At 43.8% G+C, this 72,089-nt stretch overlaps 1 protein-coding gene and 1 pseudogene across 1 annotated transcript; one reads left to right on the plus strand and one right to left on the minus strand.

Moving 5' to 3' along the window:
• Positions 1–6,557: 6,557 nt before the first annotated feature.
• On the minus strand, positions 6,558–8,223 carry LOC144765524 (18S ribosomal RNA; annotated as a pseudogene).
• Positions 8,224–21,164: 12,941 nt separating this feature from the next.
• On the plus strand, positions 21,165–47,109 carry LOC144762901 (trypsin-like). Its single transcript, XM_078648198.1, has 5 exons — positions 21,165–21,282; positions 25,896–26,064; positions 31,886–32,145; positions 33,255–33,391; positions 46,707–47,109. Exons 1-5 carry the CDS (start codon positions 21,240–21,242, stop codon positions 46,854–46,856), a joined length of 759 nt encoding a protein of 252 aa, XP_078504324.1. The 5' UTR covers positions 21,165–21,239; the 3' UTR covers positions 46,857–47,109.
• Positions 47,110–72,089: the final 24,980 nt, after the last annotated feature.

Genomic DNA, 72,089 nt, shown 5'->3' on the forward strand with positions numbered 1-72,089 from the left:
AGTGGCAGTTTTCTGCTGCAAAAGCGGCTTTAGCGGCAGATTTCTGCCGATAAAAGCAGCGATAATTTTATCGCCTGTGTTGATAATATGCCTCTATGTTATTTACATTTCTTTGCTGTTTCAATCATTCCTTTTCTGTCACTTCTTCTTTTCTGCTTTCTGTTTTTTCTCTCTGTTATTCCACATGTTTTAAACTTAGTCACTATCATACATCTTGGTTTATTCTTATTTACTTTTGCTCACTGTTTTCTTAACACTTTCCCTCAGGATTGTTCTTTTAGTCCGGTTCTATCCCTACCTCTCATTCCACATCCTTTACTATTTTTCTTCTTATTTTGAACATTCACTCACATTCTCTAAGAAACTCTTGTTTATTATTCTTCTACTCTCCTTTTTTTCTTTCACTTCCTTATCTATTTTGATTTTCACAATTATACCCTCTTCCATCTTTTCTTCGGTAAATAGATCTATTAAACAGTATCTCTGTGTTACTCCCTCTAGCTGTCTTTCTTTTAACATTACTCTCTGTTTCCTTCCCTTATACTTACTCTTCTTTTTTTCTAAATTTTTTTTTTGGTTTGCTTCCGGTTCGCGTACCGGCGCGCGAACCAGGAAGCGAATCAAAAGAAATAGAGGTTTGCACAGTGCTAAACATTCTAGCATTTTTTTATAAAGAGGAGGTAGTTCTGAAAAGAACTTTTTTTAAATTATTTTTGTTGTTTTATATTTTTTTTATTATTTTTCTGAACATTTTTTTACTTTTTTTGTATTTTTTGAACGATTTTATATTTTTTTTGTTTTTTTGGGGGGGGAGAAACGAAAATGATTCATTATAAAGGGCTCAACAGGAGCAACAAAAAAAAAGATAATTTATTTTCTGGGGCGTTTTGGACAATCATGATTGTCGATAGCTCTGTTGATTAGAGTGATGCTACTTTCCCTGTAGAAAATCAATTGACCGCAATAAACGCAGACTTGTTTGATACTCCCAAACTTCATCTGTATATTTGGGACCGTCTCCCTCGCCTCTGGTCCCGTCACTGCCTCTACATTTGATGTTCTGGCCACAGGAGGGGGGTTATCCTGCAGGTCACGTACTTGTGCAGCACTATAATTATTAGGGTGCCACCTCTGCATATGGCGATGCATGGTGTAATTGCCATAGCTATATTTCTTATCTGTCCCTCTGGACAGATCTTTCTTGCAGATAAGGCAAGTTACATAGCGGGCATTCACTTTCTTTTGGCCCTGGGGAAATGAATAAAATTGCCATATGAAATCTTCCTTTATATGAGAAATTCTTGGCTCCTCAGGCAAAAACTGCCTCTCCCCTTGCGTCTCTTCCTCTTCTTCCTCTTCTTCCTCCTCTTGTTGAATGATAATCTGAGGAGGTGGTCCTCTCTTCCTAGGAGGTGGTGGTGGTGGTGGGGGTGCACCAGCTGCAGCTACAAGACTTGCCATTTCTAAGTAATGAAAAAAGGTCTTCCTCTCACAAAGTTGAAAGTCAGAGTGAGGAAACAAGAAGGGGTTTTCATCATTTGGGAAAAAAATAGTTCTAAACCAATGCAAAGTGTTATTTTTAGGTCACATGACCTAGCCTTAGATCATTAGGAAACCAAAAGTGAAATGAACCAATGAAAACTTTTGATAACAAGTTATATGACCTGTTACGCTTACGTTAAGCGCTGCGCGCCGCGCCCCGGATCGCTTCCGGGGCGCTGCGCTTCGCGCCTCGGTTCGCGCTCCGGAGCACTTCCGGGTGCGCTAACGCGGCGCGCCATAAGACGCATTACGCGAGAACGCCATACGTTGCGATTATGCGACGCGTCACGATGTTTTCTAACACGGCAGTTGCGCAAACGGAACGTTTACCGGTTCGCGGACCGGGTCGCGGCACCAAATTGAGCTAACGGGAAGCTACCCGGTTCGCGGACCGGGAGCGAAACAAAAAATAAAATAAAAAAAAATACATAAAAAAATTGTATTAAAAACATATAAAATATATTTTTCGAATTAAAGAAGAATACATTTTAAAGCTTTTGATATTTGCTATTAAAAAACCATTGAAATTCACAGAAAAAACCATAGGTTATAGACCATATATAGTTAGGAATTAGCATTTACAAAACCTTGAAAATTCACTGAAAAAACCATAGGTTATAGACCATATATAGTTAGGAATTAGCATTTACAAAACCTTATTTTACTCACACAACCATTGAAATTCGCATATATAGTTAGTTGTACTAACTATATATTGCGCACCCGCAATCCACTGCTGATCATGTCACATATTACATCATTCATGACATGGTCAGTGACATCACTGATGACATCACTGATGACATCTCAAATGACATCACTGATGACATCACTGATGACATCTCAAATGACATCACTGATGACATCACTGATGACATCTCATTTGACATGGCTGATCACATCACTGATGACATCATTCATGTGATAATAAGATGAACCTCTTCAGACTCTAATATAACCTTAGATACACTCAGTGTAAACAGACACTCACAGACTGTCACTCATCCATGGAGTTACTCACACACCTACTCAGTCATGCAAAGAATCAATCACACCTCCATTTTCTCAACTATACAGTTATACACACCTTACTTATTCAAACATATACTAACACATATTTACTCTCTTATGCAATCCCTGATACAAGTTCACAATGATCCATTTTGCCACTCACACATTCACTAGCTCTTATGCACAGTTATTTATATATGTCAACTTTCACATGTACTGTGTTTTACATATGTACTTACTTTGACATGTAGCACTGAGATATCCATTCACTCACCAATACACTCATGCACACAGTCAACCGCCCATACAGCTGTTTCCACATGCACTTTTGAACCCATACATCTAGTGAATCAACTGCTCACACATCTATGCACAGAGTCATATACCTCCCAGCCACGCACACACACACTCAGTCTCCCATACAAATACTTGGGCAACCAATCAATAACCCATATAGTTACTCATATAGCTACTGATCAACACATGCAGCAGTTTACAGAACAACAGACATAATGATGCACAAATTAAGACACTTTAGTCACTAAGCCATGCACTCAGTGAGACACATTTAATCACTCACTCATACAGTCAGTCATGCACCTAATAAATCCTTCATCCAGACACTTATACATCCACTCATTCTTCAATATGTAAGACATATTTTAACTTTACAGAAATACAGTCACTGGATGTTCTCATCAGTGATGTCATCAGTGATGTCATTTGAGATGTCATCAGTGATGTCACTGACCATGTCATGAATGATGTAATATGTGACATGATAAGCAGTGGATTGCGGGTGCGCGATATATAGTTAGTACAACTAACTATATATGCGAATTTCAATGGTTTTGTGTGAGTAAAATAAGGTTTTGTGAATGCTAATTCCTAACTATATATGGTCTATAACCTATGGTTTTTTCAGTGAATATATATATATATATATATATATAAATATATATATATATATATATATATATATATATATATATATATATAGCAGAAAATTGGCTGATGACTATGGATTGCATCTACTACATTAAATGACATTACACCATTGAAATATTCCATACTTGTAATTGGGGCGCGGAGCCAAAAAGTAGACATCAGGAATAGGACACTAAGTCCATAAGTCTCAACAGCATGTGAGCTTTTGTAATCACTAACCTGTATGTGTCAGACTCAAAGATGTCGTGAAAATGTTACTAGAACATAACGGCATAAGCTTGACTAAACAGAGGAGTACTATGAAATATATGGTGGCCAAGTGACAAATGTGATGTCATCCCATATCAGTCAAGATGATGATGTACAACTCAATATATACCATGAAATATGTACACACATGTAAGACCACTCTGATTACCATTGTAGCAATGAATGATGCTGTAATTTAAGTTATAGTTATTATGACTACCATTCCCACAATGCCTCATACTGGGAGTAGTGGGTAAGATATATAAAAAGGGAGAAGCGAAGAGGGACTATATATATATACCATGAACAAGACCTACATGGTTGAAACGTGTAGGAGTGAGATGGCTTGTAGATAAATCAACTACGAAATCCCCAGGAGAGTGCTGCTTTATTCTTGTTTTTAGTCAAGACTACATTTTCAAGGCAAGTCCAGCCTTGATGCAAGCACCAGCTGTTAAGTGCGCCATGCGTTTATGGACTTTTTGTTGGAGTATGGAGTTTTTGGGGGTAATATGACTCTTGCCCAGCGCTAGTTACCTCAGTTAGTGGTCCCCACCAGTACAGTATTTTTTATCATATCAACAGCAAATACTGATATTTTCAACACACAATAATAATTTCTTAGCGCTTTGTTGCTTTATAATTCTTTTATCCATTCCTTTAGAAGCTTCATTCAGTACAGTATACAGCCTTCAAAACAGCAAACAGCCAACAAGTGTTTGACGCCTCATTGCGCTTCTTCAGGGCTGTTACAAACATAAAGTCATGAATCATTTCACATCCATGAAAAGCTGATAAACATGAGGTTTCACTCAAAATCCTTATACGTACACAGTATATGACTCCTGTTCTACAAATTACATTCCTATTTTACAATACTCTTGGTAAGTCCTCCTAGGTTGCACTACAAATTAAACAAAATTACTAAAACATACATGTAAACATCAACCAGATTACCTTCACCTAAGTACACAAAGGTTAATGTTTGATCAAGAAAATTATGTTTAGTAAAACTACATAGTATTTATCATTATTTACTTGTTTGGACCAATATAAACATTTAGCATTTCCATGCATATTTCATCATTATGAACCTTATTTCATATGTGTTACTGTCTTAAATGATCACAGCTGAGACTAATTTATACTATGGTTGTAATCCTGCAATTCTATTGGTATATATTTTTTTCAACTCAATAGGTATTTTCTAGGAAGATAGCCAGTCATACCTGAAATATAAATATATCTTCTGCCAGAAATAAAAATCATAGCTCTCCTAACTTTCCCTTGGGCTATTGTGGATGACCAACTGAGCATTAAGAATACAGAACAATATACACAAGAATATATACTGATCTGTTATGATGTCACATATTACATCACTCATGACATGTTGTCTATGACATAATTTATGACATCACTGATGACATCTGAAACATAACATCGGAATATGTTTCAGGCCTCGATCTTAACATACACCTTCTCTCTTCAGTTTCTGAGACACTGTTTCCTGGCTCTTGTGTGCTTCGAATAGGTATCCAGTTCCATTGGTAAATGTCCACAAAGGCAAGAGCTTCTAAGCACTCGATGACTCAAACAGGCACTCACTTGGCTGTTGCCAGTACATCCCATAGTCTTCTATGTGATAGAAGACCTATGCTCAGGGGTACAATGCTTGCTTGACTAAGGGCCTACTTTGAAGTTTAGTGGTTGGGTGCTCCATTACAAACATGAGAGATAGCCTGCCAGCCATATTACAAGTGCATTAAGATATAATACATTTGTAATAAGGCTGACAGGATATCCGTCACACTACTACTAAACTCTAAATCAGGCACTAAGTGTTCTCTCAGTTTAGGGTGGAGATTTATCAGCACAGTAAGACTTCTACAGATTAAAGACAAAGTGTTCCTGGCATTTGTCTTTCATTTTATTTTCCTCCAAGAGAAATAACCATGTAGACTCATACTCACTCAGCAAATATCAAAGTAGACAAAGTTAGAGCATAGAGCCTCCTAGAGCAACGGTAGCAGCCAGCCCCACCGCCACTGGTCCCTTGACCTGGAGGGACAGCACAAGTCGTCAAACCCTCAGCCTAGCCACACAGCACCAGGACAAAACTAGGTACTAGGCTACAAGGAAGGGTCGCCCCACCTGCACATCAGCGGTCTGCCACTGGGCTCAACCCCTGTTGGGTCAGGAGTCCTTGGTTTGGGAGGCAGGCCTGTGCCATGCCAGCAGGCTAAGGGGTAGCCCACCCCCTGCCCTTGTCAGAGGTGCTGCACGGGAAGAGCCAGGTGACTCCCCATCCAGTAAACCTTCCACTGAGAGAGTCCAGGGTCTGCTCACAGGCCCCAGCTCCTTTTCCAGGCTGCCCTGTCACTCGAGAAGGGCCATGCCTCAGTCACAGAAAGCCTTGTCAGGTTGGGATTGCGCACAGGAGGGCTCTGGGTAGCAGGGCCTTCAGGGGTGGTTCCAGCTCTGGGAGGCACTTTTATTTGATTTCCCCCATCACGGGTCGCGCTCAGTGAGCGTGGGTTCCCTCTCAGGAGGCCCGACTGCTGTGCCCTTCCAGAAGGACAGGAGCCCCCATCACGACCATTGAACGTTCATTGGTCAGTTCCTCCCCAGTGGAGGTGCCTGCCCCACACCCAGTCTGCAATCAAGCATCTTAGGGGCTGCAGGCTGCTCATTGTCAGTGTGCATGAGGGCAGAGCCAGGCCTGGTGCCTACAGTCTGCATGTTCCATTTGGGAGGCAGCTGAGGTTTCAGGCTGGCGCAATTCACCGCTCAGGGTGCTCTGCCGTAAATCATCCTTCCGCAGGTTCACCTACGGAAACCTTGGTACAACTTTTATTTCTACTAGATAGTCAAGTTTGATCTTCTTCTTGGCACTCTGTCAGGGCCATTGCTGACCCCGACAGGACACATCTGAGGACCTCACTAAACCATCCTATAAGCAGTAACGACAGGGGGTGTGTACAAAAGGCAGGGACCTAATCAACACAAGCTTATGACCCGCGCATACTGGGACTTCCTCGTTCATGGGAAATAATTGCTATCCCCAATCGTTACCAGGAACGGGGTTCAGCGGTTTACCCACACCTGTCGACGAAGGGTAGACCCATGCTGATCCATTCAGTGCAGCGCACGAGCAGCCCCAGACATCTAAGGGCATCACATGCTCGATCTCGTGTGGCTGAATGCCACTTGTCCCTCTAAGATGTTGGACGCCAACCACTGAGGGTGCGTAACAATTTAGCATGGAGGAGTTTCATTCGTTAGCCAGATTCACCAGACAAATAACTCCACCAACTACGAAAGGCCATGTACCACCACCCACAGAATCAAAAACATGTGAGGTTTCCTGAGCTGAATCAAATTAAGCCGCAGGCTCCACTACTGGTGGTGCCCTTCTGTCAACTCCTTAGGTTTATGGTCAGAACTATGACGGTATCTGAAAGTATTTGTACCTCCGACTTTCGTTCTTGATTAATGAAAACATTTTTGGCAGATGCTTTCGCTTTAGTTCTTCTTGCGCTGGTCCAAGAATTTAACCTTAAGCGGCACAATACAAATGCCCCAGGCTGTCCCTCTTAATAATGGCCTCAGTCCTGAAATTCAACAAAATAGAACCAGAGTCCTGTTCCATTATTCCTAGCTGAAGCCTTCAGGTGACCCGCCTGCTTTGAATACTCAAATTCTTTCAAGGTAAATGCTTCCGAACCCCAGGACACTCAGTCAAGAGCGTCAAGGGGGTGATGAGAGGCAGGGGCTGGGACAGGTGATAGCTCGCCTCACGGCAGTCCGCCAGCTCGACCCAAGATCCAACTATGAGGTTTTAAACTGCAGCAAATTAAAAAAAATATGCTATTGGAGCTAAAATTACCACGCCTGCTGGCACCAGATTTGCTCTCCAATGGATCCTTGTTAAAGGATTTAAAGTGTACTCATTCTAATTAGAGGGCCCCGAAAGAGTCCTGTATTGTTATTCTTCATCATTACCTCCCCAAGTCGGGAGTGAGTAATTTGCTTGCCTGCTGCCTTCCTTGGATGTGGTAGCCATTTCTCAGGCTCCTGCTATGGAATCAAATCGTGATTCCCACTTAACTGTGGTCACCACGGTTGGCACAGTAGGTACCGTCAAATGTTGATTGGGCAGACATTCAAATGTATCATCACTGTCACAGGGATGTGTGCTCGACCCTAAGTTATCTAGAGGTACCAAAACAGCCAGGCAAGCTCGTATTGGTATTGGTTTGATAAATGCACACATACCAAGAGGTCAGTGCTTGTCAGCATGTTTTAACTCTGGAATGCCCACAGTTATCCAAGTAACAGATGGAGCGCTCAAAAGAACCATAACTGATTTAATGATCCATTCGCAGTTTCACTGTACCAGCTGTGTGCACTTACACATGCATGGCTTAATCTTTGAGACAAGCATATGCTACTGGTAGGATCAACCAGGTAGCCACACCTGCTGGACTGAGTTGTTGGGAGACTGGTATTGTCATCTGACCGATCTTCACACCCCTCAGGAGCAAGCTGGTGCAGCCCACCCACCTGGGGGGCTAGCAGGGGGGATAATTGCAGTCAAACGGACACCGGCAGGGCCAGCCGTCTCTGTGGAAGGGAGAGACAGGCAAAGGCTCAGCCTGAACGACACACATGGTTCAGTGACACCCAAGGAACAGTCATTCTGAGCTTCCGCAGAAATGTGCTGGGGGGAGGAGAATGACAGTGTGGCCCGCGGGGGACCGGACTGCCAGGCAGCCTGCCTGGGACCTGGCGCCATTGACCCCATCCACTCTGGTCATACCACTGGAGGACACAAGCTGCCAAGGCTGCTTAGCCTTTGCTCTGCTGGGTGGGGGAAGGGCCTCCAACATACAGCATGTCCTCAAGTTGGATAGTCCCTGGCAGGGTGGAAGCTCTTTGCTTGAAATAACAGCAGAGGCTGGCCAAGGAGTCCATCCCTAAATAGACCAAGCATGCAAAACCGATCGGAGTACACAGGGCTGGTCAAGCTCTCCCCTGGCAAGCCGCCCTGCACAGGGATGCTAGCTTCTCATCCCTGCCTGTTCCCAGGGAAGGCAGGCTCGGAGGAAAGGTCCATCTGAAAGGGCTGGGAGGCAGGTGTGGAGCTGGGCCCTCAAGGGCCAAGGCGGGCAGCCCAGGCACTGGTTTTGCCTGCCTCAGAATCGTCAGTCCTCAAGGGGTCCGAGGTATCTTCTCCCTAGTAATCTGGAGGAAAAATACTCCTCTTTCATGTAAGCCGTGTCCACTGAGTAACAGAGGGGACCGAAGACGCAAATGCGCTCATCTTCCTGCAGCCCTGACTGCAGTCGGGGAGGCAAATGAGTCCTCATCGGTACTTCCAGGGCATCACAGCCATTTGGTAGTGCCCAATGGTGGGGTGGTGGGCGGGGGCAAGAGGGTAAGAGGATAATTAAAAAGAAAAAACACTTAACTCATCACCTCTCTCTCCCACATCATCTCTCCTCTGCATCGGTCGAACAGGAAGCAGCCAGGTTCCCCTGAGCCAATCACAACACTCCAATGCAGCATTGTGGTTGGCTCCCCTAAGCCAATCACAATGCTGCAATGCAGCGTTGGGACTGGTCTGAGCGCCATAATTTAGAGCTCAGACGGGGACTTGGGGGCCAGGACATGTTCTCCTTCCAGGCTGTAATGCAGCCTGGGTGGAGAAAATGCCAAGTGCAAATGAATGTTTAGCCGGTCCGAGATGGCCTGCCAAAGTGTCATGCCCACTTCAGTGTGCTCACCACTTTTCCCCTGCCCTGCCCTGAGCTGATCTGAGCAGCCCCGCACACCCCCACTCTGCTGCAGCAGGAACAAGTAAAATGATACTAACATCAAGGTATTATCATTTTATTTGTACTTTCTTTCACTGCTGCAAAGCAGTGGGGCGATGCTCCTCCGCTTTAGCGGAGGCGCCGACACTGGTAGTGCCATTGGAAAGTATTTCACGTGACCAGATGGCTGGTACGGTCACCTGGTTGCGCTTTGCCTTAATGAACAAGGCTCCTGCTTGTCCTTAAAGGGACAGGGTCTCTGCAACTGTGAGCTCAGAGCCTCACCTGGACCTCAGGCACAGGGCTTTGAGGGAGGCCCCAATGGGCCTCTGACCTGGGGCTCGAAGGACCTTAACATGCAGGGGGAGTGGGGGGAGGCCTCCCCACGCCAGTGGACCCCTGAACCGGGACCTTGGCCATGGAGCAGGCCATAGGAGGGAGACCAGGGAAGGAGAGCCTGCCCCGGTGCCCGGCACAGGAAAGGCCTCCCCAGGCCTGCAGGACCCTGTCCCAGGCACTTTGCATGCAGTGGGCTGGAGGATGGAGCCTGAGATGGGGGCACCCACCCCAGGTCACACAGGTGCCTCGATTGGAGCTCCTGGTCCCAGCCAAGCAGTGGAATCCTCTCCGGGCCCACAGAACCCTGTTACAGGGCTCTGGCTTGCTGTGGGCCCAAGGATGAGCCCAGGACAGAGATGGGCAGGTTCTGGACCAGCTGTTCACTGTCTGAGGCCCCCCAGCCCCAAAGGTGTTGGAGTACCCTGCTCCTAGTAATCCAAAGGAAGGCTTCCTGCCTTTCTCGTAATTCGTGCACACTGAGGGACAGAGGGGACCACCGGCACAAACACACCCGACCTCCAAAGGCTCTGCATTGGAGTCCAGTGATCCGTTATTGGCACTTCCAGGGCAGCTGGAATGGTAGCTTCATGTCCCTACCTGCTCTCAGGAAAGGCAGGCTCAATGGAAAGGCCCACCGGGAAGGTCTGGGAGGCAAGTGTCAACCAGGGCCCCTGGGGGCTCTGCGGCCTAGGCCTTTTGTAGCACCTGACTGAGAACTGCTGGACCACAAGTAGGTCTGGAGTACCCTGTCCTTAATAATCCAGAAGAAGGCTATGACCCTTACTTGTATTCCATGCACACGGAGGGACAGAGGGAACAACCAATACAAATGCACTTATTCTCCTAGAGTCCTGCCTCGGCTCGGGTTAATGAAGCATATGAGCCCTCAGCTGGACTTTCAGGGCAGGTGGGATGTCCACTTAATGTCCCTGCCTGCTTTCGGGGAAACAAATGCAAAAACAACAGGTGATGGACAGAATGCAGAACAATGTCATACATTCACCCCAGTACAGAGATCTGGGCCTAAATCCATCGTTTTTTTGCTCACCATGCCATTCCAGTTTGGACCCAGCCATATGCAAATCAGTCTTGACCCTGTGCCCCATGGGAACAGTCCAGCCCTAACTGCCAAGCCAGGTCCTCCCTGGACTGGAAGCAAGCATCCAAGGACGGGTTTCGGGCTTTCAGCCCTCATCAGCCTGGATAGCTTGATTCCAGTGGCATGGAGAGCACCGGACTCACATCTGAGCATACCCATCCCACTCGGGGTGACAAATGCAAAAACAGGCGATGGACAGAATGCAGAACAATGTCATACATTCACCCCAGTACAGAGATCTGGGCCTAAATCCATCGTTTTGTTGCTCACCATGCCATTCCAGTTTGGACCCAGCCATTAGCAAATCAGTCTTGACCCTGTGCCCCATGGGAACAGTCCAGCCCGAACTGCCAAGCCAGGTCCTCCCTGGACTGGAAGCAAGCATCCAAGGACCGGTTTCGGGCTTTCAGCCCTCATCAGCCTGGATAGCTTGATTCCAGTGGCATGGAGGGCACGGGACTCACGTCTGAGCATACCCGTCCCACTCGGGGTGACAAATGCAAAAACAACAGGTGATGGACAGAATGCAGAACAATGTCATACATTCACCCCAGTACAGAGATCTGGGCCTAAATCCATCGTTTTTTTGCTCACCATGCCATTCCAGTTTGGACCCAGCCGTATGCAAATCAGTCTCGACCCTGTGCCCCATGGGAAGAGTCCAGCCCGAACTGCCAAGCCAGGTCCTCCCTGGACTGGAAGCAAGCATCCAAAGGCCGGTTTCGGGCTTTCAGCCCTCATCAGCCTGGATAGCTTGATTCCAGTGGCATGGAGAGCACGGGACTCACATCTGAGCATACCCATCCCACTCGGGGTGACAAATGCAAAAACAACAGGCGATGGACAGAATGCAGAACAATGTCATACATTCACCCCAGTACAGAGATCTGGGCCTAAATCCATCGTTTTGTTGCTCACCATGCCATTCCAGTTTGGAACCAGCCATATGCAAATCAGTCTTGACCCTGTGCCCCATGGGAACAGTCCAGCCCGAACTGCCAAGCCAGGTCCTCCTTGGACTGGAAGCAAGCATCCAAGGACTGGTTTCGGGCTTTCAGCCCTCATCAGCCTGGATAGCTTGATTCCAGTGGCATGGAGGGCACGGGACTCACGTCTGAGCATACCCGTCCCACTCGGGGTGACAAATGCAAAAACAACAGGTGATGGACAGAATGCAGAACAATGTCATACATTCACCCCAGTACAGAGATCTGGGCCTAAATCCATCGTTTTTTTGCTCACCATGCCATTCCAGTTTGGACCCAGCCATATGCAAATCAGTCTCGACCCTGTACCCCATGGGAAGAGTCCAGCCCGAACTGCCAAGCCAGGTCCTCCCTGGACTGGAAGCAAGCATCCAAGGGCCGGTTTCGGGCTTTTAGCCCTCATCAGCCTGGATAGCTTGATTCCAGTGGCATGGAGAGCACGGGACTCATGTCTGAGCATACCCGTCCCACCCGGGGTGACAAATGCAAAAACAACAGGTGATGGACAGAATGCAGAACAATGTCATACATTCACCCCAGTACAGAGATCTGGGCCTAAATCCATCGTTTTTTTGCTCACCATGCCATTCCAGTTTGGACCCAGCCATATGCAAATCAGTCTTGACCCTGTGCCCCATGGGAACAGTCCAGCCCGAACTGCCAAGCCAGGTCCTCCCTGGACTGGAAGCAAGCATCCAAGGACCGGTTTCGGGCTTTCAGCCCTCATAAGCCTGGATAGCTTGATTCCAGTGGCATGGAGAGCACGGGACTCACGTCCATCACCACCCCCTTTTGTACTGCTTTTGGCCGCCATAAGTGTGGCAGGGTATGCTCAGACGTGAGTCCCTTGCTCACTTTGCCACTGGATTCAAGCAAGCCGGGCTGAAGACGGCTGGAATGCCAGAAACCGGTCCTCGGAAGCTTGTTTCTGGTCCAGGGAAGACATGGCTTGGCAGTTTGGGCTGGACTGTTCCCATGAGGCACAGGGTCAGACTGATTTGCATATAGCCATGTATGAACTGGGGTGGCAGAGTGGGCTAAAGAACGTGAGTCCCTTGCTCACTTTGCCACTGGATTCAAGCAAGCCGGGCTGAAGACGGCTGGAATGCCACAAACCGGTCCTCGGAAGCTTGTTTCTGGTCCAGGGAAGACATGGCTTGGCAGTTTGGGCTGGACTGTTCCCATGAGGCACAGGGTCAGACTGATTTGCATATAGCCATGCAACACAACATTCTGTAGATTCCTAGGGCCATATTTATCAAATCTTCAGGCAATGCAGCAAGACACCTTGCTTCTCTGCATGAAAGGGGGAGGGCTGGAATGTTCCATATCTATCAAGCTATGGCCCATTCCTGCTCTCTCCTTGCGCTGGCATACTTTTGGCTGCCTAGTGCCAAAAACATATAAATAACAGAGGGGGGAGAGCGAGAAATATCACGTGGACTCGTTCTCCCTAGTCGATATGTATAAACAAAAAGAATCCACAAGTAAGTGACAAGTGTTCTCTACAGTGATGGGGAACACACAGTGTTGTTAAAATACCCCTCACACACCAAAAGGACCCTTGGTGTCATGCTTCATCATTGGGGTCTTCGCACCCCACTACGGGATGCGGCGTGCTACTAACTACTGCTACGCGGGAGCACTTTACCAAAGACTATGTGTGGTGTGTGTGAGGGTTGGATGTGAGTGAGTGGTGGGGTTATGTGTGAGTGATTTAAAAATGTACCTGGCTCTGTAGGTACTCCTGAAGAAAGATTGTTTAAATGTATTATACTTTTTTAAAGATGGCATTTCCAGAAAAAAAGAGTCTGAGCTATGAAGCTGTTGCTGTTCAGCAGAGGTTGCACATTTCTGGACTAAACATGAAGGGAAGTCAATATGAAGTCCTTGGTGGATAATACATGCTAGGGAAAAAACACTTCTTACTTCAACAGGGCGTTAGTTCAGTGTGATGAGAACCGGAAATATATGATCAAATATTCTCCTGGCAGTGGCTAGGCTGGCCAGTGCTTGTAGAGGGATTTTGAAAAGGACTTTGTGTAATTTGGCAATTCCTGCCAGTGCTCCAGCATTGAGGGCACCAAGCCCTTGTCTAGGTGATGACCATAATACACCTTTAAACAGGCCAGTGCTCCCTTTTCCAAGTTATGCGCTGCCCTAGGAAGTCGTGTTTGAATAAGCCACTCCGTCTTCCTCTGTGCGTGCAGCACCCGGTTGCATTTTAAAGTGAGTATGCTCAGATGTGAGTCCCTTGCTCATTGCACCATCAGGATTCAAGCAAGCCGGGCCGACGACGGCTGAAATGCCAGAAACCGGTCCCCGGAAGCTTGTTTCCTTCCCAGTGTAAGAATTGGCTTGGTAGTTTGGTTTGCCCTGTTCCCATCATGCACTGGGACAGGAACAGACTAATTTGCATATAGCCAGGTTCTGAACTGGGATGGTGCAGTGAGCTAAAAAACGGTGTTGGATCTAGCCCTGATCTCTTGACTGGGTGAGAGTATTCTGCATAATTCAGAAACTCTGTCCATCACCACCCCTTGTTGTTAAATATTTTATCCACCCTAAGCGTGGAAGGGTATGCTCAGATGTGAGTCCCTTGCTCATTGCACCATCAGGATTCAAGCAAGCCGGGCCGACGACGGCTGAAATGCCAGAAACCGGTCCCCGGAAGCTTGTTTCCTTCCCAGTGTAAGAATTGGCTTGGTAGTTTGGTTTGCCCTGTTCCCATCATGCACTGGGACAGGAACAGACTAATTTGCATATAGCCAGGTTCTGAACTGGGATGGTGCAGTGAGCTAAAAAACGGTGTTGGATCTAGCCCTGATCTCTTGACTGGGTGAGAGTATTCTGCATAATTCAGAAACTCTGTCCATCACCACCCCTTGTTGTTAATTATTTTGTCCACCCTAAGCGTGGAAGGGTATGCTCAGATGTGAGTCCCTTGCTCATTGCACCATCAGGATTCAAGCAAGCCGGGCCGACGACGGCTGAAATGCCAGAAACCGGTCCCCGGAAGCTTGTTTCCTTCCCAGTGTAAGAATTGGCTTGGTAGTTTGGTTTGCCCTGTTCCCATCATGCACTGGGACAGGAACAGACTAATTTGCATATAGCCAGGTTCTGAACTGGGATGGTGCAGTGAGCTAAAAAACGGTGTTGGATCTAGCCCTGATCTCTTGACTGGGTGAGAGTATTCTGCATAATTCAGAAACTCTGTCCATCACCACCCCTTGTTGTTAAATATTTTGTCCACCCTAAGCGTGGAAGGGTATGCTCAGATGTGAGTCCCTTGCTCATTGCACCATCAGGATTCAAGCAAGCCGGGCCGACGACGGCTGAAATGCCAGAAACCGGTCCCCGGAAGCTTGTTTCCTTCCCAGTGTAAGAATTGGCTTGGTAGTTTGGTTTGCCCTGTTCCCATCATGCACTGGGACAGGAACAGACTAATTTGCATATAGCCAGGTTCTGAACTGGGATGGTGCAGTGAGCTAAAAAACGGTGTTGGATCTAGCCCTGATCTCTTGACTGGGTGAGAGTATTCTGCATAATTCAGAAACTCTGTCCATCACCACCCCTTGTTGTTAAATATTTTGTCCACCCTAAGCGTGGAAGGGTATGCTCAGATGTGAGTCCCTTGCTCATTGCACAATCAGGATTCAAGCAAGCCGGGCCGACGACGGCTGAAATGCCAGAAACCGGTCCCCGGAAGCTTGTTTCCTTCCCAGTGTAAGAATTGGCTTGGTAGTTTGGTTTGCCCTGTTCCCATCATGCACTGGGACAGGAACAGACTAATTTGCATATAGCCAGGTTCTGAACTGGGATGGTGCAGTGAGCTAAAAAACGGTGTTAAATCTAGCCCTGATCTCTTGACTGGGTGAGAGTATTCTGCATAATTCAGAAACTCTGTCCATCACCACCCCTTGTTGTTAAATATTTTGTCCACCCTAAGCGTGGAAGGGTATGCTCAGATGTGAGTCCCTTGCTCATTGCACCATCAGGATTCAAGCAAGCCGGGCCGACGACGGCTGAAATGCCAGAAACCGGTCCCCGGAAGCTTGTTTCCTTCCCAGTGTAAGAATTGGCTTGGTAGTTTGGTTTGCCCTGTTCCCATCATGCACTGGGACAGGAACAGACTAATTTGCATATAGCCAGGTTCTGAACTGGGATGGTGCAGTGAGCTAAAAAACGGTGTTGGGTCTAGCCCTGATCTCTTGACTGGGTGAGAGTATTCTGCATAATTCAGAAACTCTGCCCATCACCACCCCTTGTTGTTAAATATTTTGTCCACCCTAAGCGTGGAAGGGTATGCTCAGATGTGAGTCCCTTGCTCATTGCACCATCAGGATTCAAGCAAGCCGGGCTGAAGACGGCTGGAATGCCACAAACCGGTCCTCGGAAGCTTGTTTCTGGTCCAGGGAAGACATGGCTTGGCAGTTTGGGCTGGACTGTTCCCATGAGGCACAGGGTCAGACTGATTTGCATATAGCCATGCAACACAACATTCTGTAGATTCCTAGGGCCATATTTATCAAATCTTCAGGCAATGCAGCAAGACACCTTGCTTCTCTGCATGAAAGGGGGAGGGCTGGAATGTTCCATATCTATCAAGCTATGGCCCATTCCTGCTCTCTCCTTGCGCTGGCATACTTTTGGCTGCCTAGTGCCAAAAACATATAAATAACAGAGGGGGGAGAGCGAGAAATATCACGTGGACTCGTTCTCCCTAGTCGATATGTATAAACAAAAAGAATCCACAAGTAAGTGACAAGTGTTCTCTACAGTGATGGGGAACACACAGTGTTGTTAAAATACCCCTCACACACCAAAAGGACCCTTGGTGTCATGCTTCATCATTGGGGTCTTCGCACCCCACTACGGGATGCGGCGTGCTACTAACTACTGCTACGCGGGAGCACTTTACCAAAGACTATGTGTGGTGTGTGTGAGGGTTGGATGTGAGTGAGTGGTGGGGTTATGTGTGAGTGATTTAAAAATGTACCTGGCTCTGTAGGTACTCCTGAAGAAAGATTGTTTAAATGTATTATACTTTTTTAAAGATGGCATTTCCAGAAAAAAAGAGTCTGAGCTATGAAGCTGTTGCTGTTCAGCAGAGGTTGCACATTTCTGGACTAAACATGAAGGGAAGTCAATATGAAGTCCTTGGTGGATAATACATGCTAGGGAAAAAACACTTCTTACTTCAACAGGGCGTTAGTTCAGTGTGATGAGAACCGGAAATATATGATCAAATATTCTCCTGGCAGTGGCTAGGCTGGCCAGTGCTTGTAGAGGGATTTTGAAAAGGACTTTGTGTAATTTGGCAATTCCTGCCAGTGCTCCAGCATTGAGGGCACCAAGCCCTTGTCTAGGTGATGACCATAATACACCTTTAAACAGGCCAGTGCTCCCTTTTCCAAGTTATGCGCTGCCCTAGGAAGTCGTGTTTGAATAAGCCACTCCGTCTTCCTCTGTGCGTGCAGCACCCGGTTGCATTTTAAAGTGAGTATGCTCAGATGTGAGTCCCTTGCTCATTGCACCATCAGGATTCAAGCAAGCCGGGCCGACGACGGCTGAAATGCCAGAAACCGGTCCCCGGAAGCTTGTTTCCTTCCCAGTGTAAGAATTGGCTTGGTAGTTTGGTTTGCCCTGTTCCCATCATGCACTGGGACAGGAACAGACTAATTTGCATATAGCCAGGTTCTGAACTGGGATGGTGCAGTGAGCTAAAAAACGGTGTTGGATCTAGCCCTGATCTCTTGACTGGGTGAGAGTATTCTGCATAATTCAGAAACTCTGTCCATCACCACCCCTTGTTGTTAAATATTTTGTCCACCCTAAGCGTGGAAGGGTATGCTCAGATGTGAGTCCCTTGCTCATTGCACCATCAGGATTCAAGCAAGCCGGGCCGACGACGGCTGAAATGCCAGAAACCGGTCCCCGGAAGCTTGTTTCCTTCCCAGTGTAAGAATTGGCTTGGTAGTTTGGTTTGCCCTGTTCCCATCATGCACTGGGACAGGAACAGACTAATTTGCATATAGCCAGGTTCTGAACTGGGATGGTGCAGTGAGCTAAAAAACGGTGTTGGATCTAGCCCTGATCTCTTGACTGGGTGAGAGTATTCTGCATAATTCAGAAACTCTGTCCATCACCACCCCTTGTTGTTAAATATCTTGTCCACCCTAAGCGTGGAAGGGTATGCTCAGATGTGAGTCCCTTGCTCATTGCACCATCAGGATTCAAGCAAGCCGGGCCGACGACGGCTGAAATGCCAGAAACCGGTCCCCGGAAGCTTGTTTCCTTCCCAGTGAAAGAATTGGCTTGGTAGTTTGGTTTGCCCTGTTCCCATCATGCACTGGGACAGGAACAGACTAATTTGCATATAGCCAGGTTCTGAACTGGGATGGTGCAGTGAGCTAAAAAACGGTGTTGGATCTAGCCCTGATCTCTTGACTGGGTGAGAGTATTCTGCATAATTCAGAAACTCTGTCCATCACCACCCCTTGTTGTTAAATATTTTGTCCACCCTAAGCGTGGAAGGGTATGCTCAGATGTGAGTCCCTTGCTCATTGCACCATCAGGATTTAAGCAAGCCGGGCCGACGACGGCTGAAATGCCAGAAACCGGTCCCCGGAAGCTTGTTTCCTTCCCAGTGTAAGAATTGGCTTGGTAGTTTGGTTTGCCCTGTTCCCATCATGCACTGGGACAGGAACAGACTAATTTGCATATAGCCAGGTTCTGAACTGGGATGGTGCAGTGAGCTAAAAAACGGTGTTGGATCTAGCCCTGATCTCTTGACTGGGTGAGAGTATTCTGCATAATTCAGAAACTCTGTCCATCACCACCCCTTGTTGTTAAATATCTTGTCCACCCTAAGCGTGGAAGGGTATGGTCAGATGTGAGTCCCTTGCTCATTGCACCATCAGGATTCAAGCAAGCCGGGCCGACGACGGCTGAAATGCCAGAAACCGGTCCCCGGAAGCTTGTTTCCTTCCCAGTGTAAGAATTGGCTTGGTAGTTTGGTTTGCCCTGTTCCCATCATGCACTGGGACAGGAACAGACTAATTTGCATATAGCCAGGTTCTGAACTGGGATGGTGCAGTGAGCTAAAAAACGGTGTTGGATCTAGCCCTGATCTCTTGACTGGGTGAGAGTATTCTGCATAATTCAGAAACTCTGCCCATCACCACCCCTTGTTGTTAAATATTTTGTCCACCCTAAGCGTGGAAGGGTATGCTCAGATGTGAGTCCCTTGCTCATTGCACCATCAGGATTCAAGCAAGCCGGGCCGACGACGGCTGAAATGCCAGAAACCGGTCCCCGGAAGCTTGTTTCCTTCCCAGTGTAAGAATTGGCTTGGTAGTTTGGTTTGCCCTGTTCCCATCATGCACTGGGACAGGAACAGACTAATTTGCATATAGCCAGGTTCTGAACTGGGATGGTGCGGTGAGCTAAAAAACGGTGTTGGATCTAGCCCTGATCTCTTGAGTGGGTGAGAGTATTCTGCATAATTCAGAAACTCTGTCCATCACCACCCCTTGTTGTTAAATATTTTGTCCACCCTAAGCGTGGAAGGGTATGCTCAGATGTGAGTCCCTTGCTCATTGCACCATCAGGATTCAAGCAAGCCGGGCCGACGACGGCTGAAATGCCAGAAACCGGTCCCCGGAAGCTTGTTTCCTTCCCAGTGTAAGAATTGGCTTGGTAGTTTGGTTTGCCCTGTTCCCATCATGCACTGGGACAGGAACAGACTAATTTGCATATAGCCAGGTTCTGAACTGGGATGGTGCAGTGAGCTAAAAAACGGTGTTGGATCTAGCCCTGATCTCTTGACTGGGTGAGAGTATTCTGCATAATTCAGAAACTCTGTCCATCACCACCCCTTTTTGTTAAATAGCATTTTAAAGTGGAGCACAGATCTCTCCGCAGGCAGATGCAGCTCTTGACTGCACTGAGGATGTCTTGGGGGGGGGTCGATGGGAATCCTTGCCCCTTACATGGGTCGCACTCAGGGGGCACACTGATAGTGCGCCACCTTTTTGTGGATCAAAGTCACTGCACCTCCTGACAGCCTATTTTCCTCTTCGTCCACATCCATAATACGGCACAGGCACAGAGGCAAAGTGTTTCTTTTAGTATCAGGAGGCCACAGCCCCCTGCTGATGATGGAATGTCCCCTGAAGATAGCGCCTGCACTCTATACGCTCTGGCGTTATCGGTATTACAGAAGAGTATGTATGCCTTCTTCTGTAATAATACAATGCCCCGGGAATACAGAAAACGTCCGCACACTGTATGTGATCCAGTCTCATATCTTGGATCACCAGTTTAAAATCATCTCATAGGCTCAAGGGGCACAGCATCAACTCCAGCTCCTTTGCTATCTAGACCCTTTGATGGGAGCTTCAAATTGTTGCCTGAAGCCTGGTGATTTGGAGCTCTCCCTAGCGGTGAGCTGGCAGTTGTGAACCGAACAAGCTCTGAGCAAGAGGAAGAACGAATCAGAGTAAAGCAGGTACCAGTGAGAGGTCTTAGTGAATAGTATGAGTTCCCAGTTGCTCATATAGATGGTCCCTTCTCAAAGTGAAAAATGTTAACTTCTCTAAATATTTTTTGCTAAAATTCTGGAAAAGTGAATATTTAGCAGTGATTAACTGTCCCCCGTTTTAGTTTATACATTTTAATTTCACTCATAAAAATACGCAAAATTCTCCTGCTTAAAAGATATATAAAACCAAACTCAATTACTGCTCTGACCTTGAATGAGGATGTCCCTTTTGTTAGTCTAGGTGTAGTCTGACTTTGCTCCGCCAAGTATTTGACTTTGACTGTGTCCTCCGGATATTCACCTATAGTGTTCTGGTAGAAAAAAACACGCACTGCTTCAGTGATAAGAAATTAATTCCATTCACCATCGAACCAATTTTTGGAACTAGAAGGTGACTTAGACCTGGCACTAGGCCCATCTTGTGTAAAGTCTAAGATGATAGTGTCATTATAGTGAATAATGGTTCCAGTTATCCACTAAAACGGTCACAGGGTTTTATTTCAATACACACTGGAACATGGCCAGAAAATAAAGCGATCGCGTCAGCATAAGCTTGTTTAATCACCCCCGTGGCTTTTATAATGTTTAATGTAAACATTCATGTTATCATTAATGTATGGGAACTGATAGGGGGGTATAAATAAAGACTCCCCAGCTCATTGCGATCAGTGGAACGCACCAAAGGCAACCACAGCACAAAGATGAAGCTCCTTCTCCTGTTGGTTCTGGCGGTGTGGCATGCAGGTAAACCCTTGACCATAGCTTCAATGCGCTACTTATGAGAAGCTTGAGAATTGTATTATCACAACAGCCTTGCTATTTAGTCGGGCCTATATTAAGAACCTATTGCTTTGATTTCAAAGTGTATGTGGGGTAGGTGTGCAGATTATTCTGGAAATTGATGCTTCAGCTTTTCAGGTATTTATTTATTTATTTATTTATTAAGCGGCAGAATCGACCCCCGAAGGGGTATCTCTGCGCTTGAGAATGGGCTGCGTAAGGGAAGACTGTCAGCTAGAGATCAGAGGTGAAAAGATGGGTTTTAAGCTGTTTCCTGAAGTGGAGATGTTCCGTGCACTGTCTTAGTTGCACAGGGAGCTTGTTCCAATAGCAGGGACCCAGATAAGATAGGGCATTCCCACCCTGTCTGGCTCGTTTAATCCTAGGCACTGCGAGGAGGTGCTTGGATTCTGAGCGGCGAGACCGCCGAGCAGTGTAGGGGATACATTTATCCGCTAGATAGCTAGGACCAGAATTGGCCAAGGCGTTGTGAATGGTGCAGTAGACTTTAAACTGTACTCGCTTCCGTATCGGGAGCCAGTGGAACTGATAAAGCAGAGGCAGAGAGGCCACAGGAGTTCAATAAACATGCTCCTGGCTCGTAAGTCACCATCAGTGTCACCTCTTCCCACCTTTTGCCACTATTTCCCGCACCAGCTAGACATAAAATCAGAGGTCTTCAAATGTTTTTGCTCTGAGCCTAAGCAAATGTTTGGATGTCAGGCCCCCTCCAAAACTTTATGGCAGGATTTGAGGGGGAGGGTGGAGCAAGGCTGATCGGAGCACGTAGGGATTATAAAGTCATTTTATGGGCTACTTTTTCTATAGTTTATAATCCACACTAAGCATGGAACTACTAAATTAACAAATAAACCAAGCAAAGATGGCTAAAACACATCTGTTCCCCATTATTGGCGAGTACTCAGTTCTCACACTTCTAGGCCACAATGCAACTGCTGTACTGATAATAGATAGCTATGGCTTTGAGTAGCAAGCTGGCTTCTCCGCCTCCTTCACAGCTTAGCCACCATGCCTGACCATCACACCAATCAAACAGACTCTCTGTCCCTTTCAGAAATAAAGGAACTTCCACAGGTTGCTCTCCTCTTTGCAGCATGGATGCCCTCAGGCCTAATGCTAGCAATGAAAATTAGCTACCAGGCCTCTTTGTAAAGTGAAACAGTCATAATCGTGATGCAGTGGGCCCTCACACTCCTGGGCTCGCATGCCACAGAGCCTGCTTCACTAATAAGAAATTGACTTCTTAATGGATTTATAAAAATGTTTGCATCAGGCACAGTCCGATTACCTATTACTAAAATGCATTATTTGAAAGCACTTGTTTTAGCTTAAACACTAAATCATTTTGTGGCAGCCAATCTTATACTCTGGTCCACTGGATTTGTAATTATGTGATTCTGTGGCCATAGTGTTTATTTGCACATGCCATATAATCCGTCATCTGATGCATAATCTGCAGATTTTAACAAAAATGAATAGCTTGTTGCTCAAATGGAACAAAAGTTACTAAAAGCATGGCAACATGTGCCCCTGTGCAGTGGAAATCCAGTCACAGAGGTTGACTTGTCATCTTTCAATTCCATATTGATGTATTTGGGTGTCTAACTGGTGCTGATCAGGTAAAGTCTCTGCACAGAAAGTGCTACAATGTGTACAAATTGCAAAAAATAAAATAATACTTTCACAAATTGTGTCACATTATGACATATAATTTGCCTTATCTTAACATTTAATTCGGTTAACCGTGCCGCATAATTTGGTCCTCGGCTGCCACATAATTCCAGTGGCCCTGCTTATACTGTGCTCAATACAATTTTAAATAATGACTTATATTTTTGAGACCTTGTATTTTGACTAATGCCCAGTTGAGCTACTTTGATAGCTATAGAGGAGATGGGCTGTGGACTTCGCCCTGGGCTGTCCCCTACCCAGCCGGACTTTCCGGACTTTGGGCAGACTTTCCTTTGTCTTTCCGCCACATCTCCCTCCTACCCTTTTACGTCACCCCCTTACCCTCTACGCTCCATTTATCTCATCCTCTATGCTTCTTAAATGTTTCTAGCAACAGATGTAACTTGTAACTGATGTAACTTTGTAACAATGTGAAACCTCATATAAAACGCTCTGACACCCCGGGTCTAGCCAGCGCTATATAAAACTCAAAAAATATATATATATATTCACAGTGCTCACTGTTATTGGCTGGGGCACCCTGGTCCTATGACCAAGCGCAGCCCTAGTGGACCCCACTCCGGTGTTACCCGATGCTCCTTGCCTCCTTCTACTGCTTCTTTCCACTGTTTCTCTCTCTTTCTCTTTCTCTGTCTCTCTCTTTCTCCCTCTCCTCTCTCTCACGCCCTGTTTCTCTCACACTCTCACTGACACTCGACTCTCTCTCCCAACTGTTTGCCTGGTTTGCTTCTGTTTTGCTGATTAGTGTTTTCTGCTTGCTATTTTGTGTTGACTACGCTGTTTTGCCTCTGTCTCTATTGTGCAAATGTTCTCTTTTGTCCACTGTTTTTCTGAGCTAAACTCTTTTGCCCCTGTTTTCTGTTCTCATTATGCTCTTTCGCTACTGTTGCTCTGTGATCACTTTGCTATTTTGACGCTGTTTCTCTGTGCTTAGTTTTGTTCTTGTGTCACTGCTTCCTTGCACCTATTTTGCTAATTTTCCATTGTTTTCTGCCTTTTGGCTCTTGCTCCTTTGCTCCTCACCCCTTCCCTTCTTTCTATGCCTCTTTTCCCCCATGCTCCTTACCTCTTCCTGTCTTTTGCCACACTCTCCGCTCTCCTGTTCACCCACTCTTCCATTTTCTTGCACCCAGCTCCACCCACTGCCCCGGCTTCCCTCCCCTACACCTTCTTAATGGTACCCACAGCACAGACGGGCAGTGGATGCATGCAGGAGGCGCTTGAGCAAGTGTGTAGGTGCTAGGCCCTGCACGGTTAGTCGAAGAGCCAGATCTTCCCACTTCTCACCAACCACATCACCCAAAAGAATCAATGTCTTATCCTATGCTTGTGACACCCGGCTCATAACTCTTCCTCTGTAACAATTTGCTGAACACGGACCCAATTTCACACAGTTTTGCCACCTGCATAAGCAAAGTTGTTAGATGGATGAAAACTAACTACCTCAATCTAAACACTAACAAGACAGAAATTGTGATATTCTGCAGAAACACATTACTGTAGGACTCCACCTGGTGGCCTGCTAGTCTTGGACCCACCCCCCTACTGACAACCCAGGCCAAGACCCTCAGTTTAGTCATCAATAACTCACCATGACCGGCAAAGTACATGCCGTCTCCACCTCCTGCTTCAACACAGTAAAGATGCTAAAGCAGATCTTCAAATGTGTCCCCACCAACACCTGCAGAGCCATCACTTAAGCTCTCATAACACCGGTAAACAGAAACACCCTCAACACTGGAATCAACACTCAACTGACCAGGCGACTCCAGACTATACAGAACTCAGTAGCCAGGCTCAGCTTCATCCTTCCACCCTGCACGCACATCACCCGGCACCTCAAAGAATTTTACTGGCTCCCCATCCACAAAGGAGCTCTCCACGTGCAGACATTCAAAGCCTTACACAATATAGGCTCTGCCTACCACAACAACCACATCAGCTCCCACAAACCTACCAAAGACCTCCGCTCAGCTGTTCTCCTATTCACACGCATCACACACATACTCAAAACCATGATGTATGGTCGTGCTTTTTCCTACCTCAATCCTAAAGCCTAGAACGAGCGGTCTCTGCAGATCAGGGCTTCCTCCTCAGTTTGTGAGTTCTGCCAGAAGCTGAAGGGGTGGCTCTTCACGTAGGCCAAGTCACGGCTTGGCCCATACTGTGCTAGGATACCTTACTGGGTGAATTGTGCGCTCTACAAATACACACAACATAACTCACAATGGGAGACATTCCCATGAACAAAAAATACATATTAGATCTAGGATCAGGAATCAGTGAATTGTGCTCTTAGATGCTGAGAAGGTGTTTTAATCCTCAGGGCTCTGGAGTTATGTTCAGGTAGTTTATCTTGTCTTATAGCTGCTCCCTTTTGCGCTAAGCATGAGGTGAGTACACTATGGCTGGACATGTCCACCCTGGGGTGCTCTGTCAAAACATTGATTCCTGTGCCTCCTGTGATCCTTCATTCCGCCACTGAAAACGTGCACCCAGATATCTAATGTTTCTAAACAAAATTCACAACAAATAGGGGTAACATTATGGCGACTCATGAAACTTTTGATTTTTTCAAATATATCAGCTCATGTGTTGTCTTTATTCACTTCAGATGATATTCCTAGGTTCCCACACAAGATGTTAAAGTTATCTATGAATATAAGACTTCAGAAATACATAGCCCCAAGTGTAGATAACTCTTCACAAAAGTTAGTTTTTAAGGGCAACGTATTACCACTACTTTGCCTAGGATAGGTGGCTAACCTATTGGTCACTACTGTATGTACTAGGTATCTGATTCCATAACTGTGAGAACATCTGACCTAAACCTCTTCAAGTTTCTCCTGAATCCTCTCTTGCAGCTGCCTATCCGAGCAAGGTTGAAGATATCAATGATGTAGTCAATGGCTACAACTGTGCCCGAAACAGTGCTCCCTGGCAGGTCTACTTAACGTGCAATGGAGGTCGCTGGTGTGGAGGTTCTCTGATCAATCAGTACTGGGTTGTATCAGCCGCTCATTGCTATCAGCCGTGAGTATATTTTTCATCCATAAAATTGATCAGTTGTTGAAATGTACAGGGGGGAGTGCCACAAACACTCCTTTTTTCAGGCTGATGGAAATCATTTTTGCCTCATGAAATTTTTTTGCCCATTTGGAGAAAAATAAGAGGGGATAAATAAATTCGTTTCAATAGACTACGATGTGACTTTCGCAAATTTCAAAAATTTAATAGCTTCACATATGTCATATCAGTTTATGAGGTTTTTATTTGATCTACAACTTATGTCTGCCACTTTCTCTGACCTTAAATGAGGAGAACAGACCACACTCATGAGATGCATACGAGGTTGCGTGACCACAGCTCTCAGTGTGTGCAGCACACCGAGTGGTATTTCCCCTTCGCACCTCCTGAGCAGACCAAACAAAGCGGACACTTTGAAAGTGACCTCAATATGTTTTAATAGTCCGTGACTCTGCAGCGATCAGCGATGACAGTTTTCATTAAGCGCGCACGAGCAGTGCTCAATTTATTAAAAAGTAAGCGTCAGGGCCGTTCTAAGAGGCAATTGCAGCTTGCACAACCCTTTGCTACTACCAGCACTGCCAATGACAGTACTAACACAACTACTTACCGTTGCACACCACACCACCGCACAAGGCTGGTAATTCGGACTATTCCAGGCCACCTTAAGCAATAAGAATGGCTTGGTTGGCAGGTGTTATTCATGTTGATGTATTTGGATTATTTAACACTGTTGTTGTGCTCATCTCAGAAACTAGACAGATACCGCCACCATGTCGTTGACTGGCATTAGTGGTGGTGGTAAGGGCCGGATAGATGTACACAGCATTTTTCTGGTCGAATGAGGTTGTTTGGGGCCGCAAAAAATGCTTTTTATGATGTGCAAAATTCAAAATGCGATTCCATAACATGTTACTGAATCCCATTTTGCATCTTGCATTTGTGATTCCGCATTTGGAGAAGGCTTGTTTAGGGATTCCCTTACAAATACGGCTTCCCCAAGTTTGCTGCCCAATACAGGTAGGAGCGGGGGTGGGTGGCAGCCGACGGACGACTTGTTCCAGGGGGAGGGGGATTGCGGACGACTTGTTCTCGGGGGGCGAGGGGATAGTGGTAGTCGACAGACACAACTTGCTCACCACCACTGCCTCCAAAAAGAGTTCTGCCCAGGGCGGCCCACCTGTCTCTCCCCCCTAGTTAAGCCACTGTTCGTATGGTATGTATTGTTTTACAACTGAATACCGGTCGTTAAACAGTAATTACTTTACCACTGGTGGTAACCCATAAGCAAGGGGTCCCCATTGAGGATGTAAACAATGGGCCTCATTTATGAAAAGTGATGCATCGCTGCGTGAAAACAGCGATGCGTCACTTTTCACTGCGCCCTCCTTGCACCACCAATGATGCTTCATATTTACAGTATGACGCATTCATGGCGCAAGGAGTTACAGATACGTCAGTATTTCTGACGTATCTGTAGGCGCAAAAGTGACTCATTGCTGGAGTGTGTCACAAAAGTGACGCAACTCCAGCAATGTATCCTTTCACATGGGGCAAGCCCCATGTGAAAGGGCTTGCATCAGTCCTACGCCTGCTGTGAGGCAGGCGTAAGAAATTGACGCATTTGTGTCCTAGAAGTGGCGCAGTGAAATCTCATAGATTTCACTGCGTCACTTCTACGACCCTTTCTTGATTCTATACGCGCCCCTTGCATACATTATACCTGGCGCAGGTATAATGTGGCGCAGGGGTTTACAAAGTGACGCATCTACCTAGATGCGTCACTTTGTAAATATGGCGCAACAGAGCGCATTTTTTACGCCACTCGTGTGTCACAAAAAGTGACGCACCAGCGGCGTAAAAGTGACGCACAGCCTCATAAATGAGGCCCAATATTTTTTAAGACCAGGCAATGGTCCCACGGATTACTGGTTAAGGAAAACAGGCTGCTTTTACAAAAAAAGGATTGCTTTACCAAAAAGCAATCACAGACATGGTGGTCTGCTGACCTAAGCAGGCCACCATTCATGTGATGGCTGCGATTTCTAATGGGTCATTAAGATGCATGAGATAGGTCTACTTGCGACTCACTAGAAATCACTAATGAAACGCAAAAGAGTTTCATACATTAGGAATATCGATTTCCTAATTGCCATTTAGAGAGAATCGCAATTAGGACATTGGAATTCCTCATTTTTGTACATCTTGCTCTAAGTGCAACTGCGAGCCCCGAAATCCACGTCTCAAATTAAGCACTGGACATGGCGATCTAGGTGCAGTTTGCGATAGCCCATGGCCCCATTTCACACTTTGACACATGTACATCAGAGGGACACCATTTTTCGCTTAAACAAAAGCATCTACTACAACAAAGAAACCCTCCATCTAAAAACAGGTTGAATTTCAGGTCAAGGGACCCAAATGCTTCCCGAGTCTACAGGCATGGAATGAAATCACGATTTAGTATACGTGATTCCCTATTGAAACCCTTAAAATGTTTTTCCCTATATAGGATTTGTTTCCCTACAATGCCTTGATGTGGTGTTCTGCCATTATAAAATGCCCATCTTCATTTAGCATGTTGTCTCTGCTTGACATGAAATGCTTATCTCGCCGCTAAGAAGTATCATCAATTGCCTTCTATGATTCCAATTTGATGTGAGCAATGGTCTTCCTTTGGCTTCCAAATCCAGTCATTGTGATGAATGCCGCTGTCATGCTAAGTGATGAGGTACAGAGTTTATTTAAGCACATCTTCTCCAGGTAGAAGCTCTATATCTGAAGAAGATACCTTTGTAGACTTCATATATTATCTTAATTTTATTTTCTTAAAAACAGGCTCATTGCCTAAGTTCATAGTTTTTTATACAAAGTACATAAAATACATTGGTTCTTCATAGTGCTTTTCATTACAACAGATTACTATCTCCTCCTATTCCAATTAATGCATGCACTATACAGTACCTACTCTTGTGTCTAGCACAAAAACAGTATTCATACAAAATTTCTTTACAAATTTAAAAACATCAGTAAAAAAGAAGTCCTTATGTCGACGCGTTTCGGTGTCTTGTTTTGATTTAGCAACACCTTCTTCAGGACAGAACAATATAAAACAACAAATCTTCCATCTGGAAATAAATACATACAATTAATACCTCATTGTTTTTATGTGTTATCTACCACTAAATTAAATATGTGAGTCTACTGTCAAGGTCAGGTAAAGTCTTACTTAGGCAATGAGCCTGTTTTTAAGAAAATAAAATTAAGATAATATATTAATTTCTATGTGTTGCTGTTGAAATTATATGTGTAGTTTCTTATTAAAACTGTCTGAGAAGGTCTTGAACATAGTTTAACTGAGGAACCCCTTTTTTGTTTACTACTTGTATTACCCAGTCCTTTCTGTTTTTTTTGGGAAACTCTCTTTTTTGAAGGATGCATAGGCATATCATAACTGCTCAAGAGAAGATTATTTTCTTTACACATGATACAGGATATATATCTGGAAATAGGTCCACTGAGTGACAAGATGCATGTTTGTTCATCAGGGGCACTTCTCAAATTTCACTTTGTTATGACAGTCTTGCCTTTCTGTGGTTGCTAGGGACATGTTGTTTAAAAGGTGGACTGACTAGTAGAGTCGCTATTATCTTAAAGGGTACACATGATTAGTTGTTAACGACAAGTTCACTTTCAATCTGTTGATCTGGCAGACTGAGTTCAACCACTGATCAACTGATGGCGTTTGCTGGCTCCTAGCTGTGACTTCCAGGAGTGTGACCACTACCTATAGTTCGTGCAATTTCACTTTACATTGATGTGTCAGCCAAGTAGATTAAAAAAAATATTGCCTACAAAGTGTTGTGGCAAGATTACATTCAGAATATCACTTGGGTTCATGAGCCAGCAGTGGGTGGGTTTTGGACACAAGAACAGCACTTTTTCAAAAATAGTGTTTTCATCTTGACAGTGACTGCATGTAGGAAGCTGGTTCTCTATATACTATACCAAAGTAAGTTAGTGTTCACAGTGGATCCACTAAAGACTTACGGAGGTTAATGTAGATAATACCTTACTCTCTATTGTGAAACTGTGGTCGAGCAGTAATGCTTTATCAGAGGGTAGTGTTAAGCATGTATTTACACACTCAAGACATTATTTCACACACTCAAAGACTGAACTCTGGCAAACTATTTTGTATACAAATATTTATTTATTCCATTTTATTTTTAGAGCCAAGCCAGACTTGGTACAGGTAAGTAAAATAGTACTTTTGTGATAACACAATTGAATGCAGTTGAATGTGGTTACATGTAGGTCAAATGTTCAGAAACAGTTGAAATTACTTTTCAGTTACTTTGCAACTACTTTACGATTACTTTTGAGCTTACTTTACAGATTTGTTTTTCTACTCAGTGTAATATGCCTAGATGTAACACTGGGACATTTCCTAAATAAAAAGTAAGTCAGTTTTTGCAAAAACAGACAGTTTCTTAAGTTCTCATACAATTTCCAACTCCACATTTCGAACATTTTCCACAAAAAAGCAGTCAATGCAATCCTATGGGAGGAAATGAAGTTATCGGTTTAAAGAACTTGGTTGTGAGAGTTGGATTTTTTAGGTTAGAACCACGGTTCCCCCAGGGTCAATGAAGCTCTCAAAGAACACCATAACACTCAGCCTGCAATGGCAGTGTGTGTGTATCAGGGTTCAGAGCCTCTAAATGTGGCACAATATATGCTGTAGCCCTTAGAGGCCATCCCTGTTCACAGGCCCCTTGGTACCCATGGTACCTTTTACAAGGAACTTACATGTGGCAAGAGAGTTGCCAATTGGGTGTGCAACAGTGCAGTTTTAGGGAAAGCACATAGGGCCCTGGGTACCTGTTTGGCAGGAACCCAGGGCACACTTAGACAAAAGCCATCAACATCAGGCAAAAAGTAGGGGGCAGCCAAAAAGGATCACTTTCCTACACGGCAGAAAGCAGAAGGCCATCTATATAACGTTTGCTAAGTGATCATGAAGTCCTCAAAAACAGAAATAGCTCAATTGAGTGATCGAAATTGATGTGGAGCATCCAATGACTCTTTCCCAGACTTGCTTCTGGTCTGCTGTGGTAAGGAGAGTTTTCATAGATTCACCAGGGGAGGGAGAGACAAATGAAATAATGTGGTCGCTTCTGATTTATTTGCAGATGGTTGCTCATCTAGGTAGAACATCAGCACCAGAGAGAGTAATCGGTGTGAAACAGTGACAACAGCCTTCCTTTTACCTTAATAGGTCCAATGCCTTCAGGATATTTTACAATTGTGTTATATTGCATTGCTTTTCAGTTGTTTAGTGTGAACTGCGCCAAGACGCCCACGGGCATTCGTGCGCTCTACAAATCTGATAATCAAATCAAAATCAAATCAAACTGCTTGAAATGAGACAGTATATCCTTAAAAGCGTTGTTTATTGAGGTGATTCAGAAGTAGCTGGCGTGCTTTTTTTTTGGTTGTAGTTAACCCATATATATTTATTAACGTACTTGAGTATCTTGGGAGTATTAAAGTGATTGTGCTTGCTCTTTACTTTATTGGTGGAAGTGGCAATAGTACGTTTGGTAAACAAGTGATAGGGGTGGTTATGTTTTCTCCTCTTTAAGAGTGGTTTAGGTTCACTCCTTTCAAAGGTGGCATCTGGAAGAGTGCTTGGCATTGGTAAGCGCCGATGCTTTGGGATTAGCCTACAGATGTTCAATGTAAAACAGTTTTTTACATACCTCTGCCTGTCACTGATGTTGTCCAGGATCTCTAATCTTCATCCATGTTTTTTCCCTGCTAGGGCCAACACCTTGGTAGCCTACCTTGGTGAATATGATACGACTGTCGCTGAAGGCAGAGAACAAGCCATACAAATATCTAAAGTCATCAAGCATCCGAACTACAACTCCCAGAATCAAAATAACGACATCATGCTGGTCAAGCTTTCTCAGCCGGCACAGTACAACCAGTACGTCACTCCGATTGCTCTGCCAACCAGCTGTGCAGCAGTTGGTACCTGGTGCCTCACATCTGGATGGGGAAATACAGTGACTAATGGAGGTAAAATGGCGCTGTCCACGTCTATTTTTGCATGCATAAAGAGGTGCATGGTATTATGTCTGTGTCTGAGTACAGTATAACAGCAATGTAGGTCATTTCTATGTTTGTCTCTACACAATATTGCAAATTTGCATACTAATGTCCGCAGCGAAACATTTTTCTTTGGCTACTGTACGACTATAAACACCTGTGCAAAATGTATAAAAAAATGTAAAAAAAATATAGATGCTATTTCCACGATCTGCGGAAAGTATATTCACAGTTTAGGATTAACTAGGCCTAGGATAATTTTTAAATACACCTGAGTAATTGGAGTTGTTTCTGTAAAAAAAAGTACAAAAAAGACTTACTCCCTCGCTGCGCCTCTCCTCCATTGTTCCGTCGTCGTCTCCCCTGGCCAGATAGGAACAGGAAGCACCCAGGCTGAGGCTCCCCTGGACAAATCACAATGCTGTAATGCAGCATTGTGATTAGTCTGAGTGCCGTGGTATGGCGCTCAGCCAGAAAATGGGAGCCTGGGCCTGATCTCCGCTAATGCAGTCTGAGTGGAGAACATGCTAAGTGCACAGGACTGCTTGGCAGCCGCCAGACAGCCGTTTAAACAGCCATGGACACTTACAGTGTGCCACCATTCCTCCCTCAGTCACCAGAGCAGCCCCGCCCGCTCGCAAAGCTGCAGCAGAAGGAAAAATTAAATGATAATAACCTCGAGTTATTCTCATTTTATTTTTCCTTTATTTCGCAAAGCTCTGTTGCAGAGCACTGGGGTGACGGTCCTCCACCTTAGAGGAGGAGGTGCCACTGGATAAATGCAGGGATAGGCTCCTCGCATAGTTGTGTAATCTTGCTGTTGCAATGGTTGCGTTTGGAGGGACCATTCATTCCTTCTAAAGTAGGTTTTGCAAAAAAGAAATTGAGTAATAACTGACTTTTCACGAAATAATTAACTTGCAAATAAACTTTTTTACAAAAGGATTCATCCTCAATTAAAATGTTTCGAAATGTGCAAATGCTTAAAATCTTCACTTGTACAACATTTTGGTTAAATTAACTGTGTGTTAGTCACAAATCCTCACTTTGTTTCATCTGATGGCATCTTCTTCTTCCAGTGGTGTATCCCAATGTTCTCCAGTGCCTGAATGTGCCTATCATCTCCAACGCACAGTGCCAGCAAGCCTATCCGGCCTACTACACAAACAACATGATCTGTGCCGGGTTCATGCAGGGAGGGCAAAGCACCTGCCAGGTGAGAACATCAGGCTCTGCTCATGGTTACAATACCGCACTTTGCTCCTTATGTACAAAGGGTGTTAGCATTTGCAAACCCTCTGATTAGGTAAATAAGAGCGTTGGCAAATACTAAAACTCTTTTTCAAGTGTACTAAACCCAGTTAGTGAATCTGAAAAGGTTTTCCAGATCACTAAATGGGTTTAGAAATGGTTTCAAAATCTGTATTTGGAAGAGGTGTGTTTTGGACGTCCCTTCCAAATCGCTATTCTGTCCCTGATGTATCTATAGTTTGCCAGCATATTCTGATTGCAAAACATTGAAAAGTTTCTGACTTCCAAGCAGCGTTGAATCGAGAATATGGGCAGTCGGGCGTTGGGTGATGGACCGGTGCATATGGGTCAACTATGGCCCGTGTGTTTTTACGACATTGGTCAACCGCCCATAGGGCCCTATTGCCTTTCATGGCACCCGCCACGCCCCTGTAATGTGTAATATGCAAACCCAGCCCAGAAGCAGTGCCTTTCACCTGAGCCCTACCCCTCCTGGCCTCACAATCAGGTCATGGTGGGCAGGGAGGGTGGGCGGTGGGCCTCGCAGGGAGCCCTGTAGATTTAATAGCTGTTGTGCCTACCTCAACCCCCCAACTCGGCTTTGTCAACATCCTGTGATTCTGGGCAAATCAATAAACCTCTGGTACCTAAAATAGATTTGATCTTGTGTCATATAACTGATGCTCATATAAATCTGCCTTTGTTTAGCTTAACTATCAGTCGACATCAAATAAGGTTTTTGCCATTTACTGTTTAAAGTACATAATGAGCAGATAAAAAAGCATACTGGCTTTTGGAGATTTTCTTCATTTTCATAACAGTCAGGACATTAAAATTAATTTTATGCTGATAAAATAACCAGTCAGGTGGTACCTTTAGCCAGAGCCGATGAGTGGCCCTTGGACCATTTAATTTCATCTCGCCCGCTCGGCCATAAGCAGTGTTTATATCTTTCCCCAATGTTACTAGCTATAAGTTTTAAAATGCTTAATTTTTCGGGCATTTCTCTGTAAATGAGTCAAATGAGACAAAACAAATGGTGTTTCATGAAAGGTCCTGATCGGGGAATGTGGGCCACTTTTTGGGACTGCCCGGGGCTAATTGTGATCACAATCCGAACCTGCTACCCAAGTTGAGATGGTGACTGATTTGCAAAGCTAAAGGGGGTCCCTTTGGACTCCTTGTCCTTGGGGAATCTTGGAAAAAGCTTCAGAGACTGTTGGCAGTGGTCCACAGGATGAGTGTCAACTCTCACTGAAACTCTTTGAAAAAAGAAATAATTTTTTTTAAAAGCTGACCTGGTTTCTTTTAAGCTAAACTTGTGTCATTTACAAAAATGATTGCTTAATATAAAAGCAATCACAGACAAGGTGGACGGCTGATCCCAACAGGCCACCATCTCTGTGAAGATAGCGAATACTAGTGGATTGTTATGTGCAACCAACCTCGTTAATATTCATGAGGTGGGAAAAACAGTGGATGGTCTGTAAACTTGGGATCCCATTCCAAGTTTGTGTCTGTCCAAACAGAGTTACTTGCCGAATTCGGATATTCTAGTAGGGTGGGAATACCACATTCCCGGAGTTTCCAACACAGACATTTCACCAGCTATAATCTGATGACATTCATGGACAAGACGAATCCAAAAAAATGTATAAGGATGAAGGGAGATGAGTGCAGTAACTTCTGTTTCAGTGGTAATTTATAAGGGCACACTCATAGTCCCATTCAGTATACCACAGTATCTCTACATCCCTGAATTACTGCTTTCTGAGGAATCTGTATTTTGGGAGAAAGAACACCAATGTAATATTTCCACCAAGTTGTAATGTGGGTTTTTACTGCATTTTTTCAGGTAGCCCGAAAGACAGCCCTCTTAAACTGTTCATAAGAACCTTTAACACCTACTCCTTCTCTGTAAGAATCACGAAGCCCACTGGGAGTTCATGTTGCTTAAGGAAATAAAGTTAATATGCAATACATCACTGCAAGGCTCAGGGTGCCCACACATTTTTTAGGTCGAGCCTATCGCGGCAGCGTGCATGCGCTGCTCGCTGTGCGAGGCATGCAGTATTCAGTATAGTGTGGAAGATCAGTGGAAGCTCCGCCCACTCTCTGCCCATCTTTTTAATTTGCTTAGGTCTTAAATGATGCCTTCCGATTGGTTTTAGGCTTGTTGGTCCCTCCTCATGACGTCCATGTCGTGATTTGTATCCTTCCATGGTTACTGGCCCCTTTACTTCAAACACTATTTTCTTCCAGTGCCTCCCTCTCCACCTCCCGCAGTCCACACCTTCTCGGGCTCCCCGCGCCCTCCTCTCCCATTTGTGCCTTCTTGTCCGCCTGCACTCCTGTTTCCAATGCAATAGGTTTTGCGTAAATGCGAGTTCTATTGCATTACAAACGCTTGGGTTTAGAGTTCTAAGTACTATTTTTTTTATTGAATTTGACCTACCTCCTTCAGACAGGATGTCGCGCGCTGTGTTCGCTTTCACTTTTGATGCTGTTTTTTTATGGAGCAGCTAGACGAGGAATGGGGGCATACGATAGTTCGTTGTCTCCAATAAGAACAGATGGGTAACGTAAGAGGAAGAAAATGGTGGCCTAATGAACGGATATTAAGGAGGCGACGCACCAGCCACGCCTTGCAATACATGAGGGTGGGTAAAGAAGAACCAGCCCCATCAGTGACAAGACTCAACAGTAGCCAATTAGAGTTTAAGGCAGGGTAATGGCAGGCAGTAGGATAAACACAAGGTGGGTGCTTCGTCTGGCGCTGCAAGGGAGAGTTTTCTGTAGTGTGGGTGCACACGCTCTGGCAGTTGGTTGCAGCTGCTGTGCAGACCGAAGTAGTAGCATCCAGCATCATTGCCCGATCCCTCCAAACAAGGAGACGCCATGCTGCAGGACGAGGAGGAGTACGGGAACGATTCAGGCTTCTTGTCGGGCGAGAAACAAGATGTACAGCTGAATGAGGAGGACAACTATGAGGGGGTGTAAACGAGACCCAGGCCAAGTGGCTTAAGACTGATGAAGACGGCAAGCAGGTGGCCTACTTTACGCATGAGGACGATGATTGGCGAAACCACCGGGTGAGTGGTCTGGGGTAACTGTGCCATGCAACTCCAATAAACGCCCTGAAGGTTGACTGAACAAAGGGTCGCTGCTGTCAGTAGCATAGATGGTACTGATAAGGGGAGAGGGGTAAATGCAGGACTTAAACACAGGGACACATAAGCCGGTTATATGCATTATAATGGCAAGGAGAAAGAGTACATGGAGAATTTCCTCTTCGATGAGTTGTGATGGTGGGGGGTATATTTCACCCGGTATTGGGGTATGACACCTGAGATGTTTGCCTATATTTGAAGATTATCTTCTGCCCCATTCTATCCAGATCACTGTTTAGTGGCAGCCCTCTTGGGGCACATCATGCTGCGATCCAGGTTTGAAAGGCTGCGAAATGGCGGTTTTCTTAATACATCTTTAATTAAAATTAGCTGGCGCTGCCATCTGGCCTCGGGCACCCTTTGTGGGTCCATGTTAATGATGGTCGCCGGTACTGATAGTAGGTTTTATGAAGAAAATGTGGATTTAGAAATATTCGCATGATTTCTTCCATCTTTATGAGGCACCTGCGTGGTATTTGGGTTATTAGCGTGGGTCGCCTAGGGCACCCTCCAGAGTTGCGTTGAGCAGGGCGTACTTTGCATTTTCCTTATTCTGAGCCAACTTTTGCGCTCTTGCTACTCAGAATTTCACAGATCCGATGCCCGGCGCTGGTTTTTTGAGCCCTCATATAAAATATCAAAATAATGGATGCCAGTGCAACTCTGTATTCAGGCACAAGCAGGAGATGACAAGTGTGATATGTGAGTCCTTTGTCAAACAGCACACATCGAAAGGTCTGACACAGCGGTCATGGTTGGTTGAGTAGACCCAGCAACGGGGAATTAGCTTCTGGTAGCTAATGTTACATTCTTCTTCCAAGGGTCATAAAGTATAATGATGCCAAAATGGCAAAGTTATTTCACCGCTCCTTTCGGGTAACCTCTAAATGAAAAGCAATCCCAACCTGGGTGTATTCTGTGAGCGTGGGACTCCCAATCTGCCCGCCGCAGCTTCTGGGTATATTTCACCCTTTACTTGACCACTAGCGCACTACACGCAGCGCTTTTACTCGCAGCGCGAACTTGATTGCTGCTCTTTTTGAGCTTTTAAAATCCCGTTTTTGGCATTTGTGTTAATTTTCTTTTAAACTGTTTCCCCTGTTCTTAATCTAGCTGGCCACGCATACCTGTATTTGTGTCCTCACACACGCACTCTAATTGTTGGAACCACCGCTCTTTGCGGGTCCCTCGCCCTCGTTTTGGTTGGCGGCCATCTTTGGTTGGGGAAGAGGGTGCACGCGCTAGTCCTCTCTCTAGGAGGCGACTAGGGCTTAAATCCAGGCAAATCAGGTCAGTTCGCTCTTGACCACTAGCGCACTACACGCAGCGCTTTTACTCGCAGCGCGAACTTGATTGCTGCTCTTTTTGAGCTTTTAAAATCCCGTTTTTGGCATTTGTGTTAATTTTCTTTTAAACTGTTTCCCCTGTTCTTAATCTAGCTGGCCACGCATACCTGTATTTGTGTCCTCACACACGCACTCTAATTGTTGGAACCACCGCTCTTTGCGGGTCCCTCGCCCTCGTTTTGGTTGGTGGCCATCTTTGGTTGGGGAAGAGGGTGCACGCGCTAGTCCTCTCTCTAGGAGGCGACTAGGGCTTAAATCCAGGCAAATCAGGTCAGTTCGCTCTTGACCACTAGCGCACTACACGCAGCGCTTTTACTCGCAGCGCGAACTTGATTGCTGCTCTTTTTGAGCTTTTAAAATCCCGTTTTTGGCATTTGTGTTAATTTTCTTTTAAACTGTTTCCCCTGTTCTTAATCTAGCTGGCCACGCATACCTGTATTTGTGTCCTCACACACGCACTCTAATTGTTGGAACCACCGCTCTTTGCGGGTCCCTCGCCCTCGTTTTGGTTGGCGGCCATCTTTGGTTGGGGAAGAGGGTGCACGCGCTAGTCCTCTCTCTAGGAGGCGACTAGGGCTTAAATTCTGCCATGTCCACGCGCAGCGGAGACGCGCAGCGGGGATGCCGGAATATCGCCGGAGTTTCGCCAGAGTCAAGCCCGTCTGTGCCCGTCCGGGCCCAGACGGGCACAGGGCATACCACTTTGCTCAATCCATCTAGACCTCTGGCCTCCTCCTACAGGTATTCACGGGATTCCCTGCTCTCGCTTCGCGCGCCTAAACATCCTAGTTGCCGTTACCATTGGGTTGAGGGTACTGCCTTTAAACACTGTCTTGGGTGTCGTCCGTCTAATAGTTCTGTGAACCCAAATTCACTCACTATGGCTCTGCTTAACTGCAGATCACTGCCTTGTCACGCTATGGAAATACACTCCCTCCTTTTGGACCACAGTCTGGATGCCTTGTTCCTGACGGAAACGTGGCTGACCGCGGGTTCTGGTCTTGATATTGTTAACGCTCTCCCGCCGGGATACCTCATTTTCCATCTTGATAGGCCGGATGGGAGAGGGGGTGGAGTGGGTATCGTGTACAGAGACACATTCGTGTGCAAGGCAGTAGACTGCGGCATTATCAACACTGAAAGCTGTCATTTTTCCCTTTGCATATCCTCCTCCGTTTCTATCTCCGGCCTCCTTGTGTATTGGCCTCCTGCTACGTTGGGGAATTTTGTAGACTCTCTCATTGAGGCTGTTATTCCATTAGCTGCTGCCTCGTGTAACTTCGTTCTTCTTGGGGACTTTAATCTTCATTTTGATGACCCCAATGATGTAGTAGCAAGAGATTTGCTAAGCTCGCTTGGTGCACTGGATCTTCACCTCGCTCATTTGGGAGCTACTCATAACAGAGGTCATCAGCTTGATGCGGTTCTTGCCAACACTGTCAACCTGCAAGCTCTCCAGATGTTGGCTCTCCCCTGGACGGATCACCATCTTATTCCGTTCAGCTGGTTGCTGGGGAACCGGAGAGACCCCGCACCTAGACAACATACTGTGGAACGACTCTGGTCGAAGCTGCCGGTGGACAGTTGGGTGGAAGAGCTAAATATAACTTGCCCTTATCCTGTAGATGACCCCAACATCGCTGATCAGCATTTGGGCGAATGGCTTACTAACTCTCTGGACTTACTGATTCCTAATAAAAGGAGGCTTATCAGGGAGAGAAGAATCGGTTCTGCCCCCTGGTACACCCCGGAACTTAGGGGTTGCAGAACCTCTTGCAAAAGGCTTGAACGTGCCTGGAGGAGAGAGCAGACGGAAGAAAGCCGGGCCAACTATAAAAGAGAGATGAGGAAATATAAAAGTGCACTGAAGGATTTAGTGATAGGATTGAGAGGGCAAGTAATTCTCCAAGAGAATCGTTCAAAATTTTTAAAGAACTTTTGAAAGCCCCGGTCCCGCCAGTTGTGCATGATAATCCTAAAGACAAATGTGAGGAACTGGCTAGTTTCTTTCACTCAAAAATAGAGAAAATACTATCCTCCCTGCCCGCTACTCCTCAAATCTCTGAGCCGGCTGTTAGTCCAATAAGTTGCCCGACTGAGCTAGCCTCCTTTGGCCCCTTCTCGGAAGAGGAGGTTACAAAGGTCCTGTTGGAGATGAAGAGTGGATCTCCGAGTGATCCAGTGCCTATGAAATATCTTAAGCTGGTGGCTAATACTTTGTCAACCCCGCTGACCGACCTTATCAATCTTTCTCTCTCTCATGGCATAGTGCCACGGAGATGGAAAAGGGCAGTGGTAAAAGCCTTATTGAAAAAACCAGGTTTGGATCCCTCCAACTTGTCCAACTTCAGGCCAATTTCGCTTCTGCCTGGGTTCTCAAAAATTGCCGAGAAGCTGGTTAACCGTCAGCTCTCTTACCATCTAGAGTCCAACCGCCTGTTGGGAGACTCCCAGACTGGTTTCCGCCCTGGCCAGGGAACGGACACAGCCCTGCTGGCGGTAGTGGAGGAAGCAAGGAGCACTCTTGATACAGGAGGATCAGTGGCAGTGATCCTCCTGGACTTGAGTGCTGCCTTCGATACCGTGAGTCATCAGGTGCTCCTCCAACGCCTGTCAGAGGTAGGTGTCTCAGGGACGGCCCTGAAATGGCTGGGATCTTTTCTTTCCAACCGTTTCTACCAAGTCTGGGAAGGAGTAGAGCAGTCTTCCCTATTCCCTCTTCAATGTGGAGTCCCGCAGGGCTCATCGCTGAGCCCTACTTTATTTAATACATATATGACTCCACTTGAAAGAGTGGTAGCCCCTTCGGGGGTGAAGATCATCAGCTATGCTGATGATACTCAGCTGGTGGTGGGCCTCACTCAGTTGGCGGAACAACCCAAGGTGTTACACGACTGCCTGGCCAATGTTTACCGTTGGATGTCCAACTCTGCTTTAAAGCTTAATGGAGGAAAAACCGAGCTGATGCTCCTGGGTAACTCCAGTCCCTCCATTATTGCTAGCTGTTGGCCCGGGTCTCTTGGTGATCCACCATCTCCCAAGAAGGAGATCAAGTCCTTGGGAGTATGGTTGGAGGAAGATCTGTCCTTCAGGGCCCACGCCAGGAAGACCGCGGGGGTCTGCTTCGGCCTGCTGAAGTCAGCCCGAAAGGTGTTACCACTGCTTCCGGATCCAGCTAAGAAGCTTTTGATACGTGGTTTAATCCTATCGAGGCTTGACTATGGGAATGCCTTGTTTCTCGGCGCTCCCGAAGCGACCTTTAAAACCCTCCAACAGGTGCAAAATGCAGCTGCCAGAGTCTTGATGGAGATTCTCAGAAGGCAGTCTGCCGCCCCGGCCCTCAAAGCGCTTCACTGGCTCCCCGTGAAGGAGCGGGTGAAATTTAAGGCGCTGTGTACGGCCCATAAAATTCTGCATGGCAAAGGCCCCCCCATCCTTGCTAATATGGCCCGTCCTTATAAGCCCCCACGCCTTTTGCGCTCGGACCAAAAACATCTTCTGCAGTCAGCGACAGTTAGGAGAGCTCGTACTGGGGGCAGGCGCTTCTCGGTGCAGGTGGCGACTCTGTGGAACTCTCTGCCCCTCAAGATTCGCTCAGAGCCCAAGATCCTACTATTCAGGAAACTTCTTAAAACCTACTTGTTTCCACAGTAGTGATTAATCGAGTCTTCTTTTTTGGTCTGTCGCGCCGGGATGCCCCTGGGTAAGCTGAGCGCGTTACAAGTTTCATATAATAATAACTTGATAAACTTGTGAACACTGTCTGAGTATTGATTACCCTCATTATCGCTTGTTTAACACCCAAATGTACTAATAAGCAACAGAAAGGAGACAGGTTCAGCTTTGCCAAGGGCCTTTTACTGCATCGCAACACGCATCGCTGCATTTTAAATAACTTTTGAACTGTTTGAGCTAAACTATAGGTAGACAGTAGCAGAAGTGAGGTTAGACCAAAAGGGGAAGAAAGAGACATGGGGGGGGGGGTAAGATTCCCCCAGGCAAAGAGAAATAAGTGAGCTTGTGATCCTGGAACAAAAAACACACAATAATTGTTTCCGACATGAAGGTCATAAACCAGGATAGAGTCGACATCCTGGGAATGCCATTTATGAGTAGGGAAAAATAAGTGAAATTTTTTTCTTCAGAAAGTATGTCCTGAAGAGAATTCCTTAATTAAGTTTTTCTCCAGAATCTCTTTTGCCGCATTATCACTCGGAAAGGCAATTCTGGTACAGGGAGTTAGACATCACTAATCTTTTTTTAATGTTATGTCTCATACAGAGCCAGCTCTAGGCATGGGCAGCATGGGAAGCTGCCCAGGGCCCTGCCCCTGCTCGCAGCCATGGGGCCTTGCACCTTTAAAGACATCAGAAGTCTGAGACCCGGGGGGGGGCAGGGTTAGGGGGTCCTAAGAGTTTATATTTTTCTTTTTTATGTCAATCTCCCCTGCTGGCCAGTCTCTGTGGACCTAATGGCTGCATCTGCATGTTGATGACAGCCATCAGACAGGTAAGTCGAGTGCCCTTGCATGTGAAGTGGCCCGCCCCTGTATGAATAAAAGACAGAATATCCTGCAAGGGCACAGCAAAGGATAGAGTGGTGATGGTGGCGCATCACAATGGAAACTGCTCACCAAGGACAAGTGGAAAGGGAGCGGAGAGGCGAATAAAAGGGGCAAGACAAATGGAATACAGTGGGGGGGAGCAGATAGGTGTGTGTGCAGCATTGAGACAAGAGGTGCAGGCAGAGGAGCAGAATCAGCATGCAAAAGTGGATGGAGCAGGGTTTAAAGTGTGCTTGGTCATTCAAGTCTTAGACCCGGTAGTAAATTAAAATGGACATTGAATAGGTGCCCTGTATTCATGTCCTTAACTTTGCCTGCAAAAACATTCATCCAATGTCTGCACAATGAATGAAAGTTCTGAAAAGCAGGTGATGAGACGGGCCCGCTCTCCATTTTTGCCCTCACCCTCAGAGGGAAAAAACAATTCTTAACTCTGCAGCATTGCCACCCATTGCTGCCTTTAATGCAACTTCAATGAGACTCCTTATAGTTCTTTCACAGTCTAATCATGTCAGAACTGGAGCATTTTCAATATTATATACACGGAAGCTGTAGATTCTGCTAATTCATCTTATGCAACTAATAACCACTTACAAAGCCAATAGTACTGGCTTATTGTAGGTGTAATTTTACTTGTTGTAATATTTATCTGGAGACAATGAGAGTTTTTTTCATCCCACCTATAAGCCCTGCTGTGAGGTCAGTATGTAGGCTGTTGTTTTGGCTAGTTGTTGACCTGCTTTAGGGTCAGGTGAGCCGGTGTTTACTGTTGGTTTTTATGATATCAAAGCAAACATTGCCTGCAGCAAACTCAAATCAGTGCTGTCTTCCAGACCTTACAAAAAATTTATACTGCATGTCTTTACAAGTTTAAAACTGCCCTAGTTTGCAAACATGGGGCACTGTTCTAGCTAACTAACTCGCTAATGGGGGCCCCCAATTATTTTGGTACAGGGCCTATTTTCTGTCCCAGTCTGATACTGCATGTTAGGCAGGGCCACTGGAATTATGCGATTGTGCAGTGACATGCATTTGAAGTATTTGGCACATAATCCATCAGCTGCTGCATAATCTACAGATTTTAACAACAAAATTGCTTTCTATCTCAAACAGTTCAAAAGTTACTAAAAATACAGCAACACCTCGTGCCGCATGTGGGAAGGCCCTTTAAAACGCTGGAATAGACAACTTTCTGTTCACACTGCTAAATTTGAGTGTTAAATTTGTACTAACGGGGTGCAACCAGTGCCCAAACAGTGTTACCAAGTTTAAAAATGGCAAAAAAATTAAGTTATACTATTTCAAAATGTGCCTGGTTATGCCGCATAATTTGCCTTTTCATGCTACATAATTTACTCACCCTGCCACGTAATTTAGCCCTCTCCTGCCACATAATTCCAGTGGTCCTGCTGTTAGGATAATCCATGACAGTAATTTTGTTCCTGTTAATATTTCCCATGCTTTACTAAATCTTGCCGTCCCCTAAAGTGCTAGCTGTTTACAGCATGTATGTTTCTGTATTTCATCTCACAGCGTATTACTCTTGGATGATGCTCATTTTGTACTGAGTCGCCTCCAGGTGTCTATAACAGGCTCCAGTTGAGCACCTTGGAATTGAGGCTGCAGGCAGTACAACTTTCACACTGTGCCTGTCTGTGGGTCAAAAAGGTGCTCAGATTCAATGACTATTAAAAATGTGGCCTCTCTGCAGACCACAAAGAGTAATGGTCCTGCATTCCAGTTGTGATTCTATGCAAATGTGTGTGAAGGAGCTACTTATTGGTCAAAACAACAAGGTGAAAGGAAAAGAATTTATTGTTGTTACACATTTAGCTTATATAGCAAACAACCATTGACAAAACCCAGTTGTGGCCGACATGAGACGGCAGCGGCTGCGTTTTATCAATGGTTGTTAGCTGTTAACTGTGGGGGTGAGGGGTAATTTTAATTTAAAGGAAAAAAAATAAGTTTATTAGCTGGCCCGATCCGATCCCGTGTCGTATCTGCTTAGGGGCCTCACGTTTTCCTATTCTGCCCACATATCCTATGACCAGCCCTGGTCTCATAGATTTGTAATAGCTCGCTATTTGTCAGTTGCTCAGCCCCTTCGCTGTGTTGCTTGACTCTTTTGTCCACCGGCAAACAGGCTAATATGTTGCATAGCTAAATACATATAAGGTCCCAAAGGCAAGACCGATTGCTTTGCAAATGCTTGTCTTAAGAATGTTTCTCCTCTGAAGAAAGTATGAAATAAGAAAGCAGAGGCGAATTTGTGGTGGATGGAAACGCCATTTTCCTGACTGCGGCTTATGCGCCTCATTGTCAGTCGAAAGCGTATATTGGTGGACATGCAAAGTGACACAGATTGCAGCAGCATTCAACTTTCATATGCAAAGGCTACTTTCTTCTAAGAGTTGACGCAGTTACAGTGTCAAAAATGTTTTGTGTTGCCCAAAAGCAAACACCTCCTTTTATGTGTAAACGGGAAGTAACATGGCGGAGCCAGAAGAAGAGGCCCGTGGCTTGGGCCAAAGCCAATCTATTGAAATACTGAAATAGCTTTGGGTGAGTGCAGGGGTCAAATGAACCAGGCTCAAACAAGGGGAATGAGGCACATTACGTGATATTCCTTTGCGTAATATTTTCATATCTTACATGGTTTACGATTTGCTAGTTGTCATCGTTATGGAATTTGTGCTCAAGGGTCTATCTCAAGTACAAGGTCCTGTCCAAGATGCAACTGTCTCACTTTTGCACTATAGCTGAATGCCTTACGCCTTATGAAGGACTTACGCTGCTGTTGCGTTGCTTTTCAGTGACGCTGCAGCGGCGTAAACAATGCGCCATACAGCACCCTATATACAAAGGGATGCATCTCTGAAGATGCACTGCTTTGTAAATGCCTGCACTACATTATACCTGCGTCAGGAATAATGTATGCAGGTTGGGCGTTCCCATGTAAAAAGCTTGTAGAAGTGGCGCAGTGAAATTCATGAGATTTCACTGCACCACTTCTACGACTTGACTGCCTCAAATCCTTACGCCTGCTTCAAGCAGGCGTAAGGTTTGACGCAGGGCCTTTCACATGGGACTTGCCCCATGTGTAATGACACATTGCTGGAGTTGCGTCAGCTTATGGACATGCTGCAACAATGCGTCATTACTGTGCCACTAGATACGTCAGGATTCCTGACGTATCTGTTCCATCCTTGCGACATGGAGTGTCGTACTGTAAATGCGGCGCATCCAACTTGTCGGAGGGAGGGCGCAATGAAAAGTGTTGCATCGCTGTTTTTTCCCAGCGATGCAACACTTTTCATAAATGAGGCCTGAATTTTGTTGTACAAGAATCACTAAATACATCATTGGCACGCTTTTTGTAGAGTTACTGCTGCACACTTTTCCACCTTCTATCACTGCAGCACTGCAGTTTTTAACACAGGGTTCCTCCACTCAGTGGTGTAATTGATTGAAATACTGTAATGAGATTAATAACAATTACCCTTCACCTGGAATGGAACACACGATTATTTAGCCCCCTGCTTGTTCTACCTTGAAACATCAAACATCCATGAAGCTGTGGGGCATATTTAGAAGGGCGTTGCGCAACAGGAAGGGCACTTTTAAAGAGGTTCCTGTGGGACAATGCCCTGCTCCACATTTACAAAGTGGTGTTAAGCAACGTTTTGTGGTTTAACACCATTTTGTATATATGGTACCCGTTCACGCCTGGTTCCACCGCAACACCGATTGCTTTTTGATGCCTCCCCGATTTACAAGGATCTGTAAATCTGAGGCAGGGCCAAAAAGTAACACAATGCAAGAGCAGGCGTTAGAAAGGCAAAACAAGTAGAAATACTTTTATTTCTCCTTGTTTTTGCTTTTTCTATGTGTGCCGTATTCTGCAGCACAACGCCATGGATGATTGGTTAAGTGCAGGAAGGTGTCCCTTCCTGCACATAAACAATCAATACAAAATGACAATTTTCTACTTCTACCAGGACCTCTTAATCACTCCCATTTGCTACTGAATTGTATGTGATTGGATATCATTTGCAAATAACATGAGATTTTAAAATATTTAGTAATTCGTTAATATATTTGCCATTTATATTTGTCACGTACCCAAAACCTATTTCTTAACTGTCTGTTAACACAAATGACAATTTTTAACGCACCATCTTTCTGTATCCTTTTCAGGGAGACTCTGGAGGACCCCTCGCATGTAATGGGCAGCTTCAGGGCGTTGTGTCTTGGGGATACGATTGCGCCATGAAGGGCCACCCAACTGTATACACCGAAGTCTGCAACTATAATGCCTGGATCAATCAAATCGTGGCTAATAACTAATGCAATACAAGTTTAGAATTATATTAAAAGTATCCCTTTAACCAAACCAGTGTCTTAAGGAAGCCATGAATGTTAATAAATAGGCCATCTATAGAATTCTTATACCAGACCCACGATACATCAGATTGTCCTGTGAGGTGGACTTGAGTGCTTTGCACCCAGAGAAGTTGTATACCGACTGATACACATATCACAGTACCCTATGCTACCATTTATACTCCAGGTAAAAATAAAAGAAATTGTTTAAACTAAATCTAGTATCTTTTTCAATGTGCCGTGCCAATTTTTGATCTCCCGAACATATTTGCATATCGCTACTTTAGAGTCTTTTAAGGAACTCCAACCTTTTCTGTACTGAGAGCTACTTATATTCCATGTAACGCATGGAGAGCTGCTAATAATATTAGTTTTATATAATCTCTTTTTTTATGTATATTAATTCAACCAAGCAAAAGCTTTCTAATTTAACAAGCTGGGCTGCTCACCGGTGAGCTACTCTGAGGTAGCTTCAGAGCTACAGTAGCTCACGAGCTACTGGTTGGAGACCCTCTTGTAAACCATAACTGGCCACCATTCCATGGGAAAGCACCTGGCCTGACTTATAAAAGCTATTGAAAATGCATGATACGCTGAATTTCCTCATTAAACATAGTTCTGAATCTGGACCTGTTCTATTTAGAGCATCTTTTAAATGTGTTAGGCCCTGTTAGCATGCATGAAAGGCTGAAGTCAATTTTAACTCTGTCAGTGTTTGTGAATGGTCACTTACCAAGCATGCAATAACCCGATACGTGCTCTTGTCGGCCAACGGCCAACGTGAGCACTACCTGACCAGTGCTGCGCACAACAGTTGGCCGACACAGCCCCGGCCAGTCTTTAGAACTCCAGCACCACAGCGAAAATCCGCGACGTGGTTAAGGAGTTAAGCCTGAAAATTACGCCTCAAAATAAACGTGGCTTTCTTACTTACTTACTTTGTGTAAACTGGCAGCATGTTTTGTGTGTGTTCAAAATTGCCGCATGGCTTCTGGTCTATGTTCCTTCACCTAAGGGGCATTTTCCAGATTGTTGCTGAATGACAGCAACAGCTGTGGTTGCAGAATAGAGCTTCTGTGTCAGCTGACCCTCTGACAGGCTTCACTTGTTCAATGTGATAAAGTAATTGTTCGTAACCTTTTGACTTCTGTGGATCCCCACTCAATCATTTCAGGAATCGGGCAACCCCGTACTCAATTGTTATTGGAGTTATAACTAGAAACCTCGGACCTCAGCATAGGCATTTTTGATAATTTGCACCACTAAACAATAAACAAATAAAACAGAAACAAGCCACGATTTCTGAGTAGTGATGGAGGCCGTGTGAGGAGCCTTGAACCAGCCACCTCGCCTGTTGCATGCTGGGGGATACCTGATGCTCGACGATCATCGTTCACGGAGCAGCATCGTGTACGGAGCACTGAGCGGGCTGTCTGACGGGCTGACTGCTAGCTGGCCAGATCGCTTTCTGAAAAGCGGAGAAAAGCGGAGATCAGAAGCATTAATCCTAATGGGCACAAGTAAAATTCGAAGGCTTTACCCCTCGCGAGTGAAGCTTTACGGGGAAGTGCAGCTTAGTGTCCGGTCGCTGCTCTGCCACCGAGCTTTACTCACCGCCACTGTCTCAATCCCAGTGGCTATCGGCGGCAAGGCAGCTGCTCCTGAGCTCGGATCCGGACAAGCAGCCGTGAAACTCGACACCATGTTACTGACTACAAGGATGACCACGCGGGGTCAGAAAACGAAAACCAAACCACCCGCGATGCAAGCTGAGGGAGAAAAAGAGGGAGAGAAGGTAGATCCGCCGCTGAAAGGTAAGAGGGACTTGTAGGCCATCAAAAACACTGCCAAATCAAACCCGGTAATGCAAGGGCGCTCCCTCTCTATCAGTAGTCATTTTCCTGTTGTAAGACCCGCAATTCCAGCTAACCAGCTAACCAGGGGCAGTGCATCAGTACCCCCCAAGTCTCCACTGCAGACGCTGTCCCGCAAACACCGGCGGATACCCTGTCACCGGCCCAGGACCCTATGCAAAGTGGATTAAATGAAGGAAATGAGCCACTAACAGACCTGAGCACAGCTTTGATTGCAACTCAGGAGCAGGGAGGAAATCTGGCAGACAGGAGCACTCTGGTGGGCCCACCGCCACAACCTCCAGACCCTAACACTGATAATTTCTATTCTGCATCAGATGGATCATTGTCTGACTCGGGCTCTGGAAAAGAAGGCTCCTCTTCAGCAGAGGATGTGCAATCGGATGAGATCGATAGTGAGGAGGAGAAAAACCAGAGTAAAGCCGCTGATACTGTAATGAGGAAGAGGCAATCTAGGCGAAAAAGGAATCAATTAAAATGGGACTACAGTGACTCTCCCAGCCTTCTCTCACCTGCCTCTAGCACTCTGCCACCTGAGAAGGACGATTTAGCCCCTGGGGCAGCAGCGAAGCGGACATGCCCACTCTTGCATCTATCCTAAATTCCATTAAGGCATTCCAAGAGGAAGTGCGCTCAGACAATCTCTCTGCCAAGGTCGCCTACAAGAAGCTGCAAAGCAGGATGAGGAAACTCAATAAAGCATGTACTGATATCGGTGACCGGGTAGCAATGGTGGACGCCAGGACGTAGATTCTGGAGGCAGAGGCCGAGAAGGCTAAAGAACAGAGGAGCTCGCACGAGGCATGCCTAGTCGACGTAATGTCCAAACTGGAGGACCAGGAGAACAGACAACGCCATAATAATCTGCGACTGCTAGGGATTCTGGAGGGGGTCGAGGGAGAAGACCCCAGAGGATATATAGTAAAACTACTGCAAGCTGCATTTCCCTCAGAGACTGCCTGGAACTGGGACATGGAAATACAAAGGGCCCATAGGTTTCCCTTTAACATTAAGGCCAGACGGGGGAGGGCAATTCCAACGACAACCCAGAGTCTTTTTGGTATTTTTTGGAAACTTCATACTAAGACAGATGGTTTATGACAAAGCAAAACCTAACTCTGAGAAAGAGGTTAACTGGGTAAAGTTTTTCTCTAAACCCGACTTTTGCCGCGCACCGGTTGAGAGAAGATGGACACTGGGCCAGATGATCTCCCCATTCCAACAATTAGGCGCCCAAGTCTATCTAATGAACCCGGCCAGATTGAAGATTATCGTCGAGGGGAGAACAAGAGTCTTTCTGTCGGAAGTCAAGGCTGGGGAGTTCTTAAAGGAAATTACAGAACGGAAGAGGAGGAACTGATCTGAACATTCTTAAGACTCCGATTTGTATTGAAACATTTTCCCTCTAGTTTAAGATATTAGGACCCCTTTCACATTTTTGCACGCTTGGGATTCCTTTCTATGTTTTTTGCTGTTTTTTTTCTCTCAGGGCTGGGTGGCTGGACCTCAAACTTATCACCCATCATGCAGAGTCACCTCGACTGCTCAATAAGGGAGGGGGCACCAAAGACAAGGGAAGGGCACAAGGGGCACAAAAGGTCTGTTTCATGTAATGCACTCGTCACAGATATATGTCATTGGGAAAAATAGTAAAATTGGTAGAAAAAGAATTGGAAAGAGACAGGAATGGAGAGAGGCTAAAAGAAACATAGAGTAGGATGACTAATACAAACAAAATTAAAATAATGTCTGTCAACATCTGTGGTTTGAACGATCTGGCAAAGAGGCAGAAAGTTGCACTAGGGCTACGGTCTTTGGGCCCGGACCTGGTCTGTCTTCAAGAGACTCATATTGAGGTGGGACAGAAACATCTTTTTAATTCACTTGGGTATAAAATAATTGGGACCACAACTCAGGGGGCCAGAGTAAAAGGTGTTGCAGTACTGGCAAGCCATAGACTTGCTATTCAGGTAGATAGAGTTAAATCAGACAGCCTTGGGAGATGGGTTATTGTGGGGTGCTCGCAGGCTTCAAATGGCAAGTTTACGCTGTGCTCCGTTTATGGTAGCAATTTGGACGATCCGGGGGTTATAAATTGGCTGACAGGGGAACTATCTCACTGGCCGACTCCCATCATACTCTGCAGAGATTTTAATTTAAATCTTCCTACCTGCTGGCAATCAAAGAGAGACTGGAGATATTCTAGGAGAAAACCAAGGGTGTTTCAAGCCATGCTAAATCTGGCAGAAACCCATGGCTTAGTTGATGCCTGGGCAGAGCTGAGCCCCAAGCAAGATGGATATACTTTTTTCTCTGCTCCTCATAAGTCACTCACCAGAATTGATTACTTTTTTATTTCTTCACCTTTGATCAGCACCTCGAGCATTGAAATCTCGCCAAGATTTATGTCGGATCACAATCCACTAATGTTGCAGCTGGCCGGCTTAAAAACCGAAAGTAGGAATAATTGGTCTTTTGAAAAAGCACTGTTATATGACGTCAACTATAAAGCACATATGCAGAATTTGATTGAGGAGTTCCTGAAGACAAATCTAGGCTCAGCCTCCCTTATGGTAGTGTGGTATGCATTTAAGGCCGGGGTTAGGGGCGAGACCCTGAGCTTTTCAATTAAGAGAAATAAAACGGAAAAAGTTCAGGTGCAGAAACTTCAGGCAAAACTTACATCGGAAGAAACTAATTTGGGACAGGCAATAAAAACAGGAGGGGGAATAGAGGCAATCCAGCAGGCAGTAGCAGTGATAAAGGCGGATGTAAGCTCTATTTTTACAGAAAGAACGGCGGCAAAATGGGCCGCAACCAGGGGGAAAGCTTATGGATGTGGAGAACAAGTAGGGCACCACCTGGCACTAGCAACCAGACAACAGACAACAATGAATAGGATAACGGAAATTAACACTATTTCGGAGGGAGTGACCAAAGACCTGATCAAAATATACAAGGCCTTTGAAGGATTCTATAGGGATCTTTATTCTGAGGAAGATAATAGATCTGTGGAAAGCAGGACTGCAGATATTTCGGGATATTTAGATCATGTAACTATCCCCATATTTAGCCCATCGGACCAAGACCAGATGGAACACCCTCCCGTCTGGGAAGAAATACTTAGCGCAATCAAGAGCTTGCCAGATGGCAAAGCCACAGGCCCAGACTCCATTCCCGCAGAATTTTATAAAGTCTTTGAATTACAAATTAAAGAAATATTTACAATAATGGTTGGCTTAATCTTTGGCGGCGCCTCCCCCCCTGCCTCCTGGTCTCTGGCAAAAATTGTAATCTTTGCTGAAAGAGATAAGTCCCCTCTTGAAATGGAATCTACAGGCCTATTACTTTAATCAATACAGATTCTAAAATATTTTCTAAAATAATAGCCAGTGGGATCTCTCAAAATATTCAGAATCTTGTCTCTGATTGGCAGCATGGATTTATACCCAAAAAAGGAACTACTGAACACATGCGGAGAGCAATCATGCTGCTCAATGCTGCAAAAGTAGCAGGAGACCCGATCGCTTTAATTTTACTGGATGCTGAAAAAGCGTTTGATCGAGTCTCCTGGCTATTTTTATGGGAAGTGATAAAACGTGTTGGTATTGGCCCCAATATGCTACATGCAATTCAGGCTCTTTACAAAGCACCTAAAGCTCAAATTATGATCAATGGAAATTTGACAGAACCTATAAACATCTCACGCGGAACAAGGCAGGGATGCCCTTGCTCCCCGCTTTTGTTTGCTCTTTATATCAACCCACTTATCACTAAAATAATAGCAAACGTCGAAATTCCCGCGGATGTCAGACACGGTATAAGCACCAAAGTTATGGCTTACGCCGATGATTTGGCAATTGTGACCACTGACCCCGAAAATGCCATTAAGGCCCTGGAAAGCGAAGCACTGGAATTTGGAAAAATTTCAGGGTATGCCTTGAACAAGACAAAGACGCAAATAATTCTAAACGAAAACATAAACTGGACTAATAGCTTAGTGGTAACCAAAGCCAAATATTTGGGGGTGAGTATTGCGGGCAACTTAGATTTAATAGTCGCACAGAATCTGAATCCATTACCTGCAGATACAAAAAAAGCATTGAAAAAAATTGACAATCTTCATCTAACCATAATCGGACGGAGCAATGTGGTAAAAATGACTTATTTCCCAAAATTATTATATTTCTTCAGAACAATTCCTATAGAATTCAGTAACGCAATCCTCCAGATATTTGAGCACATTTTTTGCCAGTTTATTTGGTCATATTCAAATACAAGAAGATCTTACAAATTGCTGTCTTTACCCAAAGAAAGAGGGGGCTGGGCATTGCCAAATCTTAGGCTGTACTATTGGGCAACGGTTTTACAATATAGTCCTTACTTATTACAGGATAGCAGCAGCCAGACACATCCTGGGCTACCCTCCCCTTACATGGTTTTAGCGGGGGAAAAAACTAAGGGATGCCTTTGGAGACAGCTTGAGTTTGGGTACTTTAAACAGGTCCGGTTCAAATCCCTGAAAAATGCATACCGGGTTTTCTGCAAGGTCCAGAAAATTTTCGGGCTAGGCAGATTAAACTATTATACTCCAACTAGGGATAACCCAATGCTGCCCTTAATTTTTAATGACTCATATCTTCACAGATGGTACAATGCTGGGCTAGCTAAGTTGGGGGATCTGGTTAACCGGGAGGGGACCCGGTCCCTCACGGAGCTAAGGACACAGTTCCCAATTGAGGAAAATCAGATTTTTCATTACTACGCGGTTAAAAACTTCTTAGATCATAAGACTGGTGGCCCAGCTAGATTTGATAAAATAGAAATTATTGATAGACTACAGATGATAAACCCACCACGAATAGGAGCAATCTACTCCAGCCTGAATGATAAAATACCTGATGATTTGGAAAAAGTAGACTTGAAATGGCAAACAAAATGGAACATTAGTCAGAATGTCTTTTGTTCTGCATTAACCCTAGCTCACAAATTCTTACTGTACACTAAACTGCAGGCACAATTTTATAAGATGGGTTTTTTCTTTACATTACACCTAGTAGAATTGCAAAGTGGGGAATTGGGAGTGGTACCTTGTGTCCTAGGTGGATCAGGTACATATGTTCACCACCTGCCCAAAGCTAAAACTACTCTTAGATGAAATCCAATTTTTTATAGGGGTGGTTCTAGGACAAGATATACATCTATCTCCGGTTATGGTGTTACTTGAGTTGGATATTAGCCCTGTGGGGGGCCCTCTGATCTTTGTTGCAATGACTATCTATAGGACTTGTATTGTGGCCCATTGGAAAGATCAGGTTCCGCCTTCGTTTGTACAATGGCAGGCCAGATTGCTTGCAACTTGCAAGCTAGATATGGCTATTTACGCAAAGAAAGGTAAACGCGCCAGGGAAAATGGATTGGCGGTTTGGGAACAGCTGGGAAATTGGATGGAGGGGGTACAAAATTAAAATGGGCTTAAGGGTCTGGTATTTCCCAGAGCCTCCCCCTCAATGTTCAGCAAGATGCCGCTGATTATATAAAGATTTTGGTTGCCTTTTTTTTTTCTCTTTTCTTTACTCTTCTTTTCTCATCTGTTCGGTATTGTCTTTCTTTCTTTCTCTTTCTTTTATTCTTCATTTTTAAAACATTTATTGAGGCTTGCCCCGAACTGAGAAGAATGTACAGATTGTATAGTATGGTGCCGGGGAGGGGGGGAGGTAAAAAAGGAATTGATGTACACATTGTAATTGGATTTTCTTTGTGACGAAAAAAGAAATAAATAAAAAAAATAATTTTTAAAACAGAAACAAGCATTAGTCAAACAATACATGATTGATGAAACATATAAAAAAATTAAACTTTTAATTATAATGGGAAGGTTGGAGCTTTTCGAAATTCAACTGAGGTCATTCATCGTCCATGCTATAGTCTGTTAGATTTACTTGCGCTGCTACCACAAATCACCCTGAGGATACTAACTTAATTTTCAGCCCCCAATTTCAAGTTTATTTTTACATTTTCAGAAAGTTTAAAAAAATATTTTTCACTCTTTTATTTATTTATGTACATTTCATTCATCTGTTAGCATTATTACATTTTCTAAACAGTTGCAGACCCCTTGAGTAGGCTTCACAGACCCTCCAACGGTCCCTAGACCACAGGTTGACAACCACAGTGATGGAGTAATTTTTTGGGGTAGTTTTATGTAGCGCAAACTAGACCTGAAGTTCACAGAGCACTTTACAAGAGCACCATTTGCATTACTGATGGGCACATTTTTTGTTAGGGACAGGGTGATTAAGTGATTTGTCCAGAATCACACCATGTTTAGTGTCCCTTCAGAGACTCGAACCCGGTTCCCGAGCTTCAAGGTCAACGCGTTAGCTGTTAGGCCACACCCTCTCCCCAATGAGAAGCTAATATTCAGTTCCATATTAAGGATTTTTGGAGCCCTGGGTAAGGAGTATTTTGGGGCCTCCTGTTTGGAAAAAATTGGAACTTTATTGCATATTTGCTGCTAAGGATGCCATACAATATTGAAATAGTCATTACCCTTCCTGTGAAACAAAAGTTACTAAAAATAACACTGCATAGAGAAAGTCAATGGGTAGAGAAAAGCAAAGAGATATTCTGATAGAGAAAGCGACAAAGGTGTGAGAGAGTGGAAGTAAGAATACCTGACAAAGGGGGCCCTTGGAAAGTGGTGGCACTGTGCAATTGCCATCTCTGCATATACCTTGAAATCTCTGTTAACATTTCCACTCTTATTCATGAAGATGCCTTGAATGAAGAACTGTTCTTAGAGTGGCCTTCCAAACACAGGGCTCCAACTACATCAAAATTGCTCTTTCACAATTGTCGAACAAGCTACTCACCCTTATGCTTATGGGTTGCTGTCTCAGCTTTTATTTGTTATTGGTTCAGCTGGACTTGTCTCAGTGTTTTACAAATCAGTGATTAAAAGTGTTTACACTTTGAACCATAACATTTCACAGGAATAGTGTTTTTCCACTGCTTACAACTAATTTTGCTATTACTTCAGTTTGCATTCTGCACTCAACACTAAGAGACAGGAAAGAATATTTGAGGGGTTCGTCTGAGGGTGAAAATTACAACACTCCTTGACCCAACATCAAAACCCAAAGTACAAACTACATAAATGGGATCCCGAAAAAAATATACAGGCAGGTGGTTTCGGGAAAATGAGACTATATATAGAACCCTACGCAAGAAGGGAGTTGATGTCACCTGTCTACGGTATAGAATGAGAGTGTTGCGTCTCTCAATAAGCAAACAGATGTCCCAAGCAGGGAACAGAAAAATGAGTAACAAAGCCAACAGAAAATGTAAAATAGTAAAGATATAAAAAATGCGTTATATAAAAATATTTTATTAAAGGTAGAGAAATCTATAAATATTTTCAATAGTTTTATAATATTTTTACATATTTAATAGAAAAAAATCAATTAAAGTGAACATACATATTCTTCTTCAGAATGCACCCACGAAAACAATAATGTATCTCAAAAATGTCCCCCAGTCCAAGGGAATCAAGGCAAAATAATTGCTATTAAAATCATCAACAAAATTACACAACACCTCTCTCTCATAAAGTCAGTCACACAACAATCATATCCATACATCTGCCATACTGTCGAAGCCAACCAATAAAAAATACGTATGAAGACAGGGACCACAGAACAGACAACAGCAAACCCCAACACTGTGTAATGAGATGTGCGGATAAACAAAGTGACCGTATTATTGGACTCTGGACTATATTATCAGCAGGCACCCATTGGGTGTATTTATAAAGCCCTCACCCACCAACCTGGTCGGTGGCATGCTTCATCATCAGGCCCACCCAGTGACACCTAGCGTGTCCCGCCTAATTACAGCGGAGCAGGTATGTTACTGAAAGTGCAGTGTGGTGGATTGTGAAGTGAAGTTAAAACGGTTAAAACGGTGGTCCCAGTAACTGAGGGTGAATTCAATTTTAATACCTGGGCCTCCATTAGCGGTTAAAAACAAGGCAGGTGGACGTTGTGGTGGTAAAATTAAGACCTCCTACATCCAGTTGTGGTCGACATGTTTCAGCCAGTGCCTTTAGTAATGCTGGCTTTCCTCAGGACCGTAGATAGTGCAAGTGCAGGTTAAAAACAATTAAGTGAGTGTGTCAGACTATGTGTCGCACTCACTAAGGTGCTATAAGTGTGCGAGGGGGATTCCCTCACCAAGCATACGCTAGCGTTTTGCTGCGAGTGCTCCCTGGAGTGATGCGGCAAGGGGTTTGACCGGGATTCTTGGTCAGGACCTGCGGGATACCTGTTGTACCGTCATCAGCCTCCGGAGGCCCAGGTATTAAAATGTAATTCACCCTCCGGTACTGGGTGCACCGTTTTTGCCGTTTTAACTTCACTTCACAATCCACCACACTGCACTTTCAGTAACATACCTGCTCCGCTGTAATCAGGCGTCGAAGCACACCCGAGACACGCTAGGTGTCACTGGGTGGGCCCGATGATGAAGCATGCCACCAACCAGGTTGGTGGGTGAGGGCTTTATAAATACACCCAATGGGTGCCTGCTGATAATACAGTCCAGTGTCCAATAATACGGTCACATTTAGCTAGGCCTCTCACGATTGATATTGTGGTGGTACTTTAAGCTCAGAACTTAACAATCAACCAGTGGCACAATAACAGATTGCCCAACCCAATGCTTCTCTTTGTTAAAAGAAAAGTCAATACAACACACTGCAGATCAATGATACGGATACTTCTCTGGGGCCTGCACCACTGTACTTGTGGTCTGAAATCCGCCTTCCATTCTCATGTCTCCTCCTCCCTTTTATGAAAGGAAATGGCTGGCTAATTTCTTCTTTAGGGTGCTGGGGCTGCCGCCTTTTGAAATTCCTACGTATTTTCTGCAAAAAATATTGACTATATTGATTTATTTAGAGATACGATCACATATCATATCTCCAAATAAATCAATGTATTTAAGTATGGGCTGCCAGTCCCAGGCACCTGCCCCACCTCACTCAAGCAAGGAGCAGGAAGCCAGGCAGTAAATAAACTTTCTACAGTGTGATTCATAACATATGGCTTAACTTTCTAAAGCCCTACTGCGCCATGGAAGACTATGCTGGTATCCACTGTCGGCCAGTAATGCTGCTGGCATCACAGTTTTGGGCTTTGGAGGCTGCATTCAGGCAAGAGGTCGGAGTTCATCATTCACAGGCATAGATCGCAACCTTTCCTATTGTCACGTGGCCCTTGGGAACATTGTCGTCTTCCCTAAGTTGGCATGAGTACGCTACAGACTGTCCCCTATTTTGAAAATACTTCTTTTGATATTTTCACATGAGAACCCGCTGTTGCGTTCACACTTTGCAGGTTCCTGGGATTTATTCTGAACATTGTGAACAAGGTCGAACAACAATGTCCCTTGTCATTCTGCTCTAGTCCGACCCTAGCACCTAGACAAAACATACAGCTGCAGCTGTTTGGGAATACGTAGGAGAGGGATCTTTCAGGGAGCAGAGCATGACAGCACCTATGATGTAGAACTACCATCTATAGACCAAGGTACGGGTCTGCGGATAATCAGAGATCTTTTATATATAATCAGCCTGCGTCTGTGCACAGGGAGGGAGTTTAGTCAACTTTGTCTCTCACTATGACAGCTCCTTTTATGATCTATGGTCTACTTGCTATGCTGGACAGCACAACATCAAAAAGATGTCCCCAACTATCAATAAGAATAGGACATTAGTTCCGAAATATCAAAAAATTGCACCCACAGAACAGCTCAACTGAATTTTTTATTTATTTTTCATTATTCAATGTTAAACCATTTTCCTTTATTTAAAAAGAATCTTAGACAAAACATATAAATAAATTCATTCAATGACAATACAGCAAATACATCACAGTGAGCCAACATTATATAAACAACGCATAAGTATTTGTTGTATTCATTAGCTTTAGCATGGAATGTTTTAATGTCAAATGTTCTACTCTCCTAGTTCCTGTCTCCATAGTAATGACTGCATGTGGGCAGTTAGGAGATTGTGGACTGGAGAGACTGGCAGCATCAAGTTGGTGGTGCTAAAGGAATTAAACTGGACTTCACAACCATACAGTGTTTATCCTATTTTAACACTGGCGATGACTGGAAGCTTGTGGGGGACAGGCAGATTCACCACCAATTCCCCCGTGAACCCACAAATTTTCAACAGAATTTAAGCTCTGCTGCCGAACCAGTATCCTCATTTGATGAATGCATTGTGACTTTGGTTCAATTGATCGCGGACTGGACCTAAAATTCTTAGCTGTGAGTAGACTTGCCTGACATTCCATAGCCATAGCTGTTTTTGACATTTTAAGACTCTTACAACTGGAAAGCTCAATCATCTTTATTGATATATCAAGATTTGAGCTGACCCGCACTGTACTTTATATTTCTTCCATGGATGTGCGGTGCGTTGTGAAAGTTACACTAAAAACGCTGTTTTTTGCGACATAATGTGCATGGATTTCATAAACGGCATTTGTTAAACGTTGGTGTTTACCTTCAAATAGTTTGGGCTTGAGCGAGCTGTAGCGCATGTTCTCCTCTCGTGATAGAACCACTGACGTCCTCCATCTCACTCGCCGAAGAGCCTCCAACCTTCTTGATGCCTCTGATCTCAACACGCAAACAACGCGTGACGCTTTGACGCTGACGTGCAGCCATTTTGTATTGGCGTTTCCATTGTAACGTCAAGAACGCAGCAGTCTGTGGATTGCAGAAACAGCATTTACATAACAACGCTACACGACAAATTGATTCCCAGAGTGAATTTCTTGGCTTAGCGATTTCAAACATCGTAGTTCTTCATGGACAAAGGATTTTGGAAGTTTACATTTGAGACTACTTCTGCTACATGACTAATGCGGATTATGGTGTAATGTATACGTTTTTTTTTAACATGGAACTATTTTTTTTTAATAGACTAAGGCACTTTCTTGCCTACTATATTCAATCGACTGTGCTCCTCTTTGCTTAGAGTTAAACACACAAGATTATTATTCAGTCTTTATTTTACTTTACTGTTGTTTTGTATACTATATTTTGTTCTTTTGATATTCTACCACCATGTTGTCCACTTCCATGAGCCAACCTCCTGCTTTCTTATGTGAGGAGGGTGAACCCTTGCTCCCATGGAAGCGCTGGAAGAACCTCTTTGATTCATACTTAGTGGCCATAGGTGGTGAAAGATTTTCTGCTTTTAGGAAGCAAGCGATTCTTCTCCACAACATAGGTGTCGAAGGTCGCAACATTTATGACAGCATTGATGAATTGCCGGTGAGGTGAGGGTCCTGGACAACCTGCTGATGTTTTCGAAATGTCAATGAAAATGCATGAGAATTATTTTGGTCCACGCATAAATGTAGTTTTAGAATGACACAAATTTTTCATGAGGGTTCAAGAACCTACTCAAAGGGTTGGGAATTACATAGCGTCCTTAAAGACTTTAGCTAGGACTTGCGAATTTGGAGAATCAACTGAGTCTTTAATTCGTGATCAACTCGTACGATGTACTAATAGCTCTAGAGTTTAGGAAAAGCTTCTGTCTAAAAATCCATCTTTAAGAGAAGCCATATCTATAGTTGAAGGGGTCGAAAACACTTCTGGAGGGGTAAAATAAATGAAAGGGCACAATAGGTAAAATAACTCCTAATCCAAAAACAAAATTTTACTTTGAACGAGATAAAGTGAAATGGTATAGATGTGGAAGTAACCACTCCTCCAGTTTTTCCAACTGCTATGCCAAATCTGCCACTTGCCTTAAATGTGGTATGAAAGGTCATTATGCCAGGGCCTGCAAGTCTGGCAACAAGGTGCATAGTAATGAAAATATGGAAGGGGTGTCTAGTAACCAAAGAATGACTGTGTTTAGTGTGAGGAGTGATGGAGTTATAGATGCTGAACCTATCTTCATGCCGGAATGTGACATACAAATTTGTGAAAAGTTTTTTGTTGTGTTGGCAGATTCGGGATCTCCTTTCACTATGGTAGGTACTGAAGTGTGGAACAAAACTTATCCTGACATTCAATTACTCTCTCCTGACATCAATCCAATCAGTTACGGAGGAGCACGCATTGATGTAGTGGGTTATACAGTTATGAGAATGAACTTTAAGGGCAGAGAAACTATTGGAAAAATATAGGTGGCACATCGTGGCGACAACCTTTTGGGACGGAGGCACCAAAGGGATTTGGGAATAATTCTTAATCCCAATGCCCTTAAGCCTTCAGACCAAGTAATGTTAATTGATTTCAATTCAAGCTCCAATAAATTCTTTGAGGAATTTCCTCAAGTCTTTTCTGATAAGCTTGGATTATTGAAAGATTTTGAGCATCGCATCATTCTTCAGAAAAATGCTGTGCCATGTGTGCACAAAGTCAGAAAGGTTCCTAACATGATGATGGCTCCATTGAAAGCAGAACTTCACAGACTGATTGGTCTAAATGTAATTGAGGAGATTGAATCGTCGGAATGGTTGGTGCCAGTGGTTTTGGCCCCTAAGGATGGTGGAAAGAACATTAGGATGTGTGTGGACCTCAGGAGTCTCAATAAATGGATATGGGTAGATCGCCAACCCCTTCCCAATATTGCTGAATCAATTACTACGTTAAATGGAGCAAAGGTTTTCTCTATATTGGATCTGTTTTCGACGTATCACCAAGTATTGCTTCATGATGACTCTAAACACCTTACATCTTTCGTAACACCGCTTGGGGCTTTCCGATTTGTCAGGATGCCTTTCGGTTTGGCGTCAGCCGCGACGTGTTTTCAACGTATCATGAAGTTAGTCCTTGGTGATATGCCGAACATCCTATTCTTTCAGGATGATATCCTAGTTTATGGTACCAATGATTGTGACCATGATGCCACATTGAGGAAAGTGTTACAAAGACTATCTGACAATGGCCTTACTGTTAACAAATAGAAATGTAAAATAGATGTATTTTCGGTCACATACCTTGGTCGTGATTTCAGGTGAAGGCATACAACCAAAGCTTGAACTTGCTAAGAGCATAGTTGATGCACCTTCTCCTTGTGATAAGGAACAAGTTAAGTCCTTCCTAGGCCTAGTGGAATTTTATGCTAAATTCATCAAAGGGTTTGCATCTGTGGTTGAACCTATCAGGAATTTATTAAAGAAAGGAGACCATTTCCAATGGAATAATGATTGCAATGATGCTTTTATATCTGTCAAAAATACCATCAGTCGACTTTCCAGTCTTGGTCATTTTGATGCTAAAAAAACATTCCTCACTACAGATGCTAGCTTATCAGGCCTGGGTCCAGTTCTCACTGAGGTAGAAGCTGGAGAAGAAAAATGTATTGCTTTTTCCTTTAGAGCATTAAAGAAAAATGAACAAAAATATTCCTGTATAGAGAGAGAGGCACTCGCAAATGTGTGAGCTGTTAAGCATTTTAAATTTTATCTTTGGGGTATTCCTTTTATTGTAAGATCCGATCATCGACCCCTTATTTATGTGTTTTCTTGCATGGAGAGTGAAAGGTTAACTCCAAGATTGAAACGTTGGATCGAAGGTTTGGAAGAATTTAATTTTCAAGTACAATATCTTCCTGGATCATCAAACAAAATAGCTGATTGTTTGTCAAGAATACCTTTAGATGTTCATGATGATTTTGCTGTTTTTGAATCGCCATGTGTCAATTGGATCAGAGAGTCTGCAATCAGTCAAGAAGAATGGATTGATGCTAAAGTCCATGATTCCCTTTTTCCCTTAAGCAAAGATTTTGTGATCAAGGGATGGCCCTCACACAATAGGAGTATTGACTCTGACCTTATTCCTTTCTGGTCTATTAGAGATGAATTATCTATCTTGCATGATGATTTAGTACGAGGCGAAAGATTAATACCACCATCTGATTTGAGATCCAAGTTAATTAATTTGGCACATGAGTGAACGATATTGGTGGTCTAATATGGTTCATCAGGTAGAGCAAGTAGTTAAAGATTGTCTTCAGTGTTCTTCAAATGATAAATCCAAAAGTGTCAATTTAGCTCCCCTGTCACCAGTCATAATTCCCAATGAACCTTGGATAAAATTGGATTTGGACCTCTTGACTTGTTACCTTCTGCTCAAAGATTTGTAATTCTTCTAGTTGACTATACTTCCAAATGGGTTTCCACCAAATGTGTCAGTACAATTAATACTAAGGTTGTTGTGGATTTTCTCAAAGATGAGTTTGCGTGTGATGGTATTCCCAGGTACCTTATTATAGATAATGGGGTACAATTCACTTCAAAAGACATGGAGGATTTTTTAAATGACCTTGAAATAACTCATTTCAAAACAGCTCTTTATTCTCCACAGGCCAATGGCCTTGCAGAACGTATGAACTGTGTTGTCAAAAGTTGTGTGCAGAGAGCTTTAGAAACAAAGGCTCCTCTCAAAGATGTTTTACGTGATACATGGTGGGCCCATCGCACTACAGTGAAATATGTAATGAAGAGGTCTCCTTTTCCAGTATTAAGAGGGAGGCAAGCTCATTCCAAACTGAATCCTGGGTGGTTATCTTCACAAGCCATTGTTCCTTTAGAAAGGAAGGAAGTAGAGTCTAGGATTCAATCTTATCAAACAAAATATAAAGAAAGGTATGGTTTGAAGAAGTCTGTAAAAGTCAAGTTTTGGAATGTTGGTGACATTGTCTTTTAAAAAAACAAGATTGCTTAAAAAAGGGATCACTGAGTACATGGGTCCTTTTATTATTGCTTCCATTCACAAAAATGTTGTAACCATGCAGAATGGTTGCAAGTGGAATATGTCTAGGCTGGTCAGATTTGAGGGTGATGTGCCTACATTTCTCTCTAGCCTTAAACATAATTCTCTTGGCTCTGGATTATCCCGATCTACTGAGAATTCCTCCAAGAGATTTCCTCAGAGATCTCATCATGTTCCTTCACGTTTTAAAGATTATGTGTTGAATGCATCATAATTCTATGTAATATCTATTATCCTTATTTTATTGCTATTGTTCCTTTTTAATATTGTTTAATTGTTTCTTTAAATCGTTATTTGTATTATTACCTTAAGTATAGGGGATGTGTTGTATTCATTAGCTTTATCATGGAATGTCAAATGTGTTTACTCTCCTAGTTCCTGTCTCCGTGGTAACGACTGCATGTGGGCAGTTAGGAGATTGTGGACTGGAGAGACTGGCAGCATCAAGTTGGTGGTGCTAAAGGAATTAAACTGGACTTCACAACCATACAATGTTTATCTTATTTTAACAGTATTCATAATACATATAAGGAAAGAACAGCCCGTAATTTGCGATATTCAAGAAGTAGAAGTAGATGTTCACACTATAAGTTCAACAACCAAGAAACAAATATAATGAATCCAAAATACATTCAATTACAAAAAAAGGTAGAAAAACATCAGACATTACAGAACACAAAAAAATAAGCAATTCACAACTATACCATACACAAAACACAAAAAAGAAGAAAAGCGCTGACGCGCGTTTCGGAAAGAACCAAAAAACATTATATAGATTCCTTCGTTAGTGCGCACATGTTATACATGTTGATCATTATTCGTGACCCAGGAGTGGTCATCGAGAAATTGTAACGTAAAACAGTGTGAAGACCAGGGCTGGAGAGTGCCTGTGGGGGAAGAGTATATAAGAAGATATCAATTTTAAAAACAGCATAAATCACAGTCACACATTGAGCAAGACATTCACAAAATACACCTCATCATACATACGGATAAGAGGAAAAGAAAATAAACACCCAAAACATAGTGTCAAAAAATATAGTATTAACAAGTCAATCATCAGTCAACCATACCTTGGACCTTATATCCCCAATAGACGTGTCAGAATCAGGAGAAAATATATCCAGCACCAATATCATACAGTACACACCTTAGAACTCTGGGGCAACAAAGCACTTTCTTAGTCCGGAGTCCAAACAGAACAGGATGTCTTCATAGCCAGCAGTGCCTAAATGGATGTAGCCAAAAGGTCAGGTGTAGTGAGGCTAGGTCATCAAAGAACAATTAGATACTTTCAAATTTCAGCCATAGGGCTTGCAGAGTGTCTAAAAGTTAAACAGACTAACTACAAAGACAACCTGGGTCAATAATGAAAGAAGAATATGGAGTACAGGGCCCCGTCTCAAAGAAAAAGGGGCCATAGAGAAGGCACTAGCTACGATGATGGAGTAAATAAGATCTCGATTACTAAAAAACAGACACAGTAAAGGTCTTGTGATGGCTGGCCGAACAAACCAAGGCAAAATAAGGGGAATATACTTATTAAGGAGTGTTAAGAGTGAGACCTCATCCTGACATTTATAGATCTGAGAAGCATAAGGTAAAAATTCTAAATCGCTCACCTGGATAAAAACAGTGCACAAGGGCAAAGGCAACTTCTCAAGGGGTAAATGCCCGGAATTAAGGGGGATGGGTACAACAGACCCCCCTGTTGACTAAAGCTTGAAGCCTAGGCATAATCAGGTGAGATACTTGATTAATACACATAAGGCCAATAGGAAGAGTAAGAGTATAAGACAAGATAAGATTATGGGAGAAACAAGAGCATTACAGAGTAAATAGGGGGCCCCCCAGGCATCGCTTACCTAAATATCAGTTCTTAGAGTGTAGAGCCATCGAAGTTGGAACGGGCAACAAGCAATGTCGGGAACCCCAGATATATAAATTGCAGAGAGAGTTTTTTTTTTAAAGTAATTCGGAACCTATGTATACATACAATAAGCGTGGATCAGTGTGGGCTCTTAAAGCCAAAGATAAATAATAGTAAACGTAAAGTAGTTCACTGCCAGCTGCGCTTACCTGATAAAAGAGATTCCTCCCGAGAACTACCGGCATCAAAAAAGGTCGACCGAGAATGGCTAAAAATCACCCCTCCTATAAATACTAATGACACCTGGGCGAGAAAGGGCCAAAGTCACTACACCTGGGAGACAGCAAGCAAACTAGACCTTCTCCGGAGCCAAAGAGATGGAAGACATGCGTCGGCCATTTTCCAATAGAGCTGAATAGCAATCCACAACGAGCCCTCGTATAGAAATACAAAACGGACTAGAGGGAATAGAAAAAACAGTGTCGGCCATCTTACAGTGTCAATAAGACATGTCAAAATCTATTTCTATTTAGCCTAAGGTGTACACATAACTCTTAAGTAATCAAGATTACTGTAAAAATGTTTTTTTTGAAAGAACATAGAATGCGCGAAACAGCAGCACATTACTGCAATCAAATAAAAGGTGGAGAATTAACCCGGGTCACTCCGAGATGAAAGGAAATAAATAAAATAATATAACGAGGCATAACTAAATAGTATGCCAAAGGTTACAAAACTGAAGAGGATACACCATGCTAAATAGATCAGCTAATGAAGGGCCTGTCTTAAGGTAGCAGCCATGGTAGTGAGTCAGTAAACAATATAGTAGAAAACGAGAAAATACATACTTAAAGCAGATAGCTAGTGGACTACCAATGTCGCTTCAAGGAGTAAGATCCACTAAAAAAGGACCTATCCTAAAATAGCAACCACAACAGTATGTCCGTAGACACTGTACTAGAAAAAGGAAAATACATACTCGATAGCAGATAGCTAGTGAACTCCCAGTGTCACTTCAAGAGATAAAGAATATGTTCTATCCAAGTTCAGGAAACCAAGGGCAAGAATATGGATCAGGACCCATTAAGTCATTAGATAATGGCATTCTCCCATGGAAGACATTCATTCAATCCCGTGGTGGACGTCTGTAAAGTAAAGATCCAGTATACCTCTCTTTTGCCTCTAAGGGCATCAATATTGCCATCCTTGGGACAGTCACATGTTCAAGAATAAGCCTTTTGAGGTCCTCAATGGAATGTTTAAAATCATTCCAGTGAGTAACCAACGGCGCTCCCATCTGATGGTTGCGGATGGAAGACTTGTGCTCACTGAACCGTGTTCTGAATTGCCTACCAGTTTCACCGACATAGCCCTTCCGACAGGGGCATAGCAGGAGATAGATAACATTAGTGGTACGGCAATTTGTCATTTCCTTGAGAAATAACTTTCTCTTGCCCAAGACAAATTCGGGAGTTGTCATAACGGCATCGCATGCATGGCAATTGCCACATCTATGGCTACCCTTAATGGTGTCAGAGCCTGTGATAGATCTCTGTGCCCGTCCTGGATCCGGGGGCATTGTTGCCCTAACTAGGGCATTTCTGAGATTCTTGTTTCATCTGAAGGGCATGTATGTGCGCCACATGGCACTTTGAAAAATGCAAAAAAGTGCTTTTTTCAAAGAAATCGCGAATTATCACCAACTATAAGTTGGTGGTAATTTGCGATTTCTAAAGGCAAAATCGCACAACTTGGGTGCTTCCAGAATTGCATTAAAGGAAACGCAATTTGCGATTCCTTAAATGCATTTGCAGAATAGGGAATCGCAAGTTTTTCAATTCCCTATTGTGCGAGGGCTTTTTGGGATGATACATCCCAAAAGGCTTTTTCCCGTTTGCAAACGGACCTATTCTGAGAATCGGCCCGTTTGTGAACGGGAAAAAGGCTTCATACATAATGCCCCATTCTGTCCTAATTTGTGGAATACCGGGATGTGTCAAAAACCATGAAAGGCTATAAGTATGAAAGCCTAGAATATGATGCACTTACTTGGAGCTTATTAAGGTCTTGATTATTTAGAGCAATCGGCGCAAAGTGGCATTCTGGACATGTTTTTGATTTTACAGATAGACGCCGTAGCATGCTAGATGTTTGTGGTTGCGTAATTCTGGGAATCTGGCTCTGTCATAAGGCATTAAAAATCCACACTAAAGCACATCCTAGTCGGGCCCTATATTCATGCCCTTAACATTAATGCCAAAAACACATTGATTTCCGAACAATGAATGTTAAAAACGTTAAGGTAGCACATGTCAGGGATTTAATTCCAGATTCTATTCCAGGTGTTTTACTTAATCTTCCATTCCCAAAGAGTGTTAGTTATTTCCATCATGTTGTGTTTCTGTGGGTTTTTTGGAAATGTTTATGACTGTTGAGAGCTCTGGCGCGGAGGCTGAAGGCAGTGCAAGTTTCTCACAGTGCCTATCAGTGGGTTGGCCTCTCTGCAGATCGTACAGAGCACTGGCCACATATTCCAGTAACAAATGAAATTCTGCATAAATGTGTGTGATGGGAAAGCACAGCTGTCAAAATATCAACAAGGCAAAAGTAAAAAAAGATAAAGTGCTTACATGTGAGTGAATGCAATATATGTTTGAGGGAGGTGAAGTGAACGATATGCAAGGAAGTGCATGCAGGATAGAGTGAAAAGAGGGTGCTGAAGAGGAAAGAGATGAGGTTTAAGATATGCAGATAGACAAAATGTGGAGAGAGAAAGGGCATACACGTCTAACGTAATTTGTGCATAACTGAAGACCAATATTCCTTCCACCAGCCTCAAAATATTTAAATCACAGTCTCACAATTTCAGAATTGAAACATTTTTTAAATTAATTATTTATAATAAAATCATTGTTGTTACTCATATATCTTAAACACCTAACAACCATTGACAAAGCCAATAGTCCTGACAGATTTTAGGTATACGTCAGTTGTGTTAATTATCTGGCTGGAATAACAGAAAGCTCAGGGAGGAATGAAAATACAGGTTGGGTGACATTATATGGGAATAACAGACAGGTTATTTTTAAGCCATGTCCCTTTTAGAGATTCACCACTTTTCTCATGCCACATATAGCCTTGTCTGCAATTATTTCTATATGATTAATCGCAGCAGCTGTGGGAGTCTCCCCAATCCTGGTTAGAGGATGTACTTCCAGAGTCGATGCCACATGCAAGGGTCTGAAGTTTCACTATACAATTTGGATACTACAGTAACTGCTGAACATATTAATGCAGTAAGATATGGGGCAGTTTTTAATGTGTTTAAATATTTCAAGACTACACATTCAAAATTGCTCCATGAACCTTCTTGCTTTCTCACTAAATTCTTTATTAATATTTGCTTTAAAATACACCATTTGTCAATCTTTTTTCACATTTTTCCCCTGGGGAGAGGACCCCCTCTAAACCCCACATTTGCCCCTTAAGCTCACTTGTTACATAAAAGCCATACCCTACTTTTACCCCAACCATTTTCACTGTCTGTGAAAAAACCTCGCCTCCATTTTGTGCAAGGTCATTCAGACACATACGGGCTCATTATGATGTTGGGCAAAAAGCCTCTGCCCGATATTCGCTGTCGGAACCTGAACCGCAGGGTCATTCCGACTCGGTTCTGTCCAACTCGCAGAGTATTCCTGCCTGCTGGAACTGCACCATAACCCCCTTATGGACACCGTTTCTGCCGTTAGGATTACGATGTCCGTTTCCAACAGCCTTTCCGACATGAAAAGGCTTTTTTTTAACAATTTTTTTAGAACAGGAAAAGGATAATAAAGCAAACACTTTAAATTTCAATTTACATAACTTATAACATTACCATGGGAAAAAAATAAATTTTTTTAAGGAAACAAGTTCAACAATTCATACAAAGCATTACATATTTTATTTGCAACTCAGGTTCCCACAATCCTAAATTAAAAAAAAAAATCCTACCTAAGCTACTTGCATTAAAAAGAATTAAAACATTGAAAGTGCAAAGTGCAAATATAGAGCACGCCATGTGCCTATTGTTTTTTTTTCTTTTTTCCTTCTTTCCTTCTTTTTCCCAGGTAAATGCCCTATTTTATACAAAGTGCTATGTGCATATATAGCTTATATATTGACTAATTTATAATCATCAAGTTTCGGCAGTAAATCCATAAGGAAAAAAAAAGCGCCATATACCTTTAAATCTTACTACCGCCCCAATACGCTTTGCATAGGCCTCTTCCAATTTATACGTCCTTGTCATTTTATTAAACCTGTGTTCAATGCTAGGTTGTATACTGGTTCTCTAGCTTTGCAGCACAAGTGACCTAGCAACTGTAATGGCAATTAATATAAATTATTGCTGATTTTTTGTGAAACATTTCACTGGTGCTGAAGAGCCAAATAACACCAACATAGCTGATGGACAGATTTCCAAAGATAAAATGATGGATATTTTCTCAAAAACCCTCTTCCAGAAAAATTGTAAATCATTACATTAAAAAAAGATATGTAATCATCCCACCTCCCCCTCTCTGTTACAACGGAAACATTTATTTGGGCAAGTTGAAAACATTTTAGACAGTTTCTAAGGAGTAAAATATAATAACCATCTAGATAAAAAAATCATTCTTTTAAAGTTGGCACCTCTAAGAGCTTAATTCGCTAAGTCATTAAGCTGAGTCTATTCTTTAATATTAAACTTACAGTCAGTCTCTGAAGGAAGTTTTTGCAATTCTTTTATCAGGACTTCTTCTGAATTGGCTTTTTGATTAAGTAACTGATACCAACAGCCAACCCCTACCAGTTTATTTACCATTTGCCTGACAATTGGCCTCTTTAGCTCATCCAAAATTGCATAATTGTTTTTAAGAAAATTAGATATTTGTGCAAAGCTCAAGGCCAATGCAGTGATTGGTGTAGTGGCCTGGCAAGATACCATTTCCCCGGTACTTAAGGAATCAAGATTATAAAAATCCCCAAAATGGAGATATCCTAACTCTTGCCAGTCCTGCAAAAGTCTACTAGAGAGTTTAAGACCTCCTACTGCCCCATCCTGTAATGGGGTATACGCGTGGAATAAGGGGATATTCCATGATTTAACAAATGACTGCATTCTGTCCACCAGAGTAAAAATAATCTTATAACACGTTTTTTTAGGGAGTTTTGCCAGCTGTAGAAAAGCTGGAAGTCTAATGGCACTTTCATTCAGCATGTGCACCAACATTTTTTTGTCGAGCACAGAGTTTTCCTTACCCAATTGGGAAAATAAATTAAGTAAGGAAGCCTGATAATAAGTTAAGAAATGTGGGAGTGCCATTCCACCTGATTTTACATTGAGTTGCAGTATAGAAAGCTTAACCCTAGGTTGTTTATTATTCCAGATAAACTTCCTTATTAATTGATCAAGTTCCTTAAAATAATAACTCGGGATTTTCAAAGGCAGATTAATAAACAAAATCAAGAATAATTGAAGTACCGTCATTTTAACCATTGAAACCCTTTCCACTAAAGACAGTTGCAGCAACGACCAGGTATCACATAGCTTTTTGACTTTTGACAGCAGACTAACATAATTCAATGAAAATAATTGCCCAAAATCATTAGTGACATTAATTCCCAAATATCTAATTGTGTGCCTCGGTTTTAGATAAATAGCAGATGGAAAATCCAAAGGAGTAGTATTAAATGCTAACATTTCAGTTTTTGCATGGTTGACTTCATATCTTCCAACTTGTGTAAAATTTTGGATTTCATCTAATACATTCTGTATGTTATCTGACCCTGCCGTCAAATATAAAATAATATTGTCTGCATATAACTTAATTTTTGACATTCCATCTATCGGAGGGACTATACCTATATTTTTCCGGATCTTCTCGGCTAGGGGTTCAATAAAGAGTGAAAATAGAAGAGGGGACAACGGGCATCCCTGACGGGTGCCACGTTTGATAGTAACCTTTCCAGTTACTGAACCATTATTCATTATTGTTGCTTCTGCCCCTCCGTATGTTTGTATTAACATCTGTATAAATTGTTGAGGAAAACCAAACTTTGATAAAATAAAAAATAACGCACTCCAATCTACCAAATCAAACGCTTTTTCAGCGTCTATCATCATAATCACTGCCTCTGTCTGATTAGTAGAAAAATAATCTATGGCTTGCATTAAAAAGTAAGAATTTGATGCCCAGGGATAAAACCGTTTTGGTCATTATGAACCAGCTGTTGTGCACAGGGTGTTATCCTTTTTGCCCAAATTTTCATTAGAAGCTTATAATCTGTATTTAACAGACTGATAGGCCGATTGGAATTTGGGTCGGCAGGATCCTAATCCTTTTTACAAAAAGCTATTACTACCGACTACTTGAAACCTTTAGGAATATCGATGCCATCTTTAATTTCATTAGGCAATTCAGTCTGAAATATCTAATAAATTTCGACGGGCATTCTGTCTGCTCCACTAGCTTTGGCGTTCGCCATACTTTTTAATACTTCCTGTGCTTCACAAATTCTAATTTGTGCACTCAGAGCATCTGAGAATTGCTGTGATAACACCGGTAGCTCTAGTGAATCAAAATATCTCTCCAAATCTGCCTCATCTACCCCCTG

The sequence above is a fragment of the Lissotriton helveticus genome, chromosome 6 (assembly GCF_964261635.1).
Source record: "Lissotriton helveticus chromosome 6, aLisHel1.1, whole genome shotgun sequence".
Taxonomy (NCBI): Eukaryota; Metazoa; Chordata; class Amphibia; order Caudata; family Salamandridae; genus Lissotriton; species Lissotriton helveticus.

What these genes read in the sequence shown, in the direction of transcription:
- LOC144762901 (XM_078648198.1), top strand. Translation starts at nt 21,240, where the DNA reads ATGAAGCTCCTTCTCCTGTTGGTTCTGGCGGTGTGGCATGCAG. An exon ending in GCCGCTCATTGCTATCAGCC is followed by an intron (nt 26,065 to 31,885) that starts GTGAGTATATTT and finishes TTTCCCTGCTAG; the next exon opens with GGCCAACACCTTGGTAGCCT. An exon ending in AAATACAGTGACTAATGGAG is followed by an intron (nt 32,146 to 33,254) that starts GTAAAATGGCGC and finishes TTCTTCTTCCAG; the next exon opens with TGGTGTATCCCAATGTTCTC.